Source organism: Saccopteryx leptura, chromosome 3 (genome assembly GCF_036850995.1).
Source record: "Saccopteryx leptura isolate mSacLep1 chromosome 3, mSacLep1_pri_phased_curated, whole genome shotgun sequence".
Classification (NCBI taxonomy): Eukaryota; Metazoa; Chordata; class Mammalia; order Chiroptera; family Emballonuridae; genus Saccopteryx; species Saccopteryx leptura.
Window position 1 is genome coordinate 31,498,322 of NC_089505.1, and position 72,089 is coordinate 31,570,410.

General features: G+C 39.8%; 1 protein-coding gene across 1 annotated transcript; it reads left to right on the plus strand.

Annotated features, from left to right (window-relative positions):
* The first annotated feature begins 6,267 nt into the window (after window positions 1–6,267).
* STX7 (syntaxin 7) lies at window positions 6,268–50,486 on the plus strand. The gene is made up of 10 exons (XM_066373211.1): window positions 6,268–6,384; window positions 10,936–11,086; window positions 35,351–35,420; window positions 38,883–38,976; window positions 39,654–39,791; window positions 40,728–40,780; window positions 41,305–41,401; window positions 42,601–42,673; window positions 44,548–44,630; window positions 47,573–50,486. The coding sequence occupies exons 2-10, from the start codon at window positions 11,002–11,004 to the stop codon at window positions 47,660–47,662; spliced, it is 783 nt and encodes a 260-aa protein (XP_066229308.1). The 5' UTR covers window positions 6,268–6,384; window positions 10,936–11,001; the 3' UTR covers window positions 47,663–50,486.
* Window positions 50,487–72,089: the final 21,603 nt, after the last annotated feature.

A 72,089-nucleotide genomic window follows, 5' to 3' on the forward strand; every position in this document is an offset into this window, starting at 1 on the left:
ATTAATTCTTTTCAGGGTTTTTCTTTCTCTGCCCTCCTTAAACACAGAAAGTTCAAAACATTTTATTCTTTGTGTTAGTGAGCTCCTTTCTTTCCATAGTTCTAACTACAGCTCTATCCTGAGCTCCACCTCACATTTTCAAGTATGTGTAGGACATGGAACATCTCAAACTAGATAGCACATGTTGACTCTAAACTTACTGTCACTTTGTTACTTATTTCACCCACCTCCTTCCTCAAACTGCAACTACTTTATTAACAATTTTACATCCCAGCCACATTGTGTTTAGCTCAATTTCTCATGTCTTAAGAGTCCGAGTAATCTCCATATCTAATTGATTTCCAAGTTTTCTTAAGTATTTCTCAAAGCAGTCCTCACCTGTTATTCTCCAATGAATTTACCTTAGTGCAGGGGTCGGGAATCTTTGTGGCTGAGAGAGCCAAGAACGCCACATATTTTAAAATGTAATTCCATGAGAGCCATACAACGACCGTGTACGTTATACATTATCCAATAAAAATTTGGTGTTGTCGCAGAGAACAGCTGTGATTGGCTCCAACCACCCGCAACCATGAACATGAGCAGTAGGAAATGAATGGATTGTAATACATGAGAATGTTTTATATTTTTAACATTATTTTTATTATTAAAGATTTGTCTGCAAACCAGATGCAGCCATCAAAAGAGCCACATTTGGCTCGCGAACCATAGGCTCCCGACCCCTGCCTTACTGCAAGTCCTTCAATATCTGTGATATTGGGGAAATTCTTATTTCAGCAGCCTCCTAAATGGTCATAATCTCCCTCTCTCCAGTTCCAATGTTATTTCTTTTTAATTTTCCCCACTTCTCCAGAGTTTTCTTTATTGCATGAAATTATATGCACATCACACCCTTGCTTAGAATCCTATAATAGTTGAACTCTTATTTGATATTCATTTAACATGATGTAGGCTTTCCATTATATAAACGGTACTTGCCTTTTCAGTCTCGTGGCCCTCCATCCCGCCCACTATGCTTTAGCTAAATAAACTTATATAGTGATCCTTAAGAGTTTGCACTTGCTGATAGTTTTATAAATTTTTATGCGCTCTTCCTTTTGCCTTTCCCATTTTGTTTTCCTGGTGAACTCTTACAAGTCTTTCAAGATTCTGTTATCACTTCCTCATCTCTAGGATCCATGGTGCTGTGTATAAATCTTGATCGTAGCACCTTTTACAATGTCCTGGGAAGGATCTCATTCCTCGATCTCCCTAAAGGAAAATACTAGTCACCTTAATTATCTGCAACACCAAGCAGAGTACCTGACATATGACAGGTTTTGAATGAATATTTGCTGAATGATTCAAGATTCTGAATTAGGTCATCTGGACCTCTGCTGTTTATAATCACTTGGGTGACTTGATGAAGTTTCTTCAGGTTACAGCTTCCTTAGACTGTAAAATGAGGAAGTAGACTTAGATCTTCTATAAGAGCCTCTCTAGATTTAATACTTTATGGTTGACACCATTGCCTATTAGAAGTTGACAGATAGTTTATCTGATCACAGAATGTTTAATAAAAATTTACCGGCCCTGGTTGGTTTGCTCAGCAGTAGAGTGTCTACCTGGCGTGAGGATGTCCCCAGTTCGATTCCCAGTCTGGGCACACAAAAGCGACCATCTGCTTCTTCACCCCTCCTCCTCCCTTCTCTCTTATTTTTCTCCCCTTCTTTCTCTCCAGCAGCCATGACTCAGTGGATTCAATTGATTCGAACACATTGGCCAGGTGCTGAGGATAGTTCCCTGGAGCCTCTACTGCAGGCTCTAAAAATATCTGGGTTGCAAGCATGGCCGTAGATGGGTAGAGCATCAGCCTCAGAGGGGATTGCCAGATGAATCCTGGTTGGTGTAAGGTATTTTTTCCTGCCAAGAAGGAAGGAAGGGGCCGGAGCCATGAAGTGTGGAATAATAAAGTCTTTATTGAATATAGAGCGCTTTCCACCTGATGAGGTTCCCTGGTCCCAAGAAAAGATGGAGGCCAGGGAAGTCGCAAGTGGTGACCCACGTGGGAGATATTTAAAGGATTCCTAGAGTTAATATGACGTGATGAAATCTCACTGGCTGGCAGATGGTCACTTTTTTCCAAAGGGCTCCTGGGAAGTTTCTTTTGTGCGCTTGGTTGTGGGCAGTCCTAGCCAAAGTTCACGGGCCTGACCTTTCCCCATTATCCACCGACCTTACATTCTGATCTTTTGTGTTAAATAGAATAGGGGTGCCGTTTATTCATCTGGCTACTTTATGCTGAATAAGGGCATCATGGAGAGGGGGAGATCAGAAGGTGGTAGCTTTGAGGGGTGTCAGGAGGAACATCTGTTTGGCTGTGAGTTGAGAAACTTCGCGGATGTGGTCCTGTAAGGATTTAAAAAAAAGAGGAGTAATAGGGGGATTTGTAGAGTCCAGCCTTTTGGTGAGCTGGAGATGGATGGAGTCCAGTGGTTACGACTGCCAGTGGTCCTGTAAGGAGGCAAGCTTGAGGCAAAACTGCATGTCAGGAGTGGCGTAAAAAGGGGAAAGGAAGGGGTCCCATCCATTCCCATAACCGAGACCCATGAGGGAACTAGAGGTCCAGGGTGTGATGGCAAAACGGAGAAGGTTGCCCCCGTGTCCACAAGAAATGAAATGGACTTACCCACTAGTTGCAGCATATTCTGGTTCTCTGAGCCCAGGCTGTGTCCTAGAAGTTTGAGCAATGCACCCACCTGGCTGGCTTGGCCTCCCATTCGGACGGCTTATCCTCCATGTAGAGGCGCTGAGGAAAAGCCTGTTGCCCAAAGGGGCAATCGCTCCACCAGTGACCGGGCTGCTTGCAGTCAAGGCAGGGCTCAGTGGGCAGCCGTGGGCAGGGGCCCTGCCGGGACCAGTGATCCGGCTTGCCACACTTAAAGCAAGCTGCTGGTGGGATTTCTCTTTGTGGCTTGGACTTGGGTCGAGTACTTCCTGTGCCTTGCCTCTGTTGCTCTGTCAGCCTCAGGGCTGCCACAAGAGTCTGGGTTTGGAGCATTACCTTCCGCTGTATGTGGGCCTGGCGAACAGCCTTGGCCTGTTTCTACTAGTTGGGACCATTAAAAACTTTAAATGCCGTATTCACAGGTCCCGGGTAGGGGTTTGGGGGTTGAGAATAAGAGGAGGGGGGCTTGTGGGGAGCCTGGCACCCAGATCCATCAGGAAACACTGGAGCCAAAGGCAGGACAGGGCCAGAACTTCTTGTAAGAAAATTGGAGTTGGGCCTTGGGTTCCTGCAAACTGGTGTAAGGGTCAATGCTAGACTGAAAATGGCCTGACTGAGGAGGGGTTTAAGAACACTATGGAGAAGGAGGGGCCCCTGGTCAGCAGGGGAGGAGAAAGAGAGACTGGTAGTGGTGAATAAGAAACAGGGGAGGGTGCTCTTAAAGGGAAGAGACCCGAGCGAAAGAGGTCTGCAGAAGGACTAGAAACAGGTCCCGAGAGTGGGGCACCTCCAGGGGTCAGGCAGGAGGGGGAGAGAGTTGGGAGTCTGTGGAGAAGGAAAGATCAGGAATGGAGGTTTTAGGTGAGGTTTCTCTGGCCAGAAAAAGGCCTGCGCAGTGGAACAGGCAGCAGAGAGATTAAGGACGGGTGCGTGAATAATTAGAAGCCCTGTATGTAAAGGATCTCCAACCAGCTCCCAGCTTTTTTTGGCGATAGTTAAATTGGTGAGGGTGCTAAAACCAAAAGTCCCTTCAGGAGGCTAATTCAGTGGTTTCTGTGGCCTGGCCACAGCAGAGAAGAAGAACAGTTTCTTCTTCTTTAGGGAGGGAGATTCCTGTGCCCCCATGGCTGCCCTCAGTCCTCGGAGTGGTCAGATTTGAGCATCAACATCCCAAAACTCAAGCTCTGGCCACGGATGGGTAAGGTAAAGTGGATATGCTTGGGACATCTCCACAAGGACACGCGCTTAGACGGAAAGAGTTCCCTGACATAGCTACGGTTTCCGGCAGGGAGTCTCGGCGGAAAGAACTCAAGGGTGGCTGGAGGCAGGGGATTTACTGCACCGTGAGCTGAAGTGGGTGGAAGGTTGGAGATCCTGATTCTTTCTCGGAGGGGAAGAGGAGAGGAGCAGTCCTTGTGGACTTCAAACACCTCCCGGGTTTTTGGCACCAAAATGTAAGGTATTTTTCCCTGCCGAGAAGGAAGGAAGGAGCTGGAGCCATGAAGTGTGGAATAATAAAGTCTTTATTGAGTACAGAGTGTTTCCCGCCCAACGAGGTTCCCTGGCCCTGAGAAAAGATGGAGGACAGGGAAGTCACAAGTGGTGACCCGTGTGAGAGATATTTAAAGGGTTCCTAGGGTGGTCGAGCTAATATGACGTGGTAAAATCTCACTGGCTGGCAGACGGTCACTTTTTTCCAAAGGGCTCCTGGAAAGTTTCTTTTGGCATGTTTGGTTGTGGGACGTCCTAGCCAAAGTTCGCAGGCCTGACCTTTCCCCATTATCCACCGGCCTTACAGTTGGGGTGTATGCGGGAATCTGTCTATCTCCCCTCCTCTCATTTGGAAAAAAAGAAGGAAAAAATGTATAAATACAGTGTGTCCATAAAGTCATGGTGCACTTTTGACCATTCACAGGAAAGCAACAAAAGATGATAGAAATGTGAAATCTGCACCAAATTAAAGGAAAACTCTCCCAGTTTCATACCTATTCAGTGCAGTTTGATGTGGGCTCACGCAGATTTTTTAGGGCTCCTTAGGTAGTTATCCCATATAGCCTCTACAGACTCATCACTGACTGATGGTCTACCAGAACGGGGTTTCTCCACCAAACTGCAGGTTTCCTTCAACTGCTTATCCCACCGGGTAATGTTATTCCTATGTGGTGGCACTTCGTTATAAACACGCCGATATTCATGTTGCATTTTGGTCACGGATTCGAATTTAGCGAGCCACAGAACACACTGAACTTTCCTCTGTACCGTCCACATCTCGACTGGCAATGGCCGTGGGCTGCTCCGCTGTATACACGGTGTTACATCATCATCTGCACATGTGCACATGCTGCCACATCATCCTACAGAAACTGGGAGGGTTTTCCTTTTATTTGGTGCAGATTTCACATTTCTATCGTCTTTTGTTGCTTTCCTGTGACCGGTCAAAAGTGCACCATGACTTTACAGACACACTGTATTGTAAAAAGGAGAAATTTCACATAAAATTCTGAATTTCCTTTATTTTTTAACAAAGCAGATAATTTGACTATACTGGGCCCAAATCCCTCAAAGTCTACAATGGGCTCTAGCTGACTCATGCTGTGCCTTTAGGTGGGATGTGTGTTTCCGCTTGGCCAGCATGCCCACCTCTCTTTCCTCTCACGGCTCCTCTTTGCAGGGACAGAGTCTAAGGTGCTGCTTAGTATCATGCTCGCACAGTAGTTTTCTCCAATAAAGATGAGAAATAGAAAATATTTCTTGTTCCCATTTTTTTGTCAAAAGTAGAAAATAAAAGATAAGTGAAGAGATTTTGTGTTTCTTATCCCTGAAATTTTTTTATTCTTCCTACTTAAGTGCATCTGGACTTTTGATGTCCTCAAGATCCTTTCAGAAAATAGTATTGCCTCATTATAAGGAAAGGCCAAGCCAATCTATCTTCTTATTACAATAATTTGGTGAAATTAATCATCTAAAGAAAGTGATGCCTTTTATCTAACAATTACATTATGTTTAAATATTTATCATTAGAAGATTCTCTGCTTTTTCCAAACCCCATGCGAAGTATGCCCAGCCTTTCAAAGATGCTTAGAATGACTTGTAAGGTGTAAAGACTTGCCTACTAAATGAGCACACGGAGGTGATGCTACTTGTTCCTTCATTGTTCCTGCTAGGATTATTGATTTGCGTTTGCATTTTTTGCTGGAACTGTGAAACCCGTCTACTGCAGAGTAAAGGGTTAGGAAAGCAGACTGGAATGAGCTGATGGGGCGGGCTGAAAACCTGAGCTTAGGGAGGCTGGCCTCACCAGATAAAGAAAACAGCCGCCCTCCATTTCCTTCTCCTGCCTTTTTTTTTTTTTCTTTTTTGCATGCAAGCTAAGAAGTTCAACATCTGCATGTCAGTCCTCAAAGAATAATGCCTCCCTTGCAATTTTGCTGATACCCCCATTCCTTAGCTTGAAACCAAAGAGGGCGGGAGACGACGGCCGCTGTCACTCAGCCCCAATATCCAATGGGAGGAAAGTAAGCCCCGCCTTCTTCCTGGGCTGTACTGCGGGCATGCGCAGTGGGCGTCCCATTGCCAACACCCATCAGCTGGTAATTGTAGCTGGGGCTTCTTGGGGCCGTGGGAGCCTGTGACCGGAGGACGAGAAGGAGAAGGAGAAGGAAGCCGGGGAGGTTGGGGTAAGACGAGCACGGGGAGCGGGATCCGTGGTCAGGCCCCGGAGTGCGATGTGCTGCAGCTGCCGCGCCTCCTTGTTTATACGCGTTGTCAGGTGGCTGCCCTACGCTTCGCGGGAGGCAGCGGGCGGGTGCTTCCCGGGTCCCAGAGGGCCCGCCGCTCCCCACGCCCCCCGGCCCGGCGCGGGTGGGCGATCAGGCGGGCTGGCCAGGCGGCCGGGCCGGTCCAGCCACTCCCGCGCCTGCAGCTTCGCCGCCGCCCCCGTCCGCCCCGGGCCGCGCTCGCCCCGGCGCACCTGAGGGCTGCGCGCACCAGGGCGGGACCGGCCCGGGAGCCAGCCACGCCAGCCTCGCCAGCCCAGGCGGCCGCTTCTGCCGCGATCTGGACGCGAACTGACCTCTTCCTCTTTTTAACCCATTAATTAAAAAAACACATCTTAAAGTTCTCCTTCTGGATATGGAATAACTGAAAATATATGGCTATAGTAAAGGAGCCATATACGTTTGTTCAGAGGCGCATTGTGGTTGATTTCCTACTTAGCTTGATTAAAGCTAATTTTTCTTGATCTTCTTAGTTCGTAAATACATAAAACATTTCAAGATGCCCCCCTCTCTCTTGTTTTCTAGGTTGTTACTTTCAATTAAAGTATAAAGAAAAAAAAAATAACATTACTCTTCTGGTCAAATGCTGTATTTTTCTCTCAAGTTTCTTGCATTTGCCTGGCTTTTGTATACATATATTAATTTTGTTTAATTCCCATCAGAGTATCCTGACTATAACTATATATAATTTAAAACTTGTACAGAATTTGGAAGAAAAGGAAATGATTATGAAATGCTGTTCTGTTAGTAATGTTGGAGGTGGTCTTTCCTTCTGGGGGTGGCCTGAGGCTCCCCAGAGCATAAACTGATAATGGTGTTAAATTGTCTTGTGATGTGGACAAGCCTCTTCTTTACAGGCCACTTGGAGACATTTGTCTCAAACTTGTGACTAGTTAAGAATTATGCTGTAGTTTCAAAGTTTCTGTAGAAGTTAATATGATACCATATTAACTGCTTAAGGTCTAAGTCATCTTTCTTCAGATCTTTTACTTCTGCTCCCGATAAGAAAGTCAAACCAAAAGTTTTGTTTAGGATACCAAACTTTAGCTAAGTGCTGGTGGTTTAAAAATATATAAAGCATTTGCAGTAAGTCTGAGTAAAGTTTGCTGTGATTCCATTTAATTTGAAAGCTTAGTGTATGAAAGGGTGTAAAATAATCCTTGGTATTGTGAACTAAACAAATAATAAAAGAGTTTTAACAGATGGAAGAGCTGAACTAAAGGATGGGGTTAAGCCCTCATATTTCTATTCCAGAGGTAAGGTTAGGTATTAATGCACTAACTAGATCATTTAAAATGGTGATTAGCACTGTGATGCAGGAAGTTAGAGAGGTCAATGGATTGTGGCAGCGTACGGTCAAGTGACTTCTCGCTTCAGATCCAAGTGGTCACCAAAGGCTTCCCTAGCATGTGACTAGATGTGCTTGGGGAAAAAGGAACCAGTCACATGGAGATCATGGGTAAAACAGCCTTCTAGGGATAGGAAATGGCACCAAGCACAGGCCTCAAGGCAGCAATAAGCCCGGGATACTCAATCTGCAAGAAGGCCCTGGAGTTCAGTGTCTCAGTAAAGGTGTCATTTACCCTCAAACTAGTTGTGTGTTCTTAGGAAATAGGTACATTTATTCACTCATTCTACTGATATTTATTAAGCACCTATTATATAGCTAAGTACTGAGAATAGAGCAGTCTACAAAATAGACCTCCTGCCCCTCATTAATTGGTTATATAAAGACTTTAAAAAATACATTAAAATGCCTTTCAAGATGCCTCCCCTTCTTGTGTTTTAGGTCATTACTTTCTTTAAGATCAGACATGAAAAAAAAAAACATTGCCTTTTCTGTCAAATGCTATATTTTGACAAATTTATTTTCACATTTTGGGGACATGAAGTGAAGTGAAATCCAATGCTTTATGCTAGTTAAGAAACAAACCATTTCTCTTGCTTTGTCCATCCCCGAATGATTAGTGTCTTGTCCAAGTGAGAGATTTCGGGTTGCCAGTTCCACTGGCAGGTGGAAAAGAAACTGGTGAGATCCTGCGTCTTCAAGGACATGTAGACCCTAAGTAGAGTTAAGAGTATGACTTGCAAAACACGGATGTGAGACTCATTTCTTTATAGGTTATTTGTGTATGGGAACAGAGGAGCCTTCCCCCACAAGAGACTAGAAGAGAGTGCATAAATAAGGAAAAGGAACACTTCCTCATTCAGTGTGTTTGTGTTGGCTGTGAGCCAGTTTTTCTAGACCTGTAGTTGGTAGAGGCAAAGGCAAAAGAAAGATGTCATTAAGCCAGGAGAAAATGGTTTCTAGCCATGTAATGGAATATTATTTGGTTATAAAAGAAATGAAGTTCAAGCCATACCTCAGTATGGATGGACCTTGGAAGCGTGCTGAGAGAAAGAAGCCAGTCACAAAAAACACATATTGTATAATTCCATTCATATGAAATATACAGAATGGGCAAACCTATGAAGATATGAACTAGCTTAGTGGTTGCCTACCACTGGGAAGGTTGGAGAGGAAGGAGGAGTGATTGCTTATGGGTATGGGCTTTATTTTTAGAGTAACAAAATGTTCTAAATGTGTGATGGTTGTACAACTTTGTGAATATCTTAAATCACTGTTGGATTGTATACTTTAAGTGGATGAATCACCTAATATCTGAATTACATCTCAATAAAGTTCTTACTGAAAAAGAAAAGATGCAGAATTTTGAGGTCCAGTAGGTGGTTGATAGGATGCTTAGTCTCATTGAATCCCCAGATCCAGTCTTGTTCCGTTGGACCCCAGCGCTTCAGGTCACTGCAGGCGCAAGTTCAAGGCTCTCTGGCAGGAAGTTTATTCCTGCTCCCTGCTGCAGTGGTTCTGCTGTCTGCGTTGAGGTTTTAATTTACTCTTTTATGAAATTGGGTTTGTTCTATGTCTAGGACGTGGTGAGGTCCAGAGGGCCCAGGATAGATAAGTTGGACCTGTGGATCAGTGAAGAATAAAGAGCATAGCTCCCAGGAATTTCAGGGTGGCCAGAGTTTGCTCAGTGTTAAAACGAGCTTTATTTGCTGCTACCTACTTTAAAGGGGAGATTTTGAAATTGAATTTAGTCAGTCTATTGGAAATGCTTTTCATTTCATAGATGTACAGTAAGTGTTAGGTCATTCCACTCTTCTTCTTTTGCTCTTGTCTCCCACTTGTCCCAGCCATGAATCATCTGACCTGGAGTCAACTGGGCACCTCTCCTTCCTTTGGTAAACGACAGTGTGTTTGCCTTGTCCACATGTTCTGAGTCTAGCTACTCCAGGCTTTATTGCTTTGCCTTTGTTTTCCATACCAGTCATACCCACGTACCCAAACCTTATGCTTCTGTATCATGAATTCTTTCCAGATAAGTGTGATAATATTGCCTTTTCATAGTCCCTGTCCCTATTGACCTTTTAATGGTTTGTATTGCTTTTATTGTTTTACATTATTAACTTTATTTTTTCTCCAAAAAGACAAAGTTGATGCTTCATCTTTGTTGTTTTGCTTGCAGTTCTCAAGTACTTCTCTGAATGCTGGGCCTGTGGCAGGCTCATAGCAGAGTGTCGGCTCACCCGCTGACCACCAACAGCTCTGCAGTTTTCAGTGCACACTCAGTGAAAAGATGGTGTGGGACTAATTCAGCTTCTTTGTTGTGCACAGTCCTGTACACAGGATGCTGCTTTTTGTTCTTTCTTTTCAAAGTCTGGAGGGTGTGGTGTGGATAGGAGAAGAAAAGTTCATCTTCCCTTCTTACTGTAGCAGTGCCCCAGCTTAGCTTCTGGAAGAAGAGTTGTTCTTGCTCTGTCAGGAAGGTGTGTGTGTGTGTGTGTGATGAGGATTTCACAGGGTATTCCTTTTTTCCTCACTTGTTGGCTTTGTTCTTTCAAATAGACCTTTTTTCCCCCGTTAAAATGAGAGCTCCATTAATCATATGTTCCTGAGCTGTTACTATGTGTGTTAACTTAGATATAGTAATGGAATTCCTGGGGAAAGCCTGAAGTCTGTATTCCATTTAATAAATATTTAAATAACTGGTCTGTGCCAGGAACTGTTTGAAATATTGTAGAAAGAAAGATAAATAGCAGGTGGGCCCTGCCTTATACTTGCTCACAGTTTAAAGAAAAAAAAATATAGACAACTCAAATTATACACAGAAAAGGGACTTAGTAACTCTTCTTTAGAGAAATTAGAGAAGTTCAAAGAGAATGTACAGTCTGAACCTTATTTTAACATGTTTTAACTTGACTCTGTCCTTTAAAGTTCAGTTGTCTTTTTTTATAGACATAGGAGTTTTACTATGTGATATGTCTGTTCGATAGATTTCAACCCTGTTAGGTTAATTGGGTTTTTACTTGTAATCTCCCAAATTGACATTTTGTGAAGCCAAAAACTTTAAAAATACAATTATGTGACTTTTTTTTTTTTATGTTATTTAGGTGGCTGCTTAGAAAACTGCGTAGCCCACCAACATCTGATGAAATTTGTTGCTAAGCGAATCAGCCATGTCTTACACTCCAGGGATTGGTGGTGACCCCACTCAGCTGGCCCAGCGTATCTCTTCCAACATCCAGAAGATCACACAATGTTGTGAGTTGAGTTTTAAATTGCCTTCACTGTTTTCAATTCTTAACTGAACTTGGTGGAGGTTAATAAAAGGACAACTACTAGTGATTGAGGGAGGGAGAAGCATTCCTTTAAGAATAGATCTTAAAAGGCGAGAATTCTTTAGAGTGGATATAAAAATAATTGTATGTACAATAGATAATACTTAACTACATTTTTCTTTAGAGCTTTAGGCACGTCACACAATAATTTCATGAATGAAGTAAAGATTTAAAGAAGTAGATACTTAGGTTTGTTTTAAAACTATCTGGTTCTAAATGAGATTAATGAGACTCACTGATGAAATCTCACCGGTTTGGAACTGGGTAGCACTATCAAGTTTTTAAGGAATGTATGTTTATAAAAAGAAAAAATCTGATGGGATCTGGTTTAGGTTGATTTTGTAAAGGGTGACCATGTGCTTTGTTATTCAGGAGCAGGGAAGAACTAAAAGGGAACATTTTGTTGATGAGGCAGATATAGAAGAAGACTATCAGGATTCCTCACAGATCCTTTGCTGTGTCTGTCAAAGAATATTAGGAGACCGATCCAATGTGGCATTTTTTTTAGAAATTATTAATAGTACTCCCACCTTGGCCGGTTGGCTCAGTGGTAGAGCTTTGGCCTGGCATGTGGAAGACCCAGGTTCGATTCCCAGTCAGGACACACAGGAGAAGCGCCCATCTGCTTCTCCACCCCTCCCCCTCTCCTTCCTCTCTGTCTTTCTCTTCCCCTCCCACAGCCAAGGCTCCATTGGAGCAAAGTTGGCCCAGGCTCTGAGGACAGCTCCATGGCCTCCTTCTCAGGTGCTAGAATGGCTCTGGCTGCAATGGAGCAATGCCCAAGAGGGGCTGAGCATTGCCCCCTGGTGGGCATGCTGGGTGGATCCCGGTCAGGCGCATGCAGGAGTCTGTCTGACTGCCTCCCCGTTTCTAACTTCAGATATATACACACACACAAAAAAAGAAATTAGTATTCCCCAGGAGATATATCTATCTATCTATCTATCTCTCAAAAAAATCACTGAGCCTATAGATGTTTTGTTTTGTATCACAGCTCATTGCATAACTGGACCATTCTGGTCATCTTGCGGTCAGAATTTTGGCCCTCTGGGCATTACCTGAGCTCTTTCCCAGTGTTAGTAGTTTTATTCTTCAGTTTACTTCGTTAAGGGTACTCTTTTTTACCCAGATGCTAACACCTTGCAGAAATAAGGACTGTTTTCAGATGACCAAACTGTGTATCTTTACCTAATCACTAGCTTCCCAACTATTATTTCTCTACATGAGTGATGTAGATGAGATGTCAGTGTGTTTTTGGACAAAGGGAGTAAAACTGGATTATAGATGTTTCTAAAAAAGTACCACTGTGCACAGCTGTGTAGAAATATGCTTATTCTGATTTGGATTAATTCTTGTTTTCTATGGCTGTTTTTAAAGGAGCAAGGAAGTGAACAGTGTAGAGGCATCATGTTGTCCACAGCGGAGACCGTAGGACGGGTACCTCCAGGATTGTCCCGGTGTGTCCCAGGGCACCAGCGTTGCCTGTTCCGATGATGTCAGCAGGGCCTCTCCTTTCTGTGGCTTCCTTGCTACCGATTAGAAATAGCGCTGGTGACCATGTGAAAATTAAGAGAGCTTATCATTTTCACTTATATATGTGTGGAAAATCGGACCTTTGTGTAAGAAGGCCAGGAAACCTTGCTCCAAAGAATAGCGCAGGGCCTGACCTGTGGTGGCACAGTGGATAACGCGTCGACCTGGAAATGCCGGTTTGAAACCCTGGGCTTGCCTGGTCAAGGCACATATGGGAGTTGATGCTTCCAGCTCCTCCCCCCTTCTCTCTCTCTGTCTCTCCTCTCTCTCTCTCTGTCTCTCTCTCTCCTCTCTAAAAAATAAAATAAAATAAAGAGTAGCACAGGTATCTCCACACTAAACGGCGCCAGGACTTGTGGGCAGGAGAAGTTCCTGCAGTGCGCTGAGCTGGCAGTGGCAGGAAGCACGCGGTGGTGTGGAAGCTACATCAGGCGGAGACTGCATGTGGGCTTGAACAGAGAGGGGTGAGGGTTAACTTCAGTGAGGTCGTACTGCCCGAGGAAGAGAGCAGCTGACCCAGACGGATGAGAGGTGATAAACTGCAGCAGGGCTGCATGTACATGGCACAGTTCATAGCTGGGTATGCGACTGCGTTGCGATTCAGGGCAGCATCGGGGTGGTGGCCAGACCCACTCCTGTGCCTTGTCATGACCTGTTCCTATGGGGAGTGCTCAGCCGTGAGAAAGTACAGTCACCACCTTTCGATATTTGAAGCACTGTCTTGTATAAAACATAAGAAACGTATTCCGCATGATTAAAAGGTCTCCACAAATGAACAGAAGCCACAGTGGTCAGACTTTAGCCGCAGGGAAGAAATCAGGGCTTTCGAAGAACTGGAGTTGCCTGCCTCAGGACGAGTGTGACCCCTGTTCCTGAGGGACCAGCCTGTGGTGGGCAGATACTTTCCCTGTCTGTCATTAAGAGTTATAAATTCTGAGATACTGGTTCACACTCAGCGGCTTTTATTTTTGAGAGGCTGATTTTATTCATGCAGCAAATAATTTATTGAGCATCTACTCCTTAGCGTGTTCAGAAAAATACAAAAAGAAAAGGAAGCTCCAGCGTGGCTGACACACAGCACTTGAGGGTAGAGTGAGCAGAAATTCAATAATGAAAGCAGAGAGGAGGTTGGGCGGCTCACCTAGAGCCTCGGAGGCTGCCTGGGGAGGAGTTCAGGTTTCATTCTAAGAGGCAGGGAAGAAGTGCAATCAGATCTGCACTTTGAAAAGATTGATTTGGCTTCATGTGGAAAGCAGACTGGGGAAGTAGAAGAGGGACGCACTGGCCATCACAGGGTTCTGAGGAGAGAGATGTTGGCTTGCACCAGGGTGGGGGCTGTGGGGACGGAGAGAAATGAGGGATGTTCTCCGGAGGTAGAGCCCGCGGAACTTGCTGGTGAATGTGGATGGATTGAGAGAGAAAGAGAGGCATCAGGATGACTCGTGGCTTTTGCACTGAGCAACCGAGTGAATGGTGGGGAGTGTGTACTGAGACGGGAGGGACGACAGACCACGAGAAATGGTGAGAGTTTGCTGTGGTCAAGTAAATCTTGAGATGTCTTTTAAACATCTAAGTGAAGATGTCAAACATCTATTTCAGATATATGAGCTAGGAGATCAGAGTGTCATCAGAGTATAAATGGTATTTAAAATCATAGGTCCAAAATGATCACAAAGGAGTGAGTAGAGTTAAGAGAAAAGGCACAGAACATTAGAAAATGTTGAGGTCGGGAAGGCAGGAAGAAAGCAGCATGAAGAATCAGAGGAGTGACCGGAGAGATAACAAGAAAATTAAGATGTGGTGAGTTTCTAAATATATAAAAAGAGAGATAGTGTATGTGTGTTCCAAGACCGAGTGAGGCAGCATCTGTGTCTAAAGCTGTTGAGAGACTAAGATGACAGGAGAGACTTGATCTCTGGTGACTTTGGAAAGAGCGGTCTCTTATCCGTGTTCCAGATGTAAATGGAGAAAAGGAGGAAGAAGGACCAAGACTTCCCAGAATCCTACTCACCTCTGCTTATATTACTGCCCAGAATTTAGATATTGTCACATGGCTACACCTAGGTGCTGGGAGGTCTGGATTGCATGCCTACTAACATTGGGGGTTGCTTCAATTGAGAGAGAAGGGAAAAGTCAGTATTTGGTAGGCAACTGGCAGATTTTACCATAGAAGTAGAAAGAAGGACAAAGGAAGGGTTGCGTTTTGCCACTACAAGAGGGAGATTCCGTGGAGAGTATAATTGTAAAAGAAATGTCTTTGAAGGCGAGAGGAGGAGGGGCCGGATCTCGAGTGTTTGGCTCGCCTTTCTTCCGCTGTACAGAGTTTGTGGTAGGAACAGTCAGCGTGGTGGGTGAAGATGGGGAGTTCCTCTTGAAATGGACTGTTTTTAAACAAAATAGGAGACAAAGGCATTGGAGAGAGAATGAGAAGAAAGGCTGGTGGAAGTGTATGGAAAGAAGAGAAAGTGAGTGCTGGTAGTTTTGATAATTGAGAGAATTGACATCGCAGAAGCAGAGAAGTGTGAATGGCAGGTTGAATATTCCTTTGGGATTTGGGGTCATGAATATAGTGAAACCAGCCATCACTGTGTATTTTTTCTAATTCCAAGATTCAGTGTCTAAATGAAGGGAAGTGTAGAATTAGAGTTAGTTGTTAAAAACTTAACCTACTATCCAGTGTCTGTGTCCGAGAAGGGCTGTGACGAAATCACATGGAAGTGAAAGGCAGAAGTGTGAAATTTCAGTTCCCTTTTCTCCCCATCTGGTAATGCTAATAATACTGGTGTGACTGAATAAAGTGGTACTTTGCACCACATTTAGGTGCTCTCTTCTCACTACATTTGCATCCTGTGAATTCCTGTCTGCACGAATTACCTAGTTGTACAAAGAAACCTAAGGAGAAGATGCTGTGAAGCAGGTAATGTCCTTGTAGTTAGAGTATGGGTGTCTGTGCAGCTAAAGCTAAAGTCTGCCTGACCACGCAGTGGGCGGACTTCTTATTAAATTAGTTTTGATATAGATCAATGAAAACTAGCAGAGTACTGAGTTGTATGGTTTACTTTATACCAAAACAGAAAATAGTAAGCAAAAAGATTTTTTAGAAGAACCCAAAGATAATATACTGCTCACAAAAATGAGGGGATATTTCAGCGCTTCATATTCATTTTGAAATATCCCCTCATTTTTGTGAGCAGTGTAGTTAGTAAGATGGGATTTTTTTTCCTTTAGTATTTTATTCTGGCCGCTTTGTTTTTGCAAAGACTAAGATAGAACAAAATATATTTAAACTTTTTTTCTTTAAACCTTTTGTTGATAATAATGTATATAGTCTTACCAATTTGCTTTACTAGTGAAATATTTAAGTCATAGTGCAGTAATATAATTTATATCAAACAAAATACTTAAATATTATGAATACTTAAATATAAAATATATTAGATAAAATGAATTATATTAATATAATAATTTACTTATTAGTGTGTGTGTGTATATATATATATATATATATATAAATAATAGATAACTTTAAGAACTTTATTAGGGATTTCTCTGTGCAGCCTTTAAAATGATTAAGAAAATATTTTCAGCCTGACCAGGCGGTGGTACAGTGGATAGAGTGTTACACTGGGACACAGAGGGCCCGGGTTCGAAACCCCAAGGTCACCAGCTTGTGCTCAGGCTCATCTGGTTTGAGCAAGGCTCACCAGCTTGAGCCCAAGGTTGGTAGCTTGAGCAAGGGGTCGCTCGGTCTACTGTAACCCCCCCGGTCAAGGCACATAGGAGAAAGCAATCAATGAACAACCAAGGTGCTGCAATGAAGAATTGATGCTTCTCATCTCTCTCCCTTCCTGTCTGTCTGTCCCTCTCTCTGTCTCTGTCACAAATATATATATATATATTTTCACCCTGTGAGAGAAGTGCTCTGTGGACTCCATCACAGCATCAGCAGGTACCTGTGCCCGCACTGCTCCCTCCTCTGCTCGTGGCGCAGACCGTGTTCTCTGTCGCTGCCCTCACTGGGCTTCCAGTCTTTCTCGGCCTGGCCCAGGCAGCAGTTCTCAGCACACTGGAGTGGGCGCATCAATTAAACTGTTTGTTATCTCAGATGTAGAAAAATCATCATGAACCAAAGAAATGTTTAGATTTTGTTTCCAACTTTGGCATGATATGTTCAAAAGTAGCCTTTTGATTAGCAGTATCTGGAGATGAAATGTTCCCCCTTTTACTTTATATCATCTGTACTTTCTTTAAGACAAACTGCCACCAGTGATGTATATAGTATAAGACTAAGCCAGCCTTGGTGGGTTGAAACGGCCGAGTCTGTTGTGTAAGGTAAACCAGAGTAGGCTATTTTCACAGGGGCCATTTATCTTTGTGCCAACGCAGACAATACTTAAAAATGTATTCAGAACACACAGAAAGAACTCATGTTTTTGAAAGAAACAGAATAAATATAATGAAATCTATCATATAATTATTTTTAACTTAAAAAAATAGCTGTATATTATCTATATTGAGTAGTACGCCCATTATTAGTGTGTAGCTCATTGAATTGCCTGTTACAACACCACACGTCAATAGCTAGAACATTACTAGCCCCTGTGGCTCTTCTTATGTTTATCCCCTCTCCAAAGATAGCTAGTGTCCTGACTTGTAGCATCACTGTTTCATTTTCTTAGCTTCTAAACTTCATTTAATAGACCAAGTAATATGTTTTGTGTTGGACTTCTTTCTCCCACTATGTTTTTGCAATTCAACCATGTGGTTGAATGTAGTATAGGTCTTTGATTTTCATTACTATATAGTATTCCATATTCAAACATACCACAGTCAGTTCTTTCTATTGTTGATGGACATTTGGAGTGTTTGGGGTTTTTTGTTTGTTTGTTTCTTTGCTATTATAAACAATGCTGAACACGCTTATACATTCTTTTGTTTCATGTGTGTACCTAGGAATGGGGTTGCTGGGCCATAGGATATGTGTATGTTCAGCTATAGTAGATACAGCTGCCTACAGTGGTTGTACCAGGTTATCCTCCTCCCAGCCAGTGTATCAGAGTTTGTATTGATCCAAATCCATGCTAAATGTGGCATTTACAGTCTTACATTTTAGCCATAGCTGTATCTCATTGTGATTGGTATTACAATTCCCTGATCAGAATCAGACTTTTTAGAATATTGCCTAATAGTTCGGACAATCCATGAGACAATAGGAAAAGTTTCCAAGTGGACTAGCTGTAAGTGTGTGCATGCACATTTCCGGAACTCTGATCCAAGTAGCAGTGTGGCCCTGAGTGAGCTGTTTCACTTTCTAGCACATGGTTGTCTTCTATATTTTTTCTGTGGTCTGGATAATGGTCTCCCTATTTTAACAGGCTATAATTTGGCCCTGACCAGTTAGCTCAGTTGATTAGAATGTTATCCCAAAAGGACAAGGTTGCAGGTTCAATCCCTGGTCAGGACACACATAGGAAATAACCAATGAATGTACAACTAAGTGGAACAACAAATGAATGTTTCCCTTCCCCCTCCCCTCTCTCTCCTTTCCTCTCTCTGTCTCTCTAAAAATCAGTCAACAGGCTATAACTTTAACCAAAGTTTTAAAGAATCCTGAAAACTCTTCTAACATATGCAGGATTATTCTCTTCGTTATTAAGATACAATTGCCATATCTGGACCCATAATTTATACTTTTAAAATCCCACAATACTATAGAAACAGTTATTCGCAAGACCAGCTAAGATTTAGGTGTTAGTTCTAAGCGTTAAGTGGTGGGACATTTGCAGTCTTAAGACTCTGGCATCATGTCAGGATTAGCTAAATTATGAACTAGAGGAAATTGACAGGTAGAAATGATAACAGGTGACCATGAAACATCGTACTTGAGATAAATAGTAAGTCTTTATACCAATGCTAATGAGAATTCTGGCATTTGAGTATTTTGGGTTTTTGTTTTGTTTTTTAGAATAATCTGAAAGCAGAGAATATGAAGTGGCTAACAGCTTTTCAAAAATGAACAAAGTGATTATGTAATATTAAGTATACTCATCTGAATTTTTGAGTTCAGAAGTTTTCAGGTACAAAATGCAAAATTTATCACACACACACACCCACTCTCATGTGCACGCATGTTTGTTTTCCAGAAGATATGGGAAGGCAGGACTTTCTAGGGAGGCATAAAATGTTTGAACTTGAACCCATGTTACAAAGATTAGGTGGTGACTGAAAAATGTTTATGTTGAATCTTTGTTTCTTTTTTTATGCTTTAGATAAAAGCTGTTAGTCCAATATAGACTTGTTTAAAGTTGGAGAAAATATTACTTTGTGTTGTAATTAGCTTCTAATTCTGTGTGATACTTTCCTCATTTATTAATAAGGACCAGGGCTTGGCTCTTGTCCCCATTAAGGTTCTTAAGGCTGTAAGATGAAATACCAAGCCTATACAAATGTGAGCCCTTTTGTTACTTACGAGAATGACTACAATTCTTTTTAATAGTCTGGTGAAGGGATCGCTTGTTTTTGCATCTTAACACATGATTGCATAAAAGGGAAGCTAATATCGACTTCTCTTTTTTCTTGCCAGGGCAAGCTTTTCTTGAAAAAACAGTTCCAATCTTAAACAGTTAGTGAATTTACTGGAACTGTGTGTATTTACTCAGATTGGAGTGTGTTTTTTTTCCTGTTGGTAAGCATTGGTGGATGAGAAGGCAGTTTATAGGGAAAAAGAGTTGAAAACTGTCCTTCCTACATTTCTCCCTCTTAAAGTGCAGTTAGATGAGATAGATAATCTACTGCTAATATCCCACCTTTGAAAATGTTTATTGTCCCCCAGGAGAAAAACTTCAGTAACTTTGATTCCATTGTGATTTTCTTCATGCCTAACGTGTTGACATTAAACAGAGATAGGTGTGGAAATTAATGTCCTCTCCAAGGGAATTTTAACCAAGAGCGACAACTTTTTCTTCTCTCCTGTGACTTCTCCTACATAACCAAACATGAGTGCTTTTTATGACCAATTGTGAGTGAACCCTTTTTGTTTTATGAATTAAAATGTTGAGATATGACTTCTGGCTGCTTCAGGAAGCTGCTCCTCTATGTGATTCATCTACATGCTTTTATCCTGAACATGAATTTTGTTACTCTTGGTTCCAGTTCCAAACCCTGGTACTCCATGTCATCATACCCCATATTCGATCTAAGTCAGGTCCTATTGGTTCTGCTGGCCTAATTTGCCCATTTCTCTCCATCCCAGCTGTCACCTCCCATGTCCATGCTGCTGCTTTCACTTCTTTGCATGACTGCCACCTCCAGGTTATTCTGCTTCCATTCCTGCCTAGCTACAGTCTGTTCCGGGTGAATTTTTAAAACTATAAATCAGATCATGCCTTCCCACAGCTTCAAACTCTGCAGTGACTTCCTGTGGCACTATAGTCAACAGTGATTCTCAAGCCCTGCAGCATCCTCCAGGATCTGTTCCTGGCCCCCCATTGTCACCTCCTACCTCTTTCCCCCTTGGCAGCTGCAACATTCCAGTCACAGTCGCCTTTTTTCTGCTTCTTGGACCATCCTCTGATTCTAACCTCAGGGCCTTTGCACTTGCTCGTCCTCTGCTTCAAACATCTTCCAGACCTTTATGTGATTGGCTCCTTCTTGGTGTTCAGTTCTCAGCCCAAAGGTCACTTCCTTAGAGATGTCTTCCCTGATCGATTATCTTGTTTTCTCTAATTATTCTTTTTTCTTATGAACCTATTTTTTTTTCTTATGAACCTATTTTTATTTAAGTATATTTAAGTTATATCTATCTATTTTCAAAGAATGGGGTAGTAGCCACCGGATATGTTTTTATTTTTCTTCCTTTGGCAGCAGTCCCCTCTACTCATTTGGTAATAAGATACTGGCTTGTGAATTTTTTTTCTATTTCATCTTTTAGCCTTTATTTTTTCTAAGTGCCAACATTTGTTACTGTTGTTGTTATTTGGTCTATAATGTCTTCTATGGCAGAGAATCATGTGTTTATGCCTAATTGTATCCCTCAAAGATTTACATACAGAGGCTATTAGGGATCGTTGGTTGACAAAGGCTAGAACAGAAAATTGTAGAAAAGAGAATGTTGTGATTCCAAGATGTGACACTGGAGAGAAGGAAGACAGTGTAATAAGATGGCAGCTCTCAGCTGCCCTGACTGCAGTGTAAAATTATCCTAATAAAGAAGAAACAAGGTATATAAGGAAATCTTAAAGGAAAGGCACATTATCTTTGTGTGAATTCAGTTCTTAAAAGGAAACTGTTAATGAATGTGAACAATGGGAAGAGACTGAGAAGAATGAACAGGGTGAAGAGATCACCCTGTGCAGCATTGGTACACACAGCATGTTGCAAATACTGGGGACACCTCACCTAGAGGGCAGCTGGGATTGCTGCTTCAAATACTTGAAGAGTTGTCATATGGAAGAGGTTTTAATGACTCTTATCTTCATCTCTTGGATCCTTTGTTGTTTTCACCATTTACTGAGCAATAGTTTTCAGTAAAGAGTAATTGCCTTTTGCCTGACCAGGTGGTGGCGCAGTGGATAGAGCATGGACCTGGGATGCTGAGGACCAAGGTTCAAAGCCCTGAGGTCACCAGCTTGAGTGCGGGCTCACCTGCTTGTGTGTGGGGTCGCCAGCTTGAGCATGGGATCATAGACATGACCCCATGGTTGCTGGTTTGAGTAATGGGTTACTCGTTCTGCTGGAACCACCCAGTCAAGGCACACGTGAGAAAGCAATCAATAAACAACTAAGATGCCACAACGAAGAGTTGATGCTTCTCATCTCTCTCCCTTCCTGTCTGTCCCTGCATCTATCTGTCTCTCTCTCTCTCTCTCTCTCTCTCTCTTTCTCACTAAAATAAATAAATAGTAATTGCCTTTTCTACTTATTCCAGATTGGGTTTTGTTGTTTGTTTTTTTTTCTTAAATTAGTTATTAATTTGTTTGCCTAATATTTAAATTGGAAGAACCTAAAATTTATTCAAAATAGTGTTCTGTAAGTCTCGGTACATTTATTTTTTCCAGTTTTCCTTCCTCTTGTAGTGACACTATCATGATCATTACTTGAAGAAACCACCACTGTAGTAGCGTATTACCTTTATGAGGTGTAGCCATCTACTTCTCTGGGATTGTTCGGTCTTCATCCCTTTTAAAGTCCGAGAGAATGCCTGCAGACAGCATCAGGATGCCCACCTAGCCTGTGGACTCTTTTCCTACTGGGGTGTGTGGAAGCCTTTAGCTAAAAATTCAACTGAGACCTGCTTATTTGTGACTACACATAGGACTGCAGACAGTGTGGGAGGACAGGGGGGCAGATTGGCCCTGATAGTACATCCAGTGGTTTTATCTGTGTTATATTGCCTGTGTATACACCCTTCTTTATTCAGAAATTTCTGGAAGGTATATAAGTATCTTTTAATCATCTTTCATGAATGTTTACTCTGTGCCTTGTATTGGATATTTATATCTATTCTTTGTGCATTGTTATTTGCTCTCCCCTGTTGGAAAATTTAGGTTTGGAGCAGTTAAGTCACTTGATCAAGTTCATACAACTGTTAAGTGGGAAAGCTGGTATCTGAATCCAGGACAGTCTGGTCCACATAACAGTATACATTTGGATCATGTCTTATATTACTCTAGGGCATTACCTTGCATTCATTCCATGAGTGCATATTGAATACCTGTGAAGTCCTAGGATGCTATAGTCAGTGTCTGGATGCTATAGTCAGTGAATAAAATAAACAAAATACCTAAGAGAAAACAGACATAAAATAAATTATATAGTGTATTGAAAAGAGATGTTAAGTGTCCTGAAAAGCAACAATGACAAGAACATCCCAGAGGGGATTTGTTATCTGGAGAGGAGATTACATTTATAAATGGGATACATCAGGAGCCAGGATAGTCCTATAATGATGAGATGGTAGTTGAACAAATATTTAAAGGAAGTAAGGGAATGCATTTTTCAATATCTGGAGAAAGAATGTTCTTGACAGGGCAACAGCTGGTGCAAGGGCCCTGAGGTGGAAGTAAGCCCAGGGTGTAGCATAGTGGCTATGTGCATAGAGCACCGGTAGCAGGAGCTGGGGTGGGGCTGGGTGGAGCCTTGCAGACCATTGTAAGGACTCAGGCTTCTACTCTGAGTAGAACAAATGTTCTGAGCATTTAAATAAATGGAGTATGGAAACAGACATGAGAATTGTATCATTTAGTCAGCATGATGCTTTATTTTATCTATGTAGAACTCAGAAGGATGTATTTGTAAAGGCAGCATAAACAGTAAGTTCTCCAACCTTGAAACATGTAATCTGAAGGATAAAATGTCCATTAGCAGAGCATGATTAAATGATATATGGCACATTCATGTAATGGAGGAGGCGCGGTGTTGGTCTCAGAGTTTTAGATTTGTCTAGCGGTCAGGATGAATAGAGCGAGGGACTTGAGGATATTTGCAACAGAGCGATGTGATGACTGACTGCGGAGGGTAAGCTGGGTCGGGGGCCAGTGAAGAGTGGGGCAGGAGGAGGTTGTGTGAGGGAAAGTGGCAAAGTGGCAGGACCACAGGGTGGTAGGTCCTGGTGGGTCAGAGGCTTGTTGGAGTCAGGGAACCAGTGTGTGTGAGCTAGACCGACAGGAGGTGCTGATTTGTAAGCAGTAGGCATGAAGATAACTTTGTGGAAGAATTACGGTTATGGGTAATGAGAAGACATTTGATAAAATCTTGGAGTGTGTGACTAAGGGTAGAGGACAAGATCATTTGGAGGTAAATATGGAAAGAACTGAGACCAGGATAGTGGAAGGGTCATTAGCATGTATATTGAAATCAGGAGGAGTGGGGACAAATTAGGAGTGACATTGAGCCAGGTGCTAAAACCATCAGAAAGTGGTGGGGGTGGGGGTGGGCTGTGGCCTAAGCAACCCACAGTGACTGTAGCTGTAGCGGGCAGTGGCGATGGCGCTCCTGCTTCTGTGTCTGCCTTCCTTGTGCTCCTTGTCCTTCAGCCGTCTGTCTGCACTTGCCCTTCACTTTCCTGAGTTCCTCCAGCTTCCTATCCACTTTGCCAGTGCCTGTTATCTGGCCATCTCTTCATGAGTTCTTTTGTTATTGCCTCTTTGAGTTAAAAAAAAAATAGTGGCACTATTTTGGGTTATAATTTTCACCATATCTGCTTTGTGGTAACAGTTTTTTCCTTTCTGCATTTTCTTTATAGAGGTTTTGCTATTTTCATAAATTTTGATATTTGTCTGTGTATGGTTATACAGTGTGTCCGTAAAGTCATGGTGCACTTTTGACCGGTCACAGGAAAGCAACAAAAGACGATAGAAATGTGAAATCTGCACCAAATTAAAGGAAAACTCTCCCAGTTTCATACCTATTCAGTGCAATTCGATGTGGGCTCACGCACAGATTTTTTAGGGCTCCTTAGGTAGCTATCCCGTATAGCCCATACAGACTCATCACTGACTGATGCCCTACCAGAACGGGGTTTCTCCACCAAACTGCCGGTTTCCTTCAACTGCTTATCCCACCGAGTAATGTCATTCCTATGTGGTGGCGCTTTGTTATAAACGCGCCAATATTCACGTTGCACTTTGGTCACGGATCTGAATTTAGCGAGCCACAGAACACACTGAACTTTCCTCTGTACCGTCCACATCTCGACTGGCATGGCCGTGGGCTGCTCCGCTGTATACACGGTGTTACATCATCATCTGTGCATGCGCACATGCTGCCACATCATCCTACAGAAACTGGAAGGGTTTTCCTTTTATTTGGTGCAGATTTCACATTTCTGTCATCTTTTGTGGCTTTCTTGTGACCAGTCAAAAGTGCACCATGACTTTTCAGACACACTGTGTATCGCTGTCCTTTTTGTTGTTACCTGGTAGAATGAGTATGATCTTCGGGGGAGAGTGCTGCGAAGGGAGAAGGGAGGGAAGTGCCTTGTCTCTCTGCTCAAGGTCTCCTTTCTCTCGGTCCTGCCCTGAGGCAGTACTGTTTCCCTCTGCCCCTTAGAACTAGCCTGGTTGGGAGGGCTTTGCCCTCCAGTCCTATGCGTCCCCATCACTCCATGGGCCCCAAGATGCGCTGCCACCTCTTTGTAAGGAGTCTGCCCCTCTTAGAGCAAGGTGGTGCTTTCCGAGATTGGGCCCTTGAGTGTGGTTCACAGCTCCCCTTCCGCCTCTCCCAGCAGGGAGCACAGTCCCTTCTCAGCTGCCCGGCCCCACGCAGAGTGCGATCCCGTTCTGGAAGTGGATGTTTGTTGGTGACATCTGGGAGCTCTGCCTCCCCTACTGCGCCCTGCAGTCTCCCTGCTCCACGCATGCGGCTTCTCACTCTGGATCTGCTGCTTTTGGCCGCATGTACATGTTCTGAGCACTTTTTGTGTGGTTGCTTCTCGTGTGTGTGCCCTGACCGGGATGGAACCCAGAACATCCATACACTGGGGCGACGCTCTATCCACTAAGCCCACTGGCCGGGGCGCCGTCCAGATTTTAAAACAAACAAGAAAAAAAAAGCTGTTGAAAGTTTGCAGGTCTTCAAGTGGCACATATAAGACAACCTTGAGGAGGAAACAAACTGTGGTTTCACCATTTTGTACTGTTCTCCCATTTTTGAAAATATATAGAATTTTGCTTAGAGCAAAGGTCTGTTCCATAACTCCAAAATTTACACAGGTTGGTTGGGGTTTTTCAAGAACTATAGGATAGAGACACCATGACAGTACAACTTTTTTTCCAATAACCTGTAACAAAGCACTGTCTCTTTTAAACATACGACTTAAGAAGCAGGGAGGGAACCCTGAGAAGGTTTCTCAGAGGCAGATTTGAGGCCAGCCTCGCCACGTCCTGGCCTGTGTTTGCTGGTTGCACAAATCACCTTCTTAAGGGCCGTAACCTCCAGTGGGCCTTTGTTGCTTCTGATTCTAGGCTCTGAGATCTGGTAAACGAAGCAGGTCTGTGTGATAAAATGTTAGGGCTGAATATCTTTGCTAAGAGACAGCTTGCGATGTTCTGGCCGTCTTAGAAATCCAAAGTATTGTTTACATATAGTTGTAAAATAACTCATTTTTGTATTTCATTTTTAAAACCATGTATTCAGATTTAAACCACTTTGTTAACTTATAGTAAGTTTAAAATGCCCTAAGTGCCCACTTTGTCAACCTCTATGCCTTTCTACCTTTGAAGTATCTGGAAAGAAAAACCAGTGAGAGCCTGACCAGGCGGTGGCACAGTGGATTGAGTGTTGGCCTAGGATACTGAGGACCCAGGTTCAAAAGCCCATGGTCACTGGCTTGAGCCCAAAGGTCCCTGGCTTGATGCCCAAGGTCGCTGGCTTTATGCCCAAGGTCGCTGACTTGAGCCCAAGGTCGCTGATTTGAGCAAGGGGTCACTCACTCTGCTGGAGCCCCCTGGTCAGGACACATGTGAGAAAGCAATCAATGAACAACTAAGGAACCACAACAAAAGTTGATGCTTCTCATCTCTCTCCCTTCCTGTCTGTCCCCTCTTTCTCTCCCTAAAAAAGAAAGAGAGCGAGAGAGAGAGAAATTTAATGTTAAATGGGTTCTAAATTTGAGTTTGCTTTGTGGAGGCAGGATCTGCTTCAGGGGCTGGGGAGGCCAGCGCAGCAAACCGGTGGGTGTGGCCGTGGGGCGCGTGTCCACTCGAGACGCAGCCTTTGGAAGATCCACCCCATCTCTTTACGTTTTATGTCTGTTCTTTTATCCACAAAGAAGACAGGCTCCGTGTCTAGGTCACAAGACTGAGCATGGGATACAGAACCTATTTGGAAGAAAGCCCACAGTTATTTTAGTAGCTGTCTTTTGGATTCTCTAGGGAGTTTCTCCGCTTGTGATACGCTCTTGCAATTATAATACACTTGCCTTGGTTTTTCTTGATATGTGAAATAGACCGAGTTCAGTTGATTTTTTGTCCTAGAAACTTTTTGAGTTGGTACTTATTTTCAACTCCCCGATACAGGCATTGTCTTGTGATGCATTATACCATGCACCCTGTACCTTGTAGTGAACCTAACCTAGTGATTCTCTAACTGTAGTCAACTTACCAGTTTTCATATATATCATCTGTAATCCTCTAGACCACTGTTTAAACAGATGTGTACAACATCTGTTTCATAGATGAGGGAAGAGTTGAATCTAAAACAAGGCTTTGTGTGTGTGTGTGTGTGTGTGTGTGTGTGTGTGTGTGTGTGTGTTTCTGCAGTGAGAAGTGAGGAGGCAGTCAGACAGACTCCCACATGCACCCCACCGGGATCCACCCAGCATGCCCACCAGGGGGCGATGCTCTGCCCATCTGGGCCATTGCTCTGCTGCAATTGGAGCCATTCTAGTGCCTGAGACAGAGGCCGTGAAGCCATCCTCATTCCCCGGGCCAATTTTGCTCCAATGGAGCCTTGGCTGAGGGAGGGGAAGAGAGAGACAGAGAGGAAGGAGAGAGGGAGGGGTGGAGAAGCAGATGGGTGCTTCTCCTATGTGCCCTGGCCGGAATCCACAGAGTTTGTTTCTTTTAACATTTACTTATTTTCTTTTTTCCAGTTTAGTTTCAATTATGTCACTTGCATATAACACTAGATGCTTGTCAGCTAGCTGAGGCTTCCCTCCTAAGTATGGGCTGTAACTATCTTGTATCAATTGATATGTATCATTATCTCTCCAATTCTTATCACCACAGGGGTCCTCAGATTTTTACACAACTCCATTCCTATGACAGTGATGTAACCCAAATTTTGGTTTAAGTCAAAACACACCCTACCCTGTCATTTACCTATCCTAACACAGTTGTAAACTCATAATCTAGAACATAAAAACACAACTAAGCCACAGAAAAAGGAAAAGGACATTAATATACTGTATTGTACACAGTACTGTAGTAACAGAAAAAAGTTACCAACAAAACTACACAAACAGAACACTTGCGCTTTTAACAGTCCAAAATGGTGTAGGGAAGTGTGCGGGGAGACGCCAACACTCATACGGCGCATTGCTGCGTATTCTTCCGCCACACGCAGCCAGACTAGTTAGCCCACATAGTACGTAAGTATGATGCTAACAGTGTAAGCCAAAACATTCATGTCTCAATTGTTTTAAGCATTTATGGGAGTGAGCAGTGTAAACTCAAAACGTCGTGTGTCGAGACTGTCGTAACCCAAGGACCCCCTGTATATTAGAAATTAAGTTTTAGTATTCCCCAAAAGCATGACTCACATTAATAAGTTATGTTGGTAAGAATATTCTTCTTGTTCGTTTCTGACTTCAGGAGAAAAACAAACCAATTTATAGTGTGAGCTCATTGAGTTCTCACCGTATATCCAGTACAAGGTGCTCGCATACATTGTGTCGGTTGAAGTTCCTGATAACTCAGGTGATTTTCTCTGTTTGACTCTTGAGGCAGTAATATCTTGGAGACGTTGGGTGTATTGGCCAAGGTCATCAGCCAGGCTGAAGAGGGGTTAGGTTTCCAGATCAGACTGCCTGGCCCCACGGTTGCTTCCTGGTCCATTAAACTCTGCCTGTTCCTCGGTCTGGTGTGGGTGAGATGGAGTCAGAATCTCAGAGTCACTTGCCGAGGCTTTTACTAATCATTTTTTTCTGTGATTGGCTGTTACAACTCTGACTTATTTGGGTTGAGCAACAGTGGTGTTTCAGGCTAAAAGAGAAGATAGCTGTATTCTGTCCTCCGTTCTTTGGAGACAGTTATCTGAAGGTGCTCCATGTGCCTGCGAGGGTGGTCTGCAGCCTGCCACTGCACTGGTCACAGTGTCTTCCCTGGTCTTTGGTGAACTCCAACAGAACTTATATTACATAGCCTTTGATACCAACTGGTGCCTGCAGTTTTATAACTAAAAATGTGTATAAAGTAAGTCCCCGAGTTACAAACATCGACTTAACTTACAACTCGTACTTATGAATGGAGCCCCAGGAGGTAATCAACGGCAGTTGCTCATCAGGGAAAATGCTATCATAGAGTTACTTGACCCTCATGATAAAGAGCTAACCAATGAAGACTTTATGGAACCAGAGCATCAGATTATAGCATTTAGGGAAGAAAACAGGGACCTAAAAACTCTAGAACTGAAAAAGTTTCCTACAGAATAGTTAGCTAATGCCTTTTGTCTCCTTAGAGCAGAAATGGCAAAAGTAGAGGAGCAAGATCCTGATACGGAGAGGTTCACCAAAGTTTACTGTGCAGTAACCAAAGGCCTGAGATGCTATAGGGCCATTTATGATGAGAAAAAGAAAAGCCCTGTACAAACCTCCCTTGATGCCTTCTTTAAGAAACCAAGTCCAGCAGCAGAATCAAACCTGACTCTCTAGCACCCAGTCCCATCCTCTCCAACAAGTCCATCATCTTCTGCATCATCCAAGATTGTTTAAGGTTGTATTTGAAAATGTTTAAGTGGCCCTGGCCGGTTGGCTCAGTGATAGAGCATCGGCCTGGCATGTGGATATCCTGGGTTCAATTCCCAGTCAGGGCACACAGGAGAGGCGCCCATCCACTTCTCCCCACTCCTCTTGCTTCTTTCTCTCTTCTCCCCTCCTGCAGCCATGGCTCAGTTGGAGCAAGTTGGCCCTGGGTGCTGAGGATGGCTACATGGCATCTGCATCAGGTGCTAAAAAATGGCTTCGGTTGCAACAAATCAAGAGTCCCAGATGGGCAGAGCATTGCTCCATAGTAGGCTGGCCAGGTGGATCCACATCAGTGCTCAGTGGGAGTCTGTCTCTGCCTCCCTTCCTCTTACCAAAAAAAAAAAAAAAAAAAGGAAAAAAAAATGTTTAAGTATTGTTATACATAGAAAGGTAAAAATAAATACTATGTTAAGACAAACATCTATCTAAGTTGCATTTAATAGATAAAGCTACCTGTTTCAACTTATATACAAATTCAATTTAAGAAAAAACCTACAGAACCTATCTTGTTGGTAACCTCCGGACTGCCTGAATGTTCTTTGCTGTGAAGCATTTTCTAAGTGACTCACTAGAGGGCAGCAGACCCACGTCTTGCAGAGTAAAACTGAAGGTTCAGAGAGGGGACTGTTTTGGTTTTGAGGAAAGAGCAATACACTCTTTTGGATGTATAGGGAATATTGTTCACTTGATGTTATAAAAATTTTAATATATACTTTAAAGTTTTCTGCCTAGAAATAATGACTCAAATAGTTCCAAATTATGAAAAATGAAAAGTGTAAAACTAATTTCTTATTTGTTCATTGTACTCTTGAAGAGGTACATCTTTTTTCTTTGTTTTTGTTTTTTTTTTTTTTTTTTTACAGAGACAGAGAGTCAGAGAGAGGGATAGATAGGGACAGACAGACAGGAACGGAGAGAGATGAGAAGCACCAATCATCAGTTTTTCGTTGTGACATCTTAGTTGTTCATTGATTGCTTTCTCATATGTACCTTGACCGCAGGTCTTCAGCAGACCGAGTACCCTTTGCTCAAGCCAGTGACCTTGGGTCTAAGCTGGTGAGCTTTTGCTCAAACCAGATGAACCCACACTCAAGCTGGCGACCTCAGGGTCTCGAACCTGGGTCCTCTGCATCCCAGTCTGATGCTCTATCCACTGCGCCACTGCCCAGTCAGGCGAAGAGGTGCACCTTGATTTAAGTCTACCTCCATGTATTAGGTAAATTTTTCCTCAAGAAACTCTTTATGGTTACGTGAAGAATTTGTTTCTTCATTTTTATGTTTCAAGAGTTTTCTTTAAAGTTGCACATAAGCCAGTTAAAATTGAATATAACTATCCCATAAATTCACGAGACCACGGGCTAAATAATGAAATGAAACCCATTAGACATGATGTGGGAGAAACTGGAAGTGATTATCAGTTTTTCATATCGCCATCCTATTTGTCATCTACCCAGAAACCTCTTTTTTTTTTTGTCTGTAATTGCTGCTCTTCCTCTGAAAACAGGGTGCAGTTTGTAGGGATACTTCTCTCCTTCAGTAGTCTTTCTGTGTTCCTGGGGTCTTCATTCAGCACATTGGCTGCTTGGGGTAACACAGACGTTCAAACTAAGGTTCTCGTTGCTCCCGCTCCCATGCTGTGTGGTGCTAACTTGTATGATTAAACGTGGCAGACTGCTTGGCTCCCTCCGGCCACTCTCCTAAGATTGTTGCACCTCTCCCTCTCACACTGGTATGATTTGCTTACTTCTGTTCACAATTTCCTCTGTCAGCGACATTATACTACCCTGGCACCAAATGGGCAGATGCAATCTCGGCTTCCACTAAGGTGAAGACGTGGTTACATTTCTTATATTATCTCTAAGACACCTCCAGGGATGGAAGAAAATTTGCCAGTGGGCAGTTTGGTGTAAATGTGAAATATTTCTCTTTGCTTTACCCCTTAGTTGCCAAATCTAAGTTTTCTTTCCGGACACCCTGGAGTGGCTGTCCTTTGAGAGCATGAAGATCCTGTAGGACACATTTCCAAGATACTGTCTCCCAGGAGACACCGTCATTGTGTCTTCAATAGGCCGTTAACCATTCCAGAAGCCCAGCACGTTCTGGCTAATGCAGTACTGGCAGGGCTGTGAATCCCAGTGTCCTGGGAGAATCTGCTCGTTTATTCCTCTGTAAAGTGGATATCTTGTTCAGAAGCACTGGTGTGTGAAGTATTTTCCGTGATTGTGACTAGTACATGGATTGGGAAGCTGGCAGAACCTTGAGATGATCTACAGTGCCACTATTTCAGTGAATATAACATTCTGCCTCCACTACGGTGGGAGGAGCATAATCATCTTGCCACTCAGTGGCTGCTGACACCAGTGAGAGAAGTGCTGTATCCCGTGTTTACTTTTGGTTGCTGTTGCTACAAACTGGTATATGGCATTGCCAGTAATCATGTTAGTCTGAGAAGGGGAAGTCCATGTTGGCGAGCCTATATATGGCTTTTATTCCTCTATTACTAGTTTATTATCTCATTGGACAAGGGGAATCCGTGCCGTAGGAGTTGGGGTGAGGGACAGGCTGACAGACTTGCATAGAATGAATGTATATAGTAAGATATATCAACGAGGTCACATAACAATTAAGGCATAGTGGGCAGCTCGGGTCACTTGGCTACCTAGTATACACCATTGTTTACTTTTAATCCAGGGCTCAGTAGCAAGATCAAAACCGTTCCTCAAAAGGATAACATGGGTTTGCCAAAGACAGCATGATTTTGCCTCAGGATTCTAAGGGACTGCTATGGGTTTTTTTCTGGTGGGACTTGGGACTGCTTTTACATACCATCTGATAATACATAGGCACTTGAGTTACCATTAAATCAACCGGGTCATCAAGGCCAGGTGGTAGAGCTGCTTGTACCACCACTTGAACAGGCTGGATAGCCTTTTCTTTCGGAGAGTTGAAGCAAGAGCTGGCAAACCTTTGGGACATTTGGTAAAATGGGTTGAAACAGCATAATTCTCACCAAGCTCTGTTGCCTCTTTGTATTGAGACTCTAAAGGAAAGTACTTTATCACTTACTTTGCAGGAGCATGTCAACAAACTATGCAGATTAAGGGAGTGAGATTCTTTATTTAGGACCCTATATTTTCATAGATTTTATCTTCTACTTGCTGTCATACTTACATCCTTCCAAGGCCTCTAAGTATATATTGCTCTTGCTTTCCAAATCCTAAAAGCAGATATGAGCAATGTGTTGGACTAGGGTAGTGTCCTGCAAGGAGAGATGATCGGTGTCCTCGGAAACTGCTTTTGTACTAGAGATATGAGCGTGCATAACAAGACCACACAGTTAAGGCTCGTTTTTCATCTAATTGAAAGCAAACTCCTTCTCATGTTTTCTATTTTTTTTTTAGGATACAGCAAAGTATACTTACTGTATCAGCAGGTTTATACAAGGTGCCAGCCAATGTGATGATCTGTTCAAATAAATACCACATTTTGAAGAGCATTGCAATTGGAGTCACTTTCTGGATAGGCTTCTGCTAACATCGGGACTGGGTATCTTCTGCAGCCTCCAGAAAAGCCAGTGAATGGGAATGGAGAGGGATCGCCACTCACAGCTTGTCAGGGTTTGTACGACCCTTAGGCAGAAAGGCTGAGAACGGGCTGCTGCTCCATATATCTGTTTAGAAAAGAAACTAGGGGAATTAACCTCTTGGTGGATGTAGGTTCCCACTTGGCCTATCAGAAGTAGATCCTCATACAACATGGTGTCCTTCCTGCTTTCTTATATATGCCCTGCCTTTTGTTTTTAAGGCTTTTGATTATAATTATATTCTTACTTGCTTATTTTTCTTGATTTTTTTTACCAATTGGATATGTGAAAAGTTGATTACCAATGAAGTTGAATTTCTTACATTTTATTTTCTTGTAAATTTCCAGATGATCTCTTCTGTTCATTTTTCCATGGGCTGTTTTTATTACCAATTCATAGATTATTCAATATTAGGGATATTAACCCTTTGCTCATTATATGCTACAGAGATTTTCTCCCATGTATACACAAAAACACGTTATTTATATGTATTTTAACATAGGCATATGGTTCTCATATATCATTTAAACATTGTTTTGTCAGTTTGTCATAGTTTCCTTTATGGTTTGTAGTTTTGTGTCATATTTAGATACTATTTTATACCTCACTCCAAGATCATAACTTAGATCATGTAATACATACATTTTTGTAGTATTGTGAAGCAGTCTAATGATTTCAAGTTTTAATGTTTAAATTAATAATTTGTTGCAGATTTAGTTTGTTATCTGAGGTAAGATAGGGTCCTCTAATCCCCAAGTGGTTTTTGAGTTTTCCTGATATCTTTTATTGAACAGTTTATTCTTTCTCACTTACTTTGACCTGCTTAAAAGACAAGAACCCTCTAGAGATGAAATAAATCCCTAGAGAGGTAGGTTCTATACTTCCATTAGTCCAACATGCTTTTTTTAAAAAAAATAAAATCTTTAAACCCCCATAAGATAGTCCAAGAACATCTGCTGAGGTAAAAATATATATATATATATCTAATTGCAAGCAGCCACAAGTTAAAAACAGCGAACAAGAATTCTCCATCCTACAAAATAAGATTCTACTGCCAAAATAAAAATGAAAAGAAATTCCTTTGAAACTAACTGAATGGTTAACAATTGCTTTATACTATGTGATTCTTCTTCAGTATTTATATTTTTCAGTTTTGACTTGCAAGCAATTTTCATTACATCATCCTCAGTGAACAGAAGTTATCTTATCTTTTGGAATACAATCATTTCCTTGATCCCATAAATATATATGGCTGTTTTAGAGCAGTTAAGCTATATAAGTAAACCACTTACTTTAAATGAAAAGAACAGGTGGGTTGGATTATTTTTCTCTAGTTCTTGGAAATGTGAAAGTTCTTTACCTTGAGATGGATTTTCAACTTACTTCTACTTGGCAGTTTATTTGTGCACACACATACACAAAACTGTGGGACCCTTCCCTATTGCGAAGAGCTGTTTTTTCTGTTTTGTTTTAGTTTTTTGTTTTGTTTATTATTGCAGTGGTCATAGACTTCCGGTTTGTGAGTTTAGCATGAATTTTAAACCCCTGGTCTTTAATTTTAAGTATTTTAAACCTACAAAAAAGTTAATAGTACAGTAAACATTTTATATACCGTTCACCTGGGTCCACCAATTGTTGGCACTTTTTCAACATTTGTTTAATATTTCTCACTCCAAATTCAAACTTCAAATTCAAATTATTCGATCGTCCCCACAGTTTTTTTTTATAGCATTTTTTACAATTTAGAATCCAGTCAAAAATCTTATTACCTTTTGTGTGTTTTATTATTTTGGGCTCTCCCATTTAGAAAATTCTCTTGCTTTCAGTTTTGTTCCTTTTGTGACATTGTCATTTTAAAAAGCTCAGGCCAGTGTTGTAGATGATCCCACTTGAGGTTTGTCTGATTGCTTTTTTTCATGATCAGATGCAGGTTCAATATTTTGGTAAGAAGAATGCATTGGTCATATTGTGACTTTCTTACTGCATTGTCAGGATGCTCATAGTGTCAGTCTGTACCATTGGTTGCACTACATTTGATTATTGTTGTTAAGCTGCAAATTCATCTGTGATGAAATTAGCACTTTTATATATAATTAATGTCATCTATATGGTGATAATTTAAGTTCCTGTGACTATCGTTTGGTTTTAGCATTCTTTGATGATCCTTGCTTGAGTCACTTATTACAGAGATAATTGAAAAATGATTGTTTTCTACTTCTGTTATTCCTCCCTCATTTATTAACTATAATTCTTTTACTTTATATTCCATGAATTATTCAATTGCTACAGTTATGTTTCTTACAACTTTTAAGTGAGAGTGCCTGTGCCGTTGTACTAAATGTTCTGATGGGAGAGGGAAGGACACAGTCCTTTTGGAGCAGAAGTCAGTGTCCTGTGTTGATGCCTCCACACGATTTCCTCTTGAAAGTTAATTTATTATCACTAATTACATGCCACTAAGCCATTTATTTCTCTTTTTAACTGGTTTTTATATTTATCTTTGTTTTTCTATCTCTTTCTAACTGGCTAATTGCTTATAATAATTTCCAACTTATTTGCTGTTATCATAACATCTATAACAGTTATACATTTCTTTTTCATTTTAATAGCTGTGGAAATACAGAGAACTCTGAATCAACTTGGGACACCTCAAGATTCCCCTGAATTACGGCAACAGCTGTAAGTATTTAATTGAACAAAACAAGGAAAAAGGAAAAAGATGAGAAAAATAACTATTGTTATATTTCTTTGCTAGTGTGTAGTGTAACATTTACTGGAGAAAAAACAAGGGAAAATTAAAAAAGTATTTCTTTTCCCTTATATGCACCAAGCTTTTGTGTTTTTCCCATCCAGGGTAGACAGATGTTTGTTTTTTAAAGGTATGACTTCTTTAGTGACTATTCTTACACTTCTAAAATAGGTTGTTTTTGATGGCTTTTGAAATATAATACTCTAAGCTTCTGCATGTGTGTAATTTACTTCCCATAGTTACCAATCCCTACAGTGTTACAGTGATCATATGTTTGCTTGGTTTCTATCTAGTACATATCCAGTATGAACTATTCCCCAAAAGCTTATACCTATGTTCTTAAATTTAGAAAGCATTAGTTTCTGGGGTTTGTTATTTATTTATTTATTTATTTATTTATTATTATTATTTTTTTTTCTGAAGCTGGAAACGGGGAGAGACAGTCAGACAGACTCCCACATGCGCCCGACCGGGATCCACCGGGCACGCCCACCAGGGGCTACGCTCTGCCCACCAGGGGGCGATGCTCTGCCCACCAGGGGGCGATGCTCTGCCCCTCCGGGGGGTCACTCTGCTGAGACCAGAGCCACTCTAGCGCCTGGGGCAGAGGCCAAGGAGCCATCCCCAGCGCCCGGGCCATCTTTGCTCCAATGGAGCCTTGGCTGCGGGAGGGGAAGAGAGAGACAGAGAGGAAGGAGGCGGTGGGGGTGGAGAAGCAAATGGGCGCTTCTCCTATGTGCCCTGGCCGGGAATCGAACCCGGGTCCCCCACACGCCAGGCTGACGCTCTACCGCTGAGCCAACCGGCCAGGGCTGGGTTTTTTTTTTTGTTTTTTTTTAAAAACAGTTTTATAATACATGTTTCAGTAAACTAATATGCTGTTAGAAGAACAGCAATAATACTTTGTGGTGTTACAGATTTTACCACCTGTTTTAACACAGTTTCTCATGTGAACCTTTTAAAACTAGAGTGAAATCAATCAAAAGAACTATTTTTATTTTGCTTATAAGGAAAACATGTCTATTTGGGGGTTTGATGATTTGCCCAACATCAGTCTAGAGCTGAGTTTTAAGTCTTAGTTCAGCACTCTTACAGCTATAAATTTCAAGTTACATATTATGTAATAAATGACATGCCAAACAATATTTGCTCTGGAAGGAAAAATGAAGAAAAAAATTAAATGATAGGTAATAATTCATATTTTTGTGAAGTACAGGTTGAAGAATTTATAATTATCTCCAATTTGTGTTGTACTTTTCTGTTGTATATGGATGTCAGGCTGGTAAAAATGCCCAAATCTAAATAATAAACCATCATTTATAAACCCTGTGAGTAGTGAGTTTTTTTCATGCTTGCTGACACCCGGGAGTGAGTTATTTTTCAAAAAATGAAATTAGTTCCAGTTATAGTTTTTTTTGTTTTGTTTTTTTCATTTTTCCGAAGCTGGAAATGGGGAGGCAGTCAGACAGACTCCCGCATGCGCCCGACCGGGATCCACCCAGCATGCCCACCAGGGGGCGATGTTCTGCCCCTCTGGGGCGTCGCTCTGTTGCATCCAGAGCCATTCTAGTGCCTGAGGCAGAGGCCACAGAGCCATCCCCAGCGCCCGGGCCATCTTTGCTCCAGTGGAGCCTGGGCTGCGGGAGGGGAAGAGAGAGACAGAGAGAAAGGAGAGGGGGAGGGGTGGAGAAGCAGATGGGCGCTTCTCCTGTGTGCCCTGGCCAGGAATCGAACCCGGGACTCCTGCACGCCAGGCCGACGCTCTGCCGCTGAGCCAACCGGCCAGGGCCCCAGTTACAGTTTTATTAACTTAAAATCATGTTTGTTTGATAAGCAATTTATGGGAACAAGAAGAACATACATTTACCTTTTTTTTTAATGTTGCCTTACACATTTTTAAAATAAAAATTTTTGTTACAGTCATACTCTGGATGGTCAGGAGGCACGAGGACATACATGAACGTTCATACTACTCAAAAGGTTAAAATAAAGTAAAATGGAGTTGGAAAACATAATTCTTAATAGTTACAATATTTTGCTAAGGTTTACAGTGAAGATTTCAAATATATAGACATCATTAGTGTTCTTTTTAGAATTTAAATTATATTACTTTTTCTAGAGATTTAAAAAGACATATTAAAAATAAGATACTCAGGACATACATACAAATAGGTTATAATTCTTTCTTATTAGTTAAGTGCAGGTATCTGTATTTAAGCATAGTCCTATGTAGTATCTCATTATTTTAAAGGCTCCTACGTGTGATCTATACATGTTTAGAATGAGAAATAATATAAATGAGCAGTACTGATATTGTAATTTATAAAGCACCACATGAATACAAGTCTTTTTTTAGTGTCACGTTCTTTAGTTAGAAACCTTACTTCTTACTTAGAAGCTAGCTAGCAAGATACTGATATAATTTACTGTTTTTATTGTTTCCTGTTCACTCTATGGAAAAATGCAATTTTTTTCAGCAGTGAACTTAAATAATAGTAAATTTATACTATTACTTATAGCCTCTTCCCCTTTTTCTATTTTTTATGTATCTATAGGATATAAATGCTCAGGTAGAAAAATATGAGAGGCTAGATGTACCCTAAAATTGGCCAAGTTTAAGGCGACACTCTTTACTTACTAACAACCTCCCAGTTGTGGGAATGCAGATAAAATGCTTCCACACCCCCAGTATCTCAAGCATGAGACATCTCACAGACTCACATTGGCTTGAGTCATGTTTCTTTCTTAATGGCTGGTTATACTTAAATCTCTGTGTGAATAAAGATCTTCCCATGTAATATTTCCTCAATATTTATTAAAGAATATAACCTAAAAATTTTATTTTCATAGAGAAATTTGGAGCCAGTCTATAAAAAAAAAGTGATTTTTATAAAACTATTCACCAGAGTTGATTCAAGTGGCAGAGTAGTAACTTAAAGAAATATAATAATTCGCCCTGGCCGGTTGGCTCAGCGGTAGAGCATCAGCCTAGCTTGCGGAGGACCCGGGTTCGATTCCCGGCCAGGGCACACAGGAGAAGCACCCATTTGCTTCTCCACCCCTCCGCCGCGTTTTCCTCTCTGTCTCTCTCTTCCCCTCCCACAGCCAAGGCTCCATTGGAGCAAAGATGGCCCGGGCGCTGGGGATGGCTCTGTGGCCTCTGCCTCAGGTGCTAGAGTGGCTCTGGTCACAACATGGCGACGCCCAGGATGGGCAGAGCATCGCCCCCTGGTGGGCAGAGCGTCACCCCATGGTGGGCGTGCCGGGTGGATCCCGGTCGGGCGCATGCGGGAGTCTGTCTGACTGTCTCTCTCTGTTTCCATCTTCAGAAAAATGAAAAAAAAAAGAAATATAATAATTCTTTTTCTTTAATATGTGTTTCCTCACTTTAGGCAACAGAATCAGCAGTATACTAACCAACTTGCCAAAGAAACAGATAAGTACATTAAAGAGTTTGGATCTCTGCCCACCACTCCCAGTGAACAGGTATAAAGCTTTAAAAACACATTGTTGATGTATTGAATGTGAAAGGAATCAGATGTATTATGGGATCTGCGAACTGTTACGCTAGAAAGGAAATTGGGAGGGGAAATTCTATTTGAGATTATTTCACAGAACACAAAACAATATTTAATTGCACAGGTAATATCCTGTGGTTCAATAAAGCAAAAATTATTTCCATGCAGTTGCCCTGACCCATAATTAAGTAAGTGCTCAGAAAATGCCTCCCGAGTAATTGTTTCCTGGCCTTCGAGGACTAACTTCATATCCCCTGTGCGCTCACTCAACATGCGAGGTTTCCTAGGGGCACATACTTATTTCCTTGCTTATTTAGTGGATGTAATATTAGGTAAGAGTGCAAGGTTTTATTTTCCAAAAAAAAAAAAAAGGAGAACTACTTTAAAATAACCTCAAAATCATGGCTCCAATTTTAGGATGAAAATTTGAAGTAAGGATTTCAGCATTATGGCCTTTTTGCCATCAGGGTAAATTTAGACAATATTTGAACATGTTGTCAAAATGTTCTTGAGAATCAATCAGTATGGCCCAGTAATTGGAGAGTGGGTGACAAGTTCAGAATTAAATAAAGAGCAGCAACTTTTGCAAATTCTGTCGCACTTCACAGCTTGATTCTAGTAGGTTTCCATCCCCCTTTCCTCTAGCGTCAAAGGAAAATACAGAAGGATCGCTTAGTGGCCGAGTTCACAACATCACTGACAAACTTTCAGAAGGTCCAGAGGCAGGCTGCCGAGAAGGAGAAGGAGTTCGTAGCTCGAGTGCGAGCCAGCTCCCGAGTCTCCGTAAGTATGTAAGAAGGTGCCGTAAAAGTGAACATGATATTCCGCAGAGGTCCCTGAAGCGACAACCTTGGCATGCTTTTAAGTCATGAAGATCTGTGACTGTCTTGGAAAATCAGTAGTTGTGTAATTTCCAAGTGTTTCTGCTCAGTTTTGAAGAAGGATGACGGTGATGGAGTTATGTATTACTGTGTAGTTATTTTGTCCAGGTTGTGGAACAAAAAAAACTACAGATTATATTAAAAATATAGAAATATTTTGTCAGAAAAGATTTAATAAGTCCCACATTTACTAGAACTTGAAGCTGTTGCTTAGTGCTCGTGCTAGTGTCGAGAGCACTTTACTCCTGTGTTGTATGAAGATGGAAATGAACAGAGTGAATGTATCGTACAAATACTGAAGAATATTCACCGTAGAAATATAACCTGGAGAATAGTATCATACAAATACTGAAGAATATTCACCGTAGAAATATAACCTGGAGAATAGTATCATACAAATACTGAAGAATATTCATCTGTAGAAATTTAACCTGGAGAATAGTATCATACAAATACTGAAGAATATTCATCTGTAGAAATATAACCTAGAGGATAAGTGAAAGGAGAATTTAGAGTGGAATTTTGAATTAGTCTTTAAAGGAAATCACAAGTCCTTAGTTGATACCATTTCCAAGAGTAGTTTACATTTTATTTAAATAATATTTATTTTAAGGCTTTTGGGAATATTTAATGATTGTTATCCTTGTCATCTAAGGATATAATTTTATTATTATTTGAGGTAGTTGACCTAAAATATTGGAACAAAAATTTTTTCCCTCTACACATATATTTATTTACATTCCATGTAAATCAGTCTAGATTACTATAAGGGAAAATTTGATGTTTCGTGTTTTTTCTTTGCCCCTTCTCAAATCCACTCTGTTGCTAACTTATTCAGGGCGGTTTTCCTGAGGAGAGCTCAAAAGAAAGGAATCTTGTATCGTGGGAAAGGTAAGAATTCTAAAACATTATAGAGATTGAAAGATATTTATTCAGATAGGTTTTATACATTATGGTCCCTAGCACAGAATTAAAACCTTCAGTGTATTATATCATGACTGTCTTAAATTACTTTATAGAAATAAAAAATAAAAATTTTGAAAAATTATATAGTATATTGTAAAATATATAAATATATAAAAATATTCTAATATAGGAATAATACTTTGTAATTATTTTTCCAAATTAATATTATCTCTTAATTATTATTTGATATGCATTATTCCCTTGTGTGAGGTTTAAATCAACCAACAGGAAATACCTAGCTGCCCAATATAGTTTCTGGTAACTAAGTCATAACTTTAAAAAGTGTCAGTAACAGGTAATATAAATAAAATATGATTAATATTTATGTCATATTAGAATCTGAGCAATTCTCTGACTTTGAAAAAAATATTCTATTTGATATTACTAGGAAAGAAGTTCCATTGTTTATTACAGACTTTCTTGTTTCCATATTCTTTTCTTTTTATTAGCCAAACTCAATCTCAAGTGCAGGTGCAGGATGACGAAATTACAGAGGATGACCTCCGCCTTATTCATGAGAGAGAGTCTTCTATTAAGCAGCTTGAAGTAAGCTTTACATTATAGAGTTGGACTGCTGCCTGTTCTTAGTGAGTTTGTCTTCAGGATGCTTAGCTAATGCTGGGACAGGGATTGAGAAAAGAAACTAAATAAATATATCAATTTGGAGGCATTTCTCATGTAAATTAGAATAATTCCTCTTTTTAAAAAAATAATCTCTGTAGACTTTGTGGTGGGATGAGAGAACATACTTTCTTCCGCTCTTTTTTTTTAATTCTTTTAATTCTTTTTAACCTTGGCATTGAGAAAAATAACAGTCTAGAGTTAAATGTCTGTTCAGCGGGTCTGGATGGCTCCCATGGCGCATGATAAACATCTCACCTGCATGAATAATAACTTTTACAAGGGCTTAAACTGTGTTTTATTTCTCTTTAGTATGCTTATGACATCAAAGAGGTCTAAAACCTTCGTTCTTAGAGCATTACATGTTCCCTAGGAGTTGGGCTACTAATAGCTAATGATAGCTACAGCTTGAGGGCTTCCATGTGCCAAGTACTGTGTGATAAGCTCTGTATGTTCATTGTCTAATTTAGTCTTCAGAACATCTCTCTGAAGTGGTGAACTGTGACACTGTCATTGCCATATTACATTTGGGGAAATTAAGACACAAGAGGAATATATAAATTGCCCCACCCCTCCTGAATAAAGTATTTAAATTTTACTCTTTAGTCAGGCAAAATAATAGTTATTTTGTATTGAAGAAGAGTAAATTTATAACTTTTTTATCCTTCACTATTCCATTGTATTTTCAAATTTATTAATATGTGAGACTTTAAATTTACACCTAATGTTTTATTCTTTTAAGTTGTCAAATTGGTGTATACATTTTTACTAGAAATATAACAAGAATATTTTTTACCCTTGTGAGGAAATAGCAAAACTAATACTTGTGATAACAGAACAAATCAGATTATATAACACAAGCTCAGCAGTCACAGCCCTTTCCTAACATAGATCCTTCATTTCCGTCCTGCCTGGCTTGATATTTTTAATGTCACAAACTTATTTTAGAGAACTGGTTACTGTTTTTTCTTCTTGGGATTGCTTATAATAAAATAATTTTCTGATGTTTCTAAAACTTATGTATTAAGTTTCTCTGTAGGATGATTTAGGTTTTTTTTATTTTCCCCTTCTATGAATTGGGGACTGAATTTCTGATTATAATAATTTGTGCCTTTTTCCCTTAGGCTGATATTATGGATATTAATGAAATATTTAAACACTTGGGGACAATGATTCATGAGCAAGGAGATATGATAGGTAAGTCCTGCTGATTGGGCTTTGTGAGGTGTTAGCAGGCTACCTGCAGTTTACCTGTAGTTAGTTCTCAAGTGAATTGCTCTGGCCCTGGCCGGTAGGATGTCAACCGGCTTTTGGATGTCCCAGGTTCGATTCCCAGTCAGGGCACACAGGAGAGGCAGCCATCTCCTTCTCCTCCCTCCCCCTTGTCTCTTTCTCTCTTCCTCTCCCATAGCCATAGCTCAATTGTCTATTGTTCCGAGCATATTGGCTCAGGGCTCTGAGAATGGCTCAGTGGAGCCTCTGCCTCAGACACTATAAATACATCACTTTCAAGTGGCCCCAGGTGGGCAGAGCCAGGTGGATCCTGATTTGGGTACATGCAGGGGTCTCTCTATCTCCCCTCCTCTCATTTAAAAAAAAGAAAAGAAAAAGAGATAAGTCACTGCTCCTTCTCTGCCTTTTGGTTCCGCTGCAGGTAAAAGCATAGTCTGCAACAGATGAAGCATCACCCTCGGCATTATCTAAAATAAATCTTGTTTTTGGCTCCAGCCTCATTTATTTCAAAATAGTTAGATTTAATCAGGCCTACTGCTGAGATCATGGAGGGCACCATGTAACATCATTCGAGCTTATTTCCAGGGCCTCTGGTTTTAGTTTTATTCCAATTTAATTCTCATCACAATAAGGACTTTGGGGGAAATTTGTGCTATTTATAATTGTGCCTGCAATCTTGCCTTTAGATGAAAGGAAATAGGTATCTATCTGCTCGATCATTCATTCCAATAGCTTTTTTAATAGATTAATTTAGTAATACTACTTAGGTGCTCAAAATTCTTTTATTAAAAATTCTTAAAAATTACTTAGTGACTAACACTTTAAGTTTTAAATGTAATAGTGATTCATTTAAGATGTAACTGTCAGCACTGATCAAGATCCTGATCATTTTTATCATTTTGAAATATGAGAAAATATATATATCTAAAAATACATTTAATATGTTTTTTGAATGTGATTCAATTGAAATACTCAAACCTATAGTGTAACTATTATTTGTCCATTCTTAGTCTGTTCTCTCCCTCTCATAGGTCACAGGGTAAAATTTCTAAAACCATTTATGCATCCAACAAATATTTATTGAGTGCCTACTAAATCCAGGCATTGGGGATCCAGGTGAAATTGAACAACAAATAAAAGATCCTGCCTACATAGATCTTATAATCTAAAAAAAAGAGAGACAATTATTTTTTAAAAAGTAAAGTAAATGAATGTTGAGCCTGAACAGGCTGTGGTGCAGTGGATAGAGCATTGGACTGGGACACAGAGGACCCAGGTTCGAAACCCCAAGGTTGCTGGCTTGAGTGCAAGTTCACCAGCTTGAGTGCGGGGCCGCTGGCTGGCATGTGGGGTGATAGACGTGATCCCATGGTCGCTGGCTTGAGCCCAAGGTTGCTGGCTTGAGCAAGGGGTCACGTGCTCTGAAATAGCCCCCTGATCAAGGCACATATGAGAAAGCAATCAATGAACCACTAAGGAACTGCAACAAAGAATTGATGCTTCTCTCTCTCTCCCTTCCTGTTTGTTTGTCTCTATCTTTCCCTCTCTCTGCCTCTGTCAAAAAAAAAAAAAAAAAAAAAAAAAAGAATGTTGATAAGTGCTATGGGGAAAGTAAGGCCAAGGCCCAGGTAAGGACGGGGCTGCTGGCAGTGGAAGATGTTGCTGCTTTACGTCATCAGGGAAGGCCTTACTGAGAGGTGACATTTTGTTTGAATAATGAATGTGTTTAATCTGACCTTGAATGAAACCTCCTGATTTGTGCAGTTCTTTCTCTAGAGAGTGATCATGCAAGTATCAGCACATGTGTTGGTTAACAATGTGTGTGTTTTATTTTAAAGATAGCATAGAAGCCAACGTTGAAAACGCAGAGGTGCATGTGCAACAAGCAAACCAACAACTGTCACGGGCATCAGACTATCAGGTAATATTAACTGTAATAACTTGTCTTCTAACTCAGACTTTTGACTTGTGTGTGTGTGTGTGTGTGTGTGTGTGTGTGTGTGTGTGTGTGTGTATTCAGGCTTAAAGTGGCTAGAGATGTTGAAATTTCAAATCCCACGGAAGACAGGTCAGAAATATGCCAGTCAGTGCAAAACTGGATGTAGCCTGATTATTTTCAGGCTTGAACCAGAATTATGGCCCACAGGAGTAGGAACTTCAGTGTTTCTAGAGTACTGAGGATAGCAACAGGGAACCACCCACTTTTCTGGCAGCCTCTGATGTCACTGTGACTTTGCAAGCCAGAAATCTCCTTTATAACCTCTGTTTCTCACTGTTCCCTTCTACCTTTTCCTCACTTTTTTTGTCAGTGACACTGTGCACTAAAGAGGCATAGATTTATTGTCCTAGAGAGATCTCTTCGGGTCCTATGGAAATTATATTATATTAGCTTGCAATATCCTTGACTACCATATAGATACTCTGTCAGCATTCAGCAGACCCTTTGCTAGGAATAAATTGATTTCTTAAGTCAAATCAGGTTAATATATTGAGTCCATATGTATGTGTCAAATATAAAATATGTGTAAAGTATTATATGACTATTAGGACCGTAAACTATTAGTCTATTGTTTAATACATAGACCTTTGATGTTCAACAAGGATCAGCCAGGCTTTTTGGAAACCACTAAATTCTACCCTAGCATTTAACTTCCCTTTCCAAACTCTACTTTTCTTGTTGTTCATAATTATTTTCTCAAACCTTGTTACCTTCTTATAAAATAACTAAGATCTGCATCATCTTGGGTATTTTCAGTTGCTCTGCACTTTTCTCACTAACCATAAAAGTTCCCTATAATTTCAGTACCATTTTTCACTGGACATCCACTGCATATTAAGTGACATGTAGAGGACAGTGAAGCTATATAGAGAATGCTGAGTCACAGCGACTTATATTCACTGATGGAGTGACTCGTGGTCACCATCTTGTGCATGTGATGAAGATATGCACCTCTGCAGAATGAATGTCATTATGTCATAGCCTGCATTATTCATGAGTAGTTATATACATGCACACACCACACACAGTAATCTGTAAATGCCAACAGTTATAACTGCTCAAAAGTGTTTAGCAGTATTCGTCAGTGACTGGGCTTACGTATTATTTTGTTTGCTCTGGGATCTTGGGGGTTATAGATCTGTATTAAGTTGTACGATAGTTTTCCTCCCCCTAGTGGAAGGGAAAGCCGGCAGGTCCCCTGGGGAAAAGAAACACGTCTTCCCAAGCTGCACCTCTAAAACTGGAGCTGCCCTTATATTTATTTAATTCCAGAGGCCCTGAGTGATGAGAAAAGAACTGCTTTCCAATAGTCCTACTTGGAAACCTTGTTAATAAACTCATGCCTGTGCAAAACATGGTGCTTCTAAACAGGTTGGGTGGACCGTGAGCATAAAGGAAGGGGATAAGTGCTCTTATCACCATGGCACCCCAAGGGACTCATTACCCCACCCTAGGGAGGTTTCCCCAGGTAGCAGAGTGCCCATGACTGTTTATAATGGTGCATTACATGTGTCTGGAAACCAAGTGGAATCTGGGACAAATACATAAGCATGATATCAAAACTTTAGAGGAATTGTGTTTTATACATAAGTATTATTCAGTTGAAAAGTTAGATGAGCCTGACCAGGCAGTGGCGCAGTGAATAGAGCATTTTCCTGGGATGCAGAAGACCCAGATTCGAAATGCCGAGGTCACTGGCTTGAGCAAGGGGTCACTCTGTTGTAGCCCCTGGTCAAGGCACATATGAGAAAGCAATCAATGAACAACTGAGGAGCTGCAACAAAGAATTGATGCTTCTCATCTCCCTTCTTGTCTGTTCCTCTCTCTGTCTCTCTGACACACACACAAATTTAGATGAATATGTGGAATACTGAAAGTATTCATGGTTTTTAGGGTAACTTCAGAGCCAGAAACATACCTTTTTGTAAAAAAATGATACTTTTGGTTTGATATAAAATAAATTTATAAATTTTTCTACTTTGTAAGAAAAAGGATTCCTGCATGTTGCTGTGAAATATACAAGCCATTAAAGAAATACAGGAATCTGCAGCTGGGCCAGGAATGAAGAATGGAACAAAATACTTAACCTTTATATTTAAATGACTGTATCTTAATTTTTTTGCCTCTTTGCTTTTCATTTGTTATGTTGAGATGTTGAATGCAGTTTTCATTGAGAATGATTTGGAAACTAATAAATTAACCTTGGAAAAAATTGCTGAACATTTACGCTTGCTGATATTTTCAGAGAACTCATTTTGAAGATCAGCTATGTTTAAAAAATTTTTTTTTTCAATTACAGTTGACATACAATATTATATTCGTTTCAGGTATACAACATAGCAGTTAGGTATTTATATACCGTACAAAGTGATCACCCCAATAGGTCTAGTACCCATCGGATACCATACATATTTATTACAATAGTATTGACTATATTCCCTATATTGTACTTTACAGCCCCATGATTATTTTTTAACTGGCAGTTTGAAGAACAAAGTTTTTTATAATAGTATTTAAATATAGAAGCTCTTAAACTGTTCTCTTTTTTTTCATACATAGCTAACCTCAGTCCATTGCTTAAATTAGTAGCTTTCATTTTTCTGTGTTTTCTACCCCAGAAAAATTACCAACGAAAGTTGAATAATTACCCCTTGAATTGCACCATTAACTCAAGAAAAATATTTTTGAAAAAGAAAATTGTCCTATGTGTATTGAGATTTTTAAGAAGAAAAAAAAATGCAATAAAAAATTTGAGGGCAATGAATTACTATTGATTTTACTCTAGAAATGAACCAAATGATTTTCAGTTGCTATGGAGATGCTTCTCTACATTTATAAACATATTTTTGTTTTTGCATCTGCAGCGCAAATCCAGAAAAACCCTGTGCATCATCATTTCTCTCCTTGTCATCGGAGTCGTAATTATTGGTGTCATACTGGGAGTGAAAAGCTAAAATTCTGAAGGAGTACACTGTTGTACTTATCTAAATTATGTAGGAAGGTTCTTGTAATAGTGGTTTTTTATTATTATTTTAAAGCTATTGCATAAAAGATGGTTTCTGTACTTTTATTTTTATTTGGGGGGGTTCTTTTGGAGTAAATTTGATATTTTCTAATATTGAATGTTTTTCTAAGTATCACTGTGGGCATAACTTCCATGCTTTTCAGTCTGGTAACTTAGTTTTTTGCCCACGTTGTATATGTCTTTCATTTATAATTTATTTATCCTGTTGACTTAGTTTTTAGAATGAATAAATTTAAAGGTGTATGTGTTCTGTGGGCATCTGTCTTTTTGTCACAGTGCAACATAAACCCAGATTTGTTACTTTAATTAAAAATTGAATTTTGATTAGGGTCAGAAGAAATGTTCTAAATAATTTTAAAAATTACCTGTTTGTGTTGGCCTTTTTGCTGGTTCATACCAGCACAAATTATCTATTTGACTGTTATTCTTAATCTTCAGACCCTTTACTACTCTGAATGAAATCAATGAACAGTTTCCTACTACATTGCATATACTGGGTGTGTATATATTAAGCATTGCTGTAGATTGCCTGGTAAAATACTCCTTAGATTGTTTTTACATAGGCTGTGTTTAAATTGGACGTTTACTGAGGAATGTGTAGTCACTATAAATGTTCAATGTGGTTTGGAAAGAGAGTGTAACAAATCAATACCCCAACCTGTTACTCGGCTGTGTATTTCTACAGCTATTATAATGGAAATTAGTGATCTTTCCTTACATGTTATTGAATAATGGTTACATTTGTATTCTTAGGTCAAAATTATTGGGGAGGAAACTATCCCACAATTACTATTTCTAGCACCCAGCACTTAACATGTATTTACCTTGAGTACCATTTTGTACCATCCTTCATTAGAAAAGGAATTGGATGTTTGCCAATTAACTCACCGTTTTAAGGCCATGTTATTTTAATACACTAATCTGAATGCTTGTATTTTATAATGTTCTTCTAGCACAGTTTGATAGTGAAGGCAGTGTTTTACATGGCAAGCTATGAACTTCAAATGGGAACAAATAAAATATTAAGTAACTAACTAAAGTGTACATTGGCAGCCAAAATAAAGATGATTTTAATCGTGTCTGGATAGCTCTGTTCCATGAGGACTCTGCTTCCATGGAACTGACACTTGACCTTTCCCTCACGCTTTGGCCACTGGGAAGGTAACCCACCCAACAGCCATTCTCCCATCTTTCTGAAATACCTTACTCAATTTTTATTTTGGCAATCTTACAAGATTTTGCCTCTGATAGGTAGAAGCTGCATGACAGTAAAACTCAATCTCTTCTACAAAAGAGACTGTAGAAAACTCTTCTGTGAGTGATTAGAAACCTCGATACTTGTGTTTATCAGAATCGGCTCACTTTAGTGAATGGGATGGGTGATGCAGGGGAGAACTCAGGCAGTTTCTACTTGTTCTGAAGTCAGTGCGAGCATGTCAGACTTTCCTGAACACGTTTTCTCCTTGTTAAGTGGAGAGAAAAGTGTAGGGAAGCGTGCTGTTTCACGTCATGCACCGGCGCCCTGTGGCTAAAGTCCTAATGGCTTTCACAAATCACTCCAGTTTTTTTGTTGCTGTTGTTTTTGTTATTGTTCTTGCCACAATTTTACTTGATAAATGTTGTTATCACAAAGGCAAATGCATTTACTTCTATTTATTCCATAGTAAGTTCCCAAGAACAGCAGAACCACTTGATTTTTTTGGCATAATTTTAGCACCGTTATTTAAAGTGTAATAATTTATAAATGATTTTAACTGGGACACAGCTCAATGACTGGAAAGAGGAACTCGAGTGGCTTGCATTCTTTTAGGAATCATTCATTTTGAAGGGGAAGTTTGCACACAATATTTGGAACACAAAGAAGAGTCTCGATTAGAAAAAATAAAATGAAAAACGGGACAGTAGCCAATTTTTAAACATTTTCCTTTACGTTAGTTTTAGTCACCTTGAGAGGTGGTGAAGCTTACATTATAGAAAGCGAAATTAGCATGGTTTTAATGCCTGTGAGCATATCTGAATCTGTGTGAGGCAAACTGAGACTCTAACTGAAGAAGTTTCCTTATCAAATGACACCTAGTGTTCCTTTCAGTGCACTCCAAAGACATGCTTGATGGAAGCAGGCTGAGGTTAACCAGGTTCTTTACTGAAACTGAATGACAGTATGGCATGAAGAATTTGGCCATGGTATTGGTCATTAAATGTCATAAAAATGTTTTGGTTTGGCAGTAATTGATGGTAAAGAATGACTGGTGTCAGTGCAGCTTGCTTTTTTAGTGGGCATGGGATCAATTCCAAAATAGTATATGGATGTGAGTACAGGTGGAACGCAATCTCGGACAGCAAGCGACGGACGGACACAGCCCCTGGAGTCAGGCCCACTGCGCGCACCGGCTCCTAGCGGTGACGTCTGCGCCACTGACTGACAACCCTCCGCTCCTTGCAAAGGCTGCCACTGCGTCCTGCAGAGTCTTCACTGCTTTTGTTAAAATGATTAAATTTTTCTACACAGACAAAATGTTTTGAATACCAATCTTTTTAGACAACTTTATAATGAAAAAAGGAATGACTTGTGAAAACCTCTTATTCCACAAAATTAGTCTGTAGTTTAGCAAGGAAAGTGCAGAATAGTTTTTCTAGTTGGTGTGGTTTTTGTTTCTTTATGTAGAAAATAATGTTACAATAAAATAGAAAACCTGTATAAAGAAAATAGTCATTGTTCACCATTTAATAATAAAGAGCAATTCACAAGAGTATTTTATTCAGTGTTTATTTTCTTTTTTTTTTTTTTGTATTTTTCTGAAGTTGGAAACGGGGAGGCAGTCAGACAGACTCCCGCATGCGTCCAACCGGGATCCACCCAGCATGCCCACCAGGGGGCAATGCTCTGCCCATCTGGGGCGTCGCTCTGTTGCAACCAGAGCCATTCTAGTGCCTGAGGCAGAGGCCATGGAGCCATCCTCAGTGCCCGGGCCAACTTTGCTCCAATGGAGCCCTGGCTGCGGGAGGGGAAGAGAGAGACAGAGAGGAAGGAGAAGGGGAAGGGTGGAGAAGCAGATGGGCGCTTCTCCTGTGTGCCCTGGCCGGGAATTGAACCTGGAACTCCTGCACATCAAGCCGACGCTCTACCACTGAGCCAAGCACATAAGGCCAGAGCTCAGTGCTTATTTTCTTGAAAGGTAAAATTAACTGTTTTTTACTCATGACCAAGTTGCTGTGATAAAAATAAAGTTTTAGCATGGGATGAAGAGAGCTGTTTGGGTAGTTACGAGTTTATGTGACATTTTTGTGGTAAAAAACATCATCAGGGATCGTTCCTTAAACAAAAAATAAAATTGTATATTTTCATGATTCAGTGAATAAAAACAAAAACCTGACCTGCGGATCCCAAGACTTCTGTGGAGTCTTACCATAGGATTTGAGCAGCCTGACCTCTCAGCAAGGAATACATGTAGTAAAATTTACACCGAGAGGAACTGAAACAGGTACACGATAGCACTTTTTTAACAAAATGCATGACAGCTCGACTTAACAACTGTCCGGTCCTAGCTCATAAGTCAATGAAGAGAAAACCATTTCTTCCCACCAAATAGGATTTGTGTCCTGAAATACTGTAACCCAGAAAGTAGTAAAGAAACTACCTGGGCCTAAGCCTGCAGGGTGACCTTGCTTCATTTCAGCTGCATTTTCAGAAGTCAGTAGATGCAGTGGAGTAGTACCTCATTCACTACGTTAACAGCACACTAGGAACACATTGTCCCTTAATGATGATTTTGGACTATCTTAACATTACTATCAGGGAGGGTTCAGTCAGGAAAGGAGCCACTTGGTGTAAGTAAAAGGGTTTCAATCTGAACTTAGAAGCTTCTTCCAGCATGTGGGGAGCAGGTGAGTCTGCAGCCGCAGCAAGGGTGGCTCTCAGAAGCTGGCCCCACATCACTGCATCTTAAGCCCTTGAAAGTTCATGGTCCTCAGCTTGTATCATTGACACCAGTGGGTCTCCAGGGGCTGCCACCAAACTGCTAGGCTGTTGATAGCACCGAAGCAGATGACCTGCAAGAGATCCTGAGATGGCCATGAAGCCCGTGTGCTGCCTGCCTACACTTCGGCCTCTCCTTTTCTCCGTCTTTCCAATCTGATAGAAGCACCTCTCACTGGTCCACTCTAACTTCGAACCAGAAGATGAAGGAAAGTCTGGGAAATGTAGTTTCTGGCTTCCCAGCAATACAGAGAACAGACATTTCAGAAAGAGGAGGGCGGTGATGTTGAGGTGACAACAGACTGCCCAGTGAGGTAGGAAACACCGAAATGCAGAAAGACCATAAACTATGTGAAGCAGAAAGACTTACAGAATTTTCTTATCTTTAAGCGTTCTTTGGTGGAAAAAATTTAGAAGTATTGCTTCTTAATGGTAAGTCAGTTTTTCCAACTAGAACAAAGTTTATGCATACAAACGCAGGCCCAAGCACCTAGCGGGTTCCTCTGCCCAGAGTTGCTCAATAAATAATTGTTGACTTCATTTGGCACTTATTTTGTGACAGGCTCCTTCATCCCTGGTCATGAGGGGTATAAGAGTGAATCAAAAGAATATAATCCCTGCCCTCAGGAGCTTACATTTTGGCATTCAGGGTGTAAAAGCACTTGATGTGTAAGAAGGAAAATGGGTGGTAGAGGAAGGAGGCAAGGAAGACAGGCATTTGTGAGGGTGGGTTCATCACTTCAACCACCTAGCTAGCACCTGAGGACTGGGGACCGTTCACTCATGGGCTGGCTTCCTGTTCATCCTGTTCCCGTCTTACTAACTGAATTTCCTTTTCTTTGCTCCATTAACAGACTACTAGAAAATGGATAGTTTTCTAAAGAGTAGCTACTAAGTTGAAAGGTAATCTATATATAATAGCTCCAAAGAGGAAATGTCCTTCTGTTGGTGGAAGCATCTGGATTCAGAGCTAGGGGGTCCTAAAGGTCAAGACTGATGTTTATAGGACTTTTGCAAAATTATGGCTTCCAATGAAGGCAGAGCATTGGGAAGAAGGGAAAGAGCCAAGGGGAAATTGGAACCTTTGTATATGTATATTTTTATTGACTCTAAAGCAAAAGAGAAAGGGAGAATAAAACTGAAACATTGATTTTGTCATTTCACTTTTTTATCCATTCATTGGTTCTTATATGTGCCTTCTCTGGGGATCTAAGCCACAAGCTTGGCATATCAGATGATGCTCTACCAACTGAGATACCCAGCCAGGGCCTGGAACCTATATATTTTTTAGAATGCACTAAAAGCCAATGCATCACCAATGCTCCTGTTAAAGTATGTCTAATTTAACCCCACCCTATTCTTTTTTTTTTTCTTTTTTCTTTTTGTGACAGAGAAAGAGAGACAGAGAAGGACAGACAGGAAGGAAAGGGATGAGAAGCATCAGTTCTTCGTTGCAGCACCTTAGTTGTTCATTGATTGCTTTCTCATATGTGCCTTGACCAGAGGGCTACAGCAGAACAAGTGACCCTTGCTCAAGCTAGCGACCTTGAGCTCAAGCCAGCAACCTTGAGCTTCAAGCCAGCGACTACCTTTGGGCTCAGGTCAATGACTATGGGATCATGTCTGTGATCCCACACTCAAGCCAGTGAGCCCACACTCAAACCGGCAACTTCGGGGCTTTGAACCTGGGTTCTCTGTGTCCCAGTCCAATGCTCTATCCACTGTGCTACCGCCTGGTCAGGCAAGCCTACCTTATTCTTTAGCAAGTCTTTTTTTTTTTTTTTTGGTATCTAAAGGGAATACCTTGGGTCAGGTAGCTCAGTTGGCTGGAGTGTCATCCCAATATGCCAGGGTTGGATCCTGATAAGGGCACCTATAAGAAACACCCAATGAATACATAAATAAGTGGAACAACAAATCAATGTCTCTTTTTCTCTCTCAAAAATTAATAATTTTTTTTAAAGAGGAAGAAAGAACACCCTCTTAATGGCTCATTTAACCCATTTCCTTATAATTCACATACTATATCAATCTTAATCCTTGGTTTTTGCAATCATTTAGTTAACATGAAAATTGTGTAAGATCTTATTTTTGTCCAAATAATCCTAATTTTAAATGCAGAAATAGAACTAAATAACTGACACACTAAATAGATTTTTATAGACACTGTTGCTCCTGGCAGGTTTTTAAGAGGTTGGTCACTTAATTACTCAGAGTGGGATTTCTGTAGGTTTTGTATAGTGATGGCATTTCTGCTTAAAATGTAAGTGGCGGAAGGCAAAACCAGATTTCCTGTGCAGTTGTGACATGCACAACACCCCTACTTGTTCTAGAGGGAGTCTGCTAGAATTGAACTGAGTCTTTAAATAAACTTGAAAGGGCCTTAATTCCCACTTTGGCAAACCCAAAGTACAAATTTTTAAGTGTTTACTGTAAGTACTGTTTGACAGTCATTGCTGACTCCAAACCCTATTAGCATTGGTGGAAAACTTAGAAACTCAGTCTTTTAGTCTCAACAAAGATTTACTGGTACTAGTTTTAATTACTAATGTCTCTTGAATTTTATATCAGCTATTTAATGGTAGGTCTGAAACATGGAAGTCAGACCAGAATGAAGAGACCCAGTTTACATCTCTAGAAATTAGACATTTAATGAAGGATGAGATACCAGCTTTTAGTAACTTGGTTGATCATGAAAAGTTTTCACATCAAACTGGTCTGTCTGCCAATAATGACTCTAGAAACAAAAAGCCAGATTATCATTCGGTGAAGAATATTTTTTTCAAACTTGACTGTTATGCTCAAGTTCAGTTCATTTAAAGACATTTTCAATGTACCTGACCACATCCAACCTCCAGTACCAAATGTAATGTTTAAATTTCCTCAAAGGTTATGTAACTTTAACATTTCATTATTATTGTGTGGTGGGTAATATGCCAAGATTTAGTAAGACAACCATCATATATCATTTAAATTAGTTCAGTCTTGGGTGCAACGGGATATTCTAAATTAGGGCTACCCTGTTGTTTATTTTTTCCTGATCTATAATCAAACATTTTTCTTGGTTACTTAGAAGTTTTCTATATTCGATTAAACTTTTATCAAGACAGGAATGTAGACAACTGACCAATACTTTCCTTTGAAATGACTTAAACATTTAAAATAATGAGTCCATTCCCTATAAAGTATAAAATATGTATAATGCTAGTATTTTGAATTAAACTTTTATTTTGAGATAAATATTTTCTATTGTAAAAAACAAAACAGATTCCTGCCCACATACCTTTCACTCAGTTTCACCCAAGGGTAACATCTTGTGCAACCAGACTATTGACATTGATACAGTTAAGATGCAGAACATCTCCATACAGAATATTCCAGCCCAGAGACCCTTCGTGTTGCACTTACATAGCCACAGCCACTTTGTTTCCACCCCTGTCCCCTCATTCACCCTCAACAATCACAATCTGTTCTCCATTTTTATAATTTCATTAATATTATGTAGCCGGAATCATATAGTTTGTAACCTTTTAGGGTTAGCTTTTTTTTCATTTAGCATAATTCTCTGGGAATTCATCCATGTTGTTTTTTGTATCAGGTACATTGGTGGTTCATTTTTTAGTGCTGAGTAGTAGTCTATGGCACAGATGTATGATGGTTTGTTTAACCAATTACCTACTGGCTAACATCTAGTGAGTTTGGGCATATATATATTTCTTTTCCAAGTGAGAGGTGAGGAGATAGAGAGACAGACTTCCACATGTCCCTATACCAGGATCCACCTGGCAATCCCCATCTGAGGTCAATGCTCTGCCCATCTAGGGCCATATTTCCAACCCAGCTAATTTTAGTGCCTGAGGCAGAAGCTCCATAGAGCCATCCTCAGTGCCTGGGGCCGATGCACTCTAACCAATTGAGCCATGGCTGCCAGAGGAGATGAGAGAGAGGGAGAAGAGAGAATAGAGGAGTGGAGAAGCAGATGGTTACTTCTCCTGTGTGCCCTGACTGGGAATCAACCAGACCACACATCAGACCAAGGCTCTACTATTGAGCCAATCGGCCAGGGCTGAGTTTCAGCAATTATGAATAAAGTTGCTACAAACATTTGTGTATAGATATCTTTGTGAATATAGTTTCAATTAGTTTCTCTGGGATAAATGTCCAGCAGTGCAATTACTGGGGCATTAGTAGTTGAATGTTTAGTTTTTAAGAAACTGCCAGTTTTCCAGTGACTATACCATTTTATATTCCCAGAAGCAATGTTGGAATGTCCAGTTTCTTTACTTCCTTATGCATGTGATGGTGTCACTATTTTTATTTTAGTTATTCTGAAAGGTGTCTACTGATATCTTACCATGGTTTTAATTTATACTTCACAAGTGGCTAATGAAGTTGAACAACATGGGTAAATTTCTTATTGCCTCTTTCCATTTACATATATGGCACCTGAATTTACAGTGATGTATTTCTTCATGTCTTCCTCCCTTTTTCTAATTGAATTGTTTATATCTTTACTCTTGAATTTTGAGTGTTTGTTTAAAATATATATTCTAGATACTAGTTCTTTGTTTAATATGTAAATCAAGTTACAAGCATTTTCTTCCAATCTGTAGCTTGTCTTTTCTTAACAATCTTTCACAGAGCAAAAGGTTTTAATTTTGATGCAGTCTAGTTTATCAGTTTTTCCTTTCATGGATCATACTTTTGATATCAAAAACTCTTTCACTGGCCTAGATCCAAAGATTTTCTTTATTATCTTATGTTCTTTTCAAAAAGTTTTATAGTTTTACAATACTTTCAAGTCCATGATTCTTTCAAATTAATTTTTTACAAATTAATTTTGTAAAAAAAACCTTAATTTTCTCTCTAAATCTATGTAATCTGATTGACCAATGTCACCCCGTTAAATGTAATTGTCTTAATTAATTAATTAATTAAAAATTTTCAAAAAAATTTTGTGAGACTTAGATCGAGGGTCATTGTTTTGCTTATGGATATCCAATTGTTCCAATACCATGTTTGTTTTTTAATTTTTTATTGATTGATTTTTTCTTTTTGTTAGAAAAAGGAAGTAAAAGAGAGAGAGGGAGAAACATCAATTTGTTGTTCCACTTATTTATGCATTCCTTGGCTGAGTCTTCATGTGCCCTCACAAGAAATCAAACACACAGCCTTGGTGTATAGGGATGATGCTCTAATAACTGACCTCCATGGCCGGGGCCCAACACCATGTCGGTTGGAAAGGCTATCATTCCTCAACTGAATTATTTTTGCTCCTCTGTCAAAAATCTGTTGGGCAGAATGAGTTACTGGGGAAAAAAAAATCAGCTGAACATATTTATGTAGGTCTATATCTGGGTTGTCTATTTTATTCCATTGATTTGTGTGTGCAAACCTTCACCCATACCAGACAGTATTGATTACTCTGTTTCATTAGGCTTAAAATCAAAGAGATTATTTGCTTCTACTTTATTCTTTTTTAAAATTGTTTTAGGTACTTCAGTCCATTACCTTTCCATATGTATTTTAGAATAATGTTATCTACACATAATACTTGCTGGGATTTTGATAGGAACTACTATATGTTAAACGTGTAGAGGCAGACCTTGGAAAGATTGTGGATTTGCTTTTGGATCATCGTGATAAAGTGAATATTTCAATAGAGCAAACCTCACTAATTTTTTGGTTTCATTGTGCATACAAAAGTTACGTTTACACTACATTGTAGTTTATTAAATGTTGCAATTGCATTTGGTCTAAAAAAAATGTACATACTGTAGTTAAAAAAAATACTTCATTGCTAAAAAATGCTAACCATCACCCAAACCTTCAGTGAGGCAAGTCATAATCTTTTTTGCTGGGTGGAGAGTCTGACCTCGATGTTGGTGGCTGCATTCTGCCCAGGGTGGTGATTGCTAAAGGTTGGGGTGACTGTGGCAATTACTTAAAATTAAATAACAATGAAGTTGACTGCATAGGCTGACTCTTCCTTTCACAAATAAAATGAATAATTTATATGAAAAATGCAAATTACCAAAATCAACTAGGAAAGAAGTAGATGATTTCTGCTTCTGGCGGTATGGTTGACTAGGTCCTCTCAATGATCCTTCTACAAAATAAAATTAGTTGTTGAACAAAGAACAACACATATAATATTTAGTTTGTTTTCTGGCTCATTAGAAAGCAGTATAATCACTAAGGACTATTACAAGTGAAAGTGAGTTAAACCCCAAATTGTTGGGAAACAGGAAAAGACTGATTCTGAGACAAAGTGGTCCCAGGTCAGTGGACTCTGACAGGAATTCTAATAAGTGAGTAGAAATCCTCTCGGAAGGAAAGCCTGCCTAATTAATGCCTCTAGATTAAGCAAACAAACACACAAGAAAATAAGCAATTTTGATTGAGAAACAGGATTTATATACTCAAGAAATTCAGATATTGGAATTAGCAAAAATGGAATAATTTATGAAATGGGTAAAGAAATCACTGAGTTAAACTAAATATGTAACAAGAGATAAGTAAAAAGAAAATGCAGATGTTAAGAGGAATCAAACATAATAAGTATAAAATAATTATTGAAATATATAACTCAATGAATAGTTTATGAGCCTGTTAGACATTGGTAAAGGAATCATTAGTGAACTGAGGAAATAATACATATTGTAGCAAAGACAAACAAAGAGATAGAAAATAGGAATGATGGATCATGAGATCTGAAGGGTAGGATAAGAAGATCTCATATGTGTCTAATTGGAGTCTCAGAGATAAGACAACAGAAAAAACGGGTATTGTTCAAAATTCTAGACCTAATCAAAAATATGAATCCACATATGCAAGAAACGAAATGTATATCAAACAAGGTAAATAAAAGAAAACCAATGCAGGTTCTTTTTTTTATAATATAGGAAACTTGAGAACAAAGACAAAAAGATCTTAAAAGCAGCCAGAATAAATAAATATCCACCTACAAAGGAATGACAAATTGACAAGAGATTTTTTAATACCAAGAAATTGAAGCCACAAAACAGTGAAATAACATCTTCAAGGTAGTAGGTGAATATAACAGTCAACCTACAATGAGTGCCAGTGAAATTACCTTTCAAGAATAGGGCAAAATAAAGACATATATCGTTTTGGGTTTTTTGTTTTGTTTGTTTTTTTTCCCAAAGGAGAATTTATGACTAATAGGCTTTCACTTAAAGAATAAGGATGAATTGTAGGGTAGAAAAAAATGAAAAGGAAGGAAAGTTTGAGATGCAAGAAAGAATGAGCTAAGGAACTGGTAATCATGCAGGAAATGTAAATTAATACTATCTATATTTACAAAATACTTACATTGGGAGGTTAAAATGAAGAGCATAAATAAAACACTAGCAAAGTTCCTGACCTGTGGCAGCGCAGTGGATAAAGCATTGTCTTGGAATGCTAAGTCACCAGTTTGAAACTCCAGGCTCACCTGGTCAAGGCACATACAAGAAGCAACAACTATGAATTGATACTTCCCGCTCCTACCCCTTCTCTTGCTCTCCTTCTTCTAATAAATAAAATCTTTTTTTTTTTAGTTTATTTATTTATTTATTCATTTTAGAGAGGAGAAGAAGAGACAGAGAGAGAGAAGGGGGGAGGAGCTGGAAGCATCAACTCCCATATGTGCCTTGACCAGGCAAGCCCAGGGTTTCGAACCGGTGACCTCAGCATTTCCAGGTCGACGATTTATCCACTGCGCCACCACAGGTCAGGCAATAAAATCTTAAAAACATAAAATTAATAATATAAGATACTAGCAAAATGGTGTATAAGCCAGGAAATATATGTGTAGGGAAGGTGGGAGAAAGTTCTTGGAAATCAGTATGTGCACTTCAAAATCTCATTCCCCTTCACATAGAAGTTAAGAGAATAAATAACTTAAGGCTTTGTTGACCTAAGTATTCATGGTAAATTTTCAAGGATAACCATTAGAAAATAACAAAGAATAACTTTAAATCAATAGAAAGAAGCATTCTGAAATAAGGGGAAATAAACCTTTTTTAAAAATCCCAACTTTGATAGTCAAAAAAATGCAATGAAGAATGAAAAAACAAAGAAAAAGCAAAGAAATGGAACACATTAAATCAATAGTTACAATAAATATTAATGGCTTACCTCATCAAATAAAAAAGGCAACATTCCTCAATATATTCAGTTTAGAAAAGACAGAAAGCATAGGGATAGAGAAAGACCAAAAGTAGGATTAGAAAAAATAATGTAAGTAAATATACCAAGTTAGGTTAGCTCTATCAATATTAGTTCTTATAAATACTAGTGAAAAGCCTTAATAGGAATAAAAAGTATGTAAAAATGTTAATAGTTTCAACTAATAAAGCAGGGATAGCAATTCTAAACGTAGCAAAAAAATCTAAAATTAATAGAACCACAGGGAAAAAAATTGAGAAACATACTACATTGTAGTTTATGTACCTCTCTCAATTTTTATCTCAAGCAGCAAAAATGTTAATATTTAGAACAGAGTAAACTAAATTGACTTAAATCATAAAATATTATGCGCCCCTCGGTGAGAGAATGCACAATTTACTCAAGCACGCATAAAAGCTCTACAAGGAAAATATTAGAGGAATGTTTTTATGACCTCTAGGTAGCAAAATATTTCTTAGAAAATATGCAAAAAATATTAACCATAATCTACAAAAGATCAATCACTTTTTACTTAAAACCTCTCGGGAAACAGCACTGTTAAGTGTTTCAGAAACACTCAAGGTCAGTCAGCTATGTCTAGTTAAAGTCAAAATCACAATAGGTGGGATCCTATTTTAGGGTTTCTTCTTTAAAAAAATAAGCATAATGTCAAATATGACTAAAAACCTTTTAGTTTTTTAAACCAATTTAAAGGAAATTTTCTTTAAATCTTAAGAAAAAGAATTCTTTCTTTCCTTTTTTTTTTTTTTTTTTGTATTTTTCTGAAGCTGGAAACGGGGATAGACAGTCAGACAGACTCCCACATGCGCCCGACCGGGATCCACCCGGCACGCCCACCAGGGGGCGACGCTCTGCCCACCAGGGGGCGTCGCTCTGTCGCAACCAGAGCCAGTCTAGTGCCTGGGGCAGAGGCCAAGGAGCCATCCCCAGCGCCCGGGCCATCCTTGCTCCAATGGAGCCTCGCTGCGGGAGCGGAAGAGAGAGACAGAGAGGAAGGAGAGGGGGAGGGGTGGAGAAGCAGATGAGCGCTTCTCCTGTGTGCCCTGGCCGGGAATCGAACCCGGGACTTCTGCTCGCCAGGCCGACACTCTACCACTGAGCCAACCGGCCAGGGCCCGAAAAAAAATTCTTTCTAACACATAATTTATGTCCATCAGTTTCGTTATTTTATTTTCCACCTTTACCTCTGAAGTATGCTTGAACTACTAGATTTAGAATTCTGGGTGGAAAGGTAGTTTCAGCACTGGAAATACTTTATTCTACTTTATTATGGCCTCCATAGTTTCTAATGAGAAATCCAGTTATTCGAATTGTTGTTTTCCTAGGAATAATGCATCATTTCTCTCTGGCTGTTTTCAAGTTGTGTTCTTTATATTACTATTAAATTTATTGAGGTGGCATTGGTTATTATGATTATATAGGTTTCAAGCTTGCATTTCTATGACTTCTGATTTCTATATTGCATTGTGAGCCTACCACCCAAAGTCAAATCATCTTCCATCATCATTTTTTGACCCTCTTCACTGAGTCATATTGAAAGTAGAAATTACATTGTCAATATCTATGCAACCCCTGTCAGTTCTAAATGGTCCCAGACTTTTCTTTGGAATATTCTCTCTCTGTTGGGTAGCAGCCATGTTCCGTGGGTGAAATGGGCTCCATCCTAACTCCGCAGTTTATCCATTCTGCTTTATATAAATCAGACAACCTAATCACATTCCTTTTGCCTCAGCGACTGGTTCAGGAATGGGCAGAAACCGAGTCTAGGCAATTAGCTCAGGATGTCCTTTCCTCTAGCCTGTAATCCAATTTAGGCAACATGTGAACTGTGGTGCTCTGGTTGTGAAGTCAGACATTAATGCAACATTTTAGTGCTATGAGAAATGATACAGCTTCAAGACAAAGACATGAGGTTGGGTAATTCATGCATTCCTTCATTCACTCATTCATTCATTCAGTGAGCATCTGCTGAGTGCTAAAAAATAGCTGGGCCCTGAGAAAAAGCAAAATCTTACTCAGCAAATTCTAACACTGGAAACAACAAAATAGTTGATAGCTTACACTTAATTAAAAACAAAGATCATCTCTTAAAACTTCATTCTCATGTCCAGGAAGACTTTTATTTTTGCAATCAGAAATTTTAGTTTCAGAAAAAGAACAAGAAAGACAATGAAATCGTTGTATGAAAGGTTTCTTTCAAACCTTTCTCAACAGTTTTCTCCCCAGTCATCATAATGCTGAGAGGCTTCAGAAATACAAGTGACTCTGTGTTCAGACCAAGTACTTGGCCTCAGGAAGATGAATGATCAAACCTACTCACCATATGATTATAAGGGTCAGGTAGTTTAAAAAGAAATTACAATCTGAATTGAAGCAAGGATGAACAGTGTTGCTATTGAGCTACAAATCCCAGCTAATAAGCATAACCTTGTAAAGAGAGGTTAGTGTTTGGGAAACGGCATGTTCTTGCAGAAGGGCAAAGCGTTTGCAATATAAATAGTTGTAAGTGGACTAGCTTTCATCTTTGATGCCTTAACCCTCGTGTTTAGAGTTTTTGTATCCAGGCCTGGATTGAAAATGTTAGAAGCTTAGAATATGAAAAAGATTGTGATGACAACCCCACATGTAATTTAAAAGAAGTTTTATTTACTTCAAAAGTTTATAAAATTGAAAATAAAATTACTTTTTCTATATTTTCTTATTTTGAAATCCTACATAAATTCATCACAATTAAACTTTTCTTAGTCGTTTCTGGTTCCTTTGATTTGCTCATATCTTAAGCACTTACTTAACCTCTTGGATAATAATTCAACACTGATTACATTACAAATATCTATTAATCTTTCTATAATTTAAAAAATGTAAATGGAAAGGAACTATGTTATTTCAAAAAAGGAATTTGATCACTCACAGCAAACAGTATTCTTTGATTGGAGGTCCTCGACTTACTTTCTTCTTTAATATGTATGTACAGTATTCAAACTTCTTTTACAGAGGCAGGAGCATAACTTTTTTTACGTAAGGAACAAACTTTAATCCCAAATATATTACACAATGACAAATTAATATAGGTTTTATCAAAACAAAGCAGGTTTTATCTTGGTACCATAGTATTTGGCTTAAATTAAGCATGACTGGAGGACACATTTATAAGTATGTAAGGGTCTTTGAAATTTATGGGGCAGGCTTTTTGCTGACCTGCGTTTCCAAGACTTGGTAGTAATGTGCATCAGAGAACTAAGGTTGTGCCAGTCATTTTTGACTAAAGGAGGAAAAATGCTTAAAGGTGTACTCTTTCCTAATTCCCAAAGCTATTTTTATTCACAAAGTAGTACCATTTAGTGTTTTTAAAAGTTTTTATTTATTGATTTTTAAAAAGAGAGGAAGAAAGAGAGCGAGAGAAACATTGATTTGTTGGTCCACTTATTTATGTATTTATTGGTTGATTCTTGTATGAGCCCTGACCAGGGACAGAACCTGCAACCTTGGCATATTGGGACAATGTTCTAACCAACTGAGCTACCAGTCAGGGAAATTTCATCGTTTTTTTATTGTGTTAAGAGCAAATTAAAAGACCAAGAGCTCCTACTTAGTGATTCCAATATGACATTTGTATTCTTTTTTTTTTTTTTAACCTAAAACCTTCTTGAGCTCTATGGAGTAAAGCAAAAAGAAATTGATTTTTTTTTTTTATTGTTGGATGAATCATTAGCTTGTCACGTAAGAAACATCCAAACCTGTAACAATTTTTATGCGTTTTTTTGAGCCAAACTGTTGACAATTGCCGGGAAGCAAAATCTCAACGGATTGAGAAAATGTTCTGAAAAATGGCGGTTTTACCACTTATTTTATACAATAGAATCAAAGGGGAAGATTTAAGGTGTTACATGAAATTAATTAGTTACAGATTAGGGAGGTGGAAGAAAGCGAAGTGGAGAAATCTTTGGGATTGGATAAGAAGTAAAAATATATATACTCAAACTTCTTTTACATAGGCAGGTTTAAGATAGTTAACAGTTAGCAATGGACATGATAATAACAATGAGGGTAACTGTGGTCTGTGCTCTGGTGGGGTGGCTGTACCTTGAGGAGGTAGGAAAGGAAGATGACCCTTACATTCCAAAGGTATGTTACCAGGTATGTTATTTATTTATTTATTTATTTATTTTTGTATTTTTATGAAGTTGGAAACAGGGAGACAGCCAGACAGACTCCCGCATGTGCCTGACCGGGATCCACCCGGCATACCCACCAGGGGGCGATGCTCTGCCCATCTGGGGCATTGCTCTGTTGCAACCAGAGCCATTCTAGCGCCTGAGGCAGAGGCCATAGAGCCATCCTCAGCACCTGGGCCAACTTTGCTCCAATGGAGCCTTGGCTATGGGAGGGGAAGAGGGAGACAGAGAGGAAGGAGATGGGGAGGGGTGAAGAAGCAGATGGGCGCTTCTCCTGTGTGCCCTGGCCGGGAATTGAACCCAGGACTCCTGCACGCCAGGCCAACGCTCTACCACTGAGCCAACCGGCCAGGGCCCCAGGTATGTTATTTTGTAGATGCAAAAGACAACAGGCAAGCTCAGCTAAGGTAAGCATTGACTTTTGCCAGCAAAAACTACCTCCCTAGGATGTGACTGCCCACGATGAACTACTCTTAGTTAGAAAGTTTTCATTTAGACCATCCGCGTGGTTACTTTAGGTTTATGAGTTTGTAAGGCCACCATGCAGGCCTCCCCTGAGCTTGTCAGGTTCAGCATGTGGCCCCCTTTTTGTCCACAAACTGTAAACAACAAAAAAGTCACATTCCTGACCTTATCTTCTAATACTTTAATTTTTGTTTTACTGCTTAAGACTATTTCCAAATTAATTTAATGGTGTAAAATGTCTTTCATATAATGATGATATTATTTGGAAGGCATTATTCTTTTTTTACTGAAAAAATTATTGAGGAGAAACAACACACAGACACATATACAGGCAAGCACACTACAGTGGTGCAGTTTTATCTGTTGAATACCGTGCAAGTCACTGCTTCCCTTTGAGTCATTGATCACACTAAGTTCATGAATACTCTTGGCTTTTTTTGCCCTTGTAACTCCTTTAAAACTAAGGAGTGCTGTTGAGAAAGTAGTTAACAGAAAAAGGACAAATCGCCTTTTAATAACAATATTTTAGGAGGAGAAAGGTAAGTAATTGTCACCATTTAAATTATAGCATACAACTAGAGCATCTCAAAAGATATAAGAACACTATAAGTGAACCACAATACTTTTTAGTTTACACTGACATTTTATCACTCATCCCCAGACCACTCCCTTGGCTGCACTTAAAAAGCAACAAAGAGGTATTTTCTTTTATTAAGACTCTCTTGACCTGACCTGTGGTGACGCAGTGGATAAAGCGTCGACCTGGAACGCTGAGGTCGCCGGTTCGAAACCCTGGGCTTGCCCAGTCAAGGCACATATGGGAGTTGAAGCTTCCTGCTCCTCCCCTCCCTCTCTCCCCCCTCTCTAAAATAAATAAATAAAATAAAATAAAAAAAAAAGACTCTCTTCATTGGGTAGTGTTTATTGGGTAGTGACTCCACTTCCACAGCTGAAACCATGAGAGAAAGAATTCTTGCTCCTTTCTCTTTATAATAACAATCATAATGTAAGAAAAAATAATATTGTGTGGATTAAATAGCACAAACATCTCAAAATCTAGAAAAATAATAGGGCATGATGATGATGATGATGACAACTATGGCTGTCTGGCAACTCTGTAACAATTTTTTCATACATTTTTAGAGGCTGCACACACTTCAGATTATCTCCCCATATGAAAAATCTTATTGGCCTGGTGTGCAGATGTCCCGGGTTTGATCCCTAGTCAGGGCACACAGGAGAAGCAACTATCTGCTTCTCTTTCCCTCTCTGTCCCTGTTCTTTTTCTCCCACAGTCAGTGACTCAATTGGTTCGAACATCAGCCTCAGGTGCTGAAGATAGCTCATTGATTCGAACATCAGACCCAGACAGGGGATTTCCAGGTTAATCCCAGTCAGGATGCTTATGGGAGTCCATCTCTCTATCTCCCCTCTTTTCACTTAAAAAAAAATCTTGAAATCTTTTTATCTAAAAAAACTAGAAATATAACTCAACCTCTCTTCCATCATGACTGATGGATATTGAGTGATCAGAACATGTTCCTGAATCATTCATTGCTGGTAATGTTACAGCCTAAATTTTGCTGAGACAGTGATTTGGAAAAACTCCAACCTATTGATATCATTGAGTATGGACTCTCATGGCTCCTGCCACAGCAATGGTCTAATTCAGTTAGGTCTTTGCTGTGTCCTCTTCTCACTGGGCAGTATCTGAGATTGTGGATGGAAATTATTTTTGAATCCTGAGTGATACTGGCCCACAATTAGAAAGGAATCTTGGTCCTGCTCCTTGTGATCATAGATAGGCTCCAGGAGCCTTAAGTTATATCTGGGGCCCCAGGATGCTATGGGTGTATTATTGGCAGCCTGCTAGTCCCACTGCCAGTTCAAGTACCACCTCCAGATTATAGAGGGTGAGCAATAAGCAAGATGGTACTTCCTGCCTCCGGCTCATGGATAGGGCCACTTCTTCCCTGGCTACTCAGAGAACACAACGCGTCTTAGAATAGGTGCACATGAGAGCCCCTAAAGATGAAGTTGCATTAACAGTATGGTAATTTATACGTCCTCCCCTGATCACAGCTGACATCTTTTTGAAGGGTGTCTATGTACATTGCCAAAGAGATCCTCAAAGCTTCTCTGTCACAGAATGTTAGAAAGCAATTAGCGTAATTCCTATAAATAAGGTGACCAATTGTCCTCCTTTAGGGAGGACAGTCCTTCTTTTGTAAGTTCTGTCCTCCCTCGAAAAGTGTCCTCCTTTTTGATATTGGAAGACTAATCTCTGTTAATGTGCGTATTGGATCGATGCAGAGTCGATCCATTGTGTGTGATGTGACGTATTTGTATTTGACATGACAATTCATCAAGGATCAGTACAGTGCAGCAAGACGTGATTATGAGATGCATGCGCTCCACACGGGAGACCTTGAGAGAGCACGCAATATACCCAGCATGCAAATGGCTTTGAGTACTTCTTACTGAAACGGCACATACGACATTGTAGACTCACGATTATTTCTTTCTCAGTGAATATTCAATCATAGACAGGTAAGCACAATTCACGTTTTATTAATTCATTATCTATTTAATAATTTCAAATATGTATACTTTTATTTACAAATATTTTCCCAAAATTTGAGTTTTAAAGTGGCAATCTAACTTCAAACCATCTCTATTAATAACGCATTTTGATTAAATAGTTGCATAAAACAGACGTTTTTTAATTAGAAAATGATAAATACACCCGAATATCACTCCAAATTAGTGGTTTTATTTGATATTTAGTTTTACAAAATGAGTAATTTTTCCTTATAATTATTATTAAAAATTAATAGGAATGTAAGCACAATTACAACATAAAAATTACAAATGTTTTCATTATGCATTTATCATATTATAGTGTATTATTGTTGCAATGAATAAAATATTTCTTTTATTTATGATATTGTTTTCTTCAATTTACTTTTGTCCTTTTCATTGTGAAAAAGTTGGTCACCTTACTATAAAAGATCTGGAAATGAGTTCAGAGTTTCAGTTTATTCAAATGTAGATATGCTAATAGACAGACGGAGCAGGGAGAGAGAGGCACGGTGAACACTGAAATGAAGACACCTTTCAGGAAGGGACACTGAAGGACTTTGGGGAAAACCCCCAGTAGTAATGACACTATCTGACAGACCCATCAGCAGTGCTTGTGTGTTTACTGTAGAACATGAGGCTGCACTAAGAAGAAACAAGAAGACCAGAGTGAATTGCCACTGGGCTATTTGTCAGCTGTGAAAACTCCTCTTTGAAAGCTGGACGCAGGGAGAGGACAGTGCTTTCTAATTGGCTGAGGAAGCAGTCAACACTGGGGAAAGGCCCGTCAGGTGGCATAAGGCAGAGAGTGAGGATCTCAGGGAGGGAAGAGCAGAACTGAGAGCATGAAAAGTGTCCCACGGAGCACAGGCCAGGTCTTCATCAGCAGAACCATGGGTGTACCTTAGGTGAGGCGGCCAGAAACATTTAAAGTCCAGGAACCTGGACAAATTCTAGAAGAAAACATAGGCAGTAAAATCTCAGACACATCTCCTAGCAATATTTTTCCTGATACTGTATATTACCTTGGGCAAGAAATATAAAAGAAAAAAAATAAACAAGTAGGATTATATCAAACCAAAAAAAAATTGCTAACCCTGTCCTTGTAGCTCAGTGGATAGAGCATTGTCCTGGCGCGAGGTTCCATCACCAGTCAGGGCGCATGCGGGAAGCAACCAATGTGTGCACAACTAGGTGGAACTCTAAGTGGAACAACGAGTTGATGATTTTCTCTCTCCCTCCCTCCTCTTCTCTCTCCTCCTTTCTCTCTCTCTTTCTTGCTCTCTCTCAAATCAATAAAAGATTTTAAATAAATAAATAAATAAAGTTTTTGCATAGCAAAAGAAACGATCAACAAAATGAAAAGACAACCCACTAAATGGAAGAACATATTCACCAATGTGTCTGATAAGAACCAATATCCAAAATTTACAAGGAAGTCACAAAACTCAAGACCAAAAATAAACAAAACAAAAAACCCCCAAAACAAAAACACCAGTCCAATTAAGAAATAAGCAAAGGACCTGAATAGACTCTTCTTCAGAGAAGACATTCAGATGATCAATAGACATATGAAAAGATGCTCAACGTTATTAATCATTAGAGAAATACAAATTAAAACCACGAGATATCACCTCACACCTGTCAGAATGGCTATCACCAATAAATCAACAAACATCGAGTGTTGGTGGAGATGCGGAGAAAAGGGAACCCTCGTGGACTGTTGGTGGGAATGCAGACCGGTGCAGCCACTGTGCAAAGCAGTATAAAGTTACCTCAAAAAATTAAAAAAGGAACTGCCTTATGACCCAGCATTTCCAGTTCTGGGAGTATATCCAAAGAACTTGAAACACTAATGTGAAAGAATATATGCACACTTATATTCATTGCAGCATAATTTACAATAATCATGATTTGGAAGCAGCCCAAGTGCCCATCAGTAGATGAGTGGATCAAAAAGCAGTGGTACATTTACACAATGGAACACTAATCAGCAGTAAAAAGGAAGGAAATCTTACCTTTTGCAGCAACATGGATGGACCTGGGGATTATTATGGTAAGTGAAATAAGGCAGTCAGAGAAAGACAAGTACCATATGATTTCACTTGTATGTGGAATCTGATGAACAAAATAAACTAACAAACAACATAAAAACAGACTCATAGATATGGAGAACAGACTGACAGCTGTCAGAAGGAGTGGAAGTTAGGCACTTGAGTGAAAGTGATAAAGCGATTAAACAAACAAAAAACATGGACACAGACAACAGTGTGAGAATTGCAGAGGGGAAGGGGGAAGGGGAGAAGAAGAAGGGTAGAGGGGGAGAGATTGATACAGGGAGACTTGACTTGGAGTGCTGAACACACAATGTGATATACAGATGATGTATTATAAAATTGTACATCTGAAACCTGTACACTTTCAGTAGTCAATATCATCTCAACAAATTCAATTTTTTAAAAAAGTCTAAAACCAGGAGGGAGGAGAAAGAGTTCTTGCAGCAGGAGGAAGAAAATGGGCTCCTAAGAGATAACACTGGAGTCATTATCAATCCATGGGTCTCCTAACATGCCTATGGGCATGTGTTTAAAGAGCTAGGGACCCAGGGGGCAATGGCTTTTCTTGAAGGCAGAACATCTGTTGGTGCAGTGACCCATGAAGCTCTGATTGTGCAACATTCTCTGTTTCTTGGAAAATTCCATACAGACACAAGAAGGAAAGAGATTTTCTCACTTGATAAATGAAAGCTATTAATCCAGACTAAGAAGTGTCCAGCAATACCATCCTCATTCTGCAATCTGCAGCCTCTAATGAGGATGTGCTATTTCTTCGGTTCCTGGCCCCAGTCTTTGTTGCCCCTATTTGGCCAGCCAGCAGAGGGAGTGAGAATGACTAGGTTTATGCCTTCTAAACAATATCATCAGCTCAATAATCCCTAGGTTAAGAATTTACATCAATACATAAAAATAATAGTTATGAAAATAGCTTTATTAATATTTATGCTCATAAAGATAGTCCAAGCTTATTTTTAAACAATGTAAAAATATAGAAAGCAGACAACTGAAGGTTTCTAGTTATCCCTTTTTCCAATAAATATTGTTAGTTTTAGTTCATGTCCTTCCAAAATTTTTCTTATATAGATATAAACATCCATATCTATATGTATGCAGCTCAAATCTTTCCATGTTTTCCAGGATATTGGGGCATGTTTTACATTAATGTCAAAATAAAATGACTTGATTCTCCATCCTAAGTAGTTTTCAAAATAGAGCATGTTTCAATGATTCCTGAGCAGGGCACTCATATGGTGGTTATCCCTCTTGCTTTGGATCCTGTTCCAAACTCAATTTTTTCATTGATTTGTGTTGCTACCTCTTTACTCCTACTATTACTATAGCTTTTCTCTGTTTGTTTTTCTTGTTGTATTTTCCCTCAAAACCTGCATATTTCATATCCTTGTTCTCCAAGGTTTAACTTAGGCACTTTGTGTTACATCAAACTTTGCTAAAGGTTTGGGGTGTTGTAGAAGACACAGAAATTAAACCTTGCTTAAATTATGCATTTAACTTCTTACATTTAACTTCTATTTGGTTTATGGCCCTGTGCTATTTATAAAACTTATTAATAATTATTATTATGATACACATAATCTTAATGGCTAACATTTATAAATGTGCTTACTAGGGACTAGGTATTGTGTTAAGAACTTTTCATGCATTACCTTACTTAACTCTTTTTAAAATATTCTTATTTTTCTTTTCAAATAATTTTTATTTTTTAATTACAATTGACATACATTGTTATTTTAGCTTCAGTTGTGCATCCACCCATGATTAGACATTACATAACTTACTAAATGATCATTCCAATAAATCTTGTACCTATCTGACATCATACATAGTTATTAAATATTATTGGATATATTTCCTATGCTGTACTTTATATCCCATGACTATTCTGTAACTACCAATTTGCACTTCCCAATCACCTCACCTTTTTCACTCATCTCTCCAGGACTGCCTCCCATCTCTCATCAGTCAAAATATTCTCCATAGCTATGAGTCTGTTTCTGCTCTGCTTCTTTATTTCATTTTTTCTATATTCAGTTGATACACACACACATATATGGCCATTTCGTTATTCATATATTTTTAAATATTTATTTATTTATTTTAGAAAGAGGAAGGAAGGAGGAAGCGGCAGGGGGAGAAAAGAAGAGAGAGAGAAACATTGATTTGTTGTTCTAGTTATTTACACATTCATTGGTTGATACCTGTATGTGCCTTGACTGGTTATCGAACCCACTACCTTGTCATATTGGGACTATGTCCTTGCCAACTGAGGTACTTAGTGCTATTATTTATATTTTTTATCTTTTTAAATCTTATTTTTCTTAAAAAAGACCCTTTAACATTTTTCTCTGGGAAAGTCTTTATCTGTCCTTAGATTCTAAATGATAGCTTTCCTAGATAGAGTAATCTTGGTTGTTGGTCCTTGGTTTTCAGCACTTTGAATACTTTTTGCCAATCCCTTCTGGCCTACAGTTTCTGTTGACAAATCAACTGACATTCTTGTGGGAGCTTTTTTGTAGGTAACTAACTACTTTTCTTTTGATACTTTTAAGATTCTCTCTTTGTCTTTAACCTTTTGGATTTTACTTTTATTTATTTATTTATATATTTATTTATTTATTTATTCATTCATTCATGAGAGAGAGAGAGAGAGAGAGAGGTAGAGGAGGAGCAGGAAGCATCAACTCCCATAAGTGCCTTGACCAGGCTAGCCCAGGGTTCAAACCAATGACCTCAGCATTCCAGGTTGACGCTTTATCCACTGCGCCACCACAGGTCAGCCCATCTTTCGGATTTTAATTATGATGTGTCATGATGTGGGACTCTTTGGGTTCATCTTGTTTGGGACTGTCTGAGCTTCCTGGATTTGTATGTCTTCACCAGCTTAGGGGAATT

Coding starts and splice junctions, on each gene's coding strand:
- STX7 (XM_066373211.1), top strand. CDS start 11,002: ATGTCTTACACTCCAGGGATTGGTGGTGACCCCACTCAGCTGGCCCAG. Junction 11,087..35,350: donor CCAGAAGATCACACAATGTT/GTGAGTTGAGTT, acceptor TCATTTTAATAG/CTGTGGAAATACAGAGAACT. Junction 42,674..44,547: donor TGAGCAAGGAGATATGATAG/GTAAGTCCTGCT, acceptor TTTATTTTAAAG/ATAGCATAGAAGCCAACGTT.